The sequence below is a fragment of the Bacillus rossius genome, chromosome 14 (assembly GCF_032445375.1).
Source record: "Bacillus rossius redtenbacheri isolate Brsri chromosome 14, Brsri_v3, whole genome shotgun sequence".
Classification (NCBI taxonomy): Eukaryota; Metazoa; Arthropoda; class Insecta; order Phasmatodea; family Bacillidae; genus Bacillus; species Bacillus rossius.
In genome coordinates this window covers 44390128-44460165 of record NC_086341.1, presented here as the reverse complement: position 1 = coordinate 44460165, position 70038 = coordinate 44390128, and the positions used below count along the sequence as shown (strand labels likewise).

The 70038-nt window shown below is 40.1% G+C and overlaps 1 protein-coding gene and 1 long non-coding RNA gene across 3 annotated transcripts; one reads left to right on the top strand and one right to left on the bottom strand.

Moving 5' to 3' along the window:
* Positions 1–698: 698 nt before the first annotated feature.
* On the bottom strand, positions 699–3874 carry LOC134539083 (uncharacterized). The gene is made up of 2 exons (XR_010076259.1): positions 3510–3874; positions 699–3037 (listed from the first exon to the last, which is right to left on the bottom strand). It is a non-coding gene; the product is annotated as an uncharacterized LOC134539083 (long non-coding RNA).
* Positions 3875–15251: 11377 nt separating this feature from the next.
* Positions 15252–54919, top strand: LOC134539082 (facilitated trehalose transporter Tret1-like). 2 transcript variants are annotated; one of them, XM_063380813.1, is made up of 5 exons: positions 15252–15290; positions 44477–44599; positions 45596–45741; positions 50982–51241; positions 52926–54919. In XM_063380813.1, exons 3-5 carry the CDS (start codon positions 45645–45647, stop codon positions 54039–54041), a joined length of 1473 nt encoding a protein of 490 aa, XP_063236883.1. In that variant the 5' UTR covers positions 15252–15290; positions 44477–44599; positions 45596–45644; the 3' UTR covers positions 54042–54919. The 2 variants fall into 2 exon arrangements, with proteins under 2 accessions (XP_063236883.1, XP_063236882.1); XM_063380812.1 differs by lacking the exon at positions 15252–15290 and adding an exon at positions 39897–39928.
* The last annotated feature ends 15119 nt before the right edge of the window (positions 54920–70038 follow it).

Below are 70038 nucleotides of genomic sequence, written 5' to 3'. Positions count from 1 at the left end.
TACCAATTAACCAAAACTTCTGGCACGTCACACTTTTCTTATAAGTAAGAACTTTTGAAATTACTGTTCATATTTTGTATTACAAACATAACCTCTTACATTTACTTCTCATAGCATCAGTTAGTAACAATACGCAATAATTGAATAAATTCTTTGTTCACATTGCAGGTTCATTAACACTGAGGAACTTTCAACTTCCATTTAATGTATTTAAAGAGGTTTTGTAAACACATATATTATTGGTATGTTTTAATATAGGTAATACTTCTGTAAAAATAATGTTCAACAGCTATTTGTACTGATGTGTTCAATTACATGGCCTCTTTTGTAGCAACAGCCGTTTACTTTTATCTATTCTTCTTCAAAATGTCATTTCTCCCAAATTTTCAAAGAATGGAATGCCACACAAAACGATTTGGTGTGCATATATATATATATATATATATATATATATATATATATATATATATATATATATATATATATATATATATATGATTTGTTTGTGTCATCCTAAGTTTTTTAAATAAATGTTTAGGTTATAAAATATCTTTACCCGTCATTTTAGTTAAAACGATGTTACTGAGTTAACACTTATCACCATTAAATACTGTGAGTACCCTACATTCCACTCACTGCTTATCAAAGTGAATACATAGAGGGGCAAGGTTAACTCAAGATGTAAAAAAAACCCTAGGTTCATTTATGACAACTTTAATATGCTCTGTAAAGAAGCCAAACATTATTCAACAAATGACGTGTGTCCACAAACTTTACTTGATACAGCTCACATGCAAAATAATTAACAAAGAGGACACAGCACGGCAACAGTTAACATTTAGAGCTCTCCGAATAGAATCAACCAAACTTACAATTATTTTCCTTTACTCATCATCCACAATTTGTGCAACATTAAATAAGGATAATTGGGCTGGAGAGCGGTATCACAGGCCACACCACTGCCATCACATCACAGAGCTTCGTCCACATCACCTCAAAAACTAAGTCACTGCTAGAACACACACCCTCCAAGATAAGAATTATGCCAGCATGACTCTCAACAGCAAATACCACAGTTGCAACTTTTTCTAATAACTTCCACACGTTCATACTGTAAATACAAAAATATATATACTATAACAAAATATCATGCATCATAAAATATTCCTTAAATCATCTATCATCAACACATTACTGTACTTACTCGCTAAATTTTTTCATACAACTAGTCTGCATGACAAGAAAAAGTACGTAGTTCATCATTTTCATCAGTTTCTACATGAACTGAACAGCCAATTTCCCCTTGCAGTTTCATGAGCTCATCTACCAACAAAGCTGACTGCTTGCACCCATCAACAAAAACTCTTTTTTGCCCATTGACGTAAATTGCGAATATCCTTTGACTGTAACATTTTTCCACTTTCATCCCCAATAAACTGTCTCCATTCCTTCGTACCCATTATATGTTAGATTAAAGGGGCAATTGCCTATAATAATCTATCAGGATAATGTATAACACCTGGGCCGGTTGCATGATTATGGCAATGAATTAAACTACGTACAACATAAAATTTCAACTTATTATTATAAATAACTTTCACATGTACCGGGCAGCCTCTGGCATTATACTTCTGATTTGGCCGAACATCATTACCTCCAATCCTAGCCTTACCAAAATGTTTACATGCATATTTTACCTGCACGTAAGGGATATCATCACCACCACCACCAGGACTTCTTACAGAATGGTTCACTCTCATTGGATGGTGTCTTTCATCTACCCACTGTTCAAATACCTTTGTAAATTCCTTATAATTACTGAACAATACCCCTTCTGATCATGAAATGCTCCGTCCCCCCTTTTCCATCCATACGTTTCTGGACTTTTCTTGCACTGACACTAATCTTACGACTACAATATGTACTTTTCTTGCTGCGCTTTTTACTACTTAAAACTATGTACAAACGTGCCGACATCTTCATTCTCTGTTTTTACAGACATCAAAACACTGAACTTGTTTTCGTGGGCAAATGTTTTGATGTGTGGCCAAAAGGGGCAGGAAATCTCTTTTGAAGTATCGCTGCTGACTGCCAGTTTATTGGGATGCCGAAAAGATGGCAATGGTAAGCGAGGTGAAAGTGATGGGCTGCGGACAGAGGTTGCACCCTCATTTCCATAACAAATGTGAGCTGAGGGCAGAAACAATTGATTGTCTGAAGGGAAAAAATGAGGTGCAGGAGACATGTCCAGAAGATGGGGTACAGATAGGAGTCTCAAAATCACTTAAATAGGACTCTATAGCTGATGGCAAAATATTTACTGGGGCAAAGGAATTGGGCACTACAAAAGGTGCAGGAGATAATAAATGAAAATGGCTAGGCAAAGACATCACACACTGAGAAATACTCTGAAAAGCAGGTCGTTTGACTTTTGGGACTTGAGGTGGGGCAAAATGCTTATAGCCTGCACAAGATTCTGCCAGGGAAGGAAAGTCTTTACAGGAAGATAAAGGTGCTGCACACAGGAAATTATGGAAGTCATCATGGAAAGATCAACCTTTTGTTCGGTAAGAACAGACAATGTGACGTGAAGTCCATCAAAACGATATCATTCCTGGCTGCAAAAACAAATCCCAAAGTTCAATGTACACTACCTCCGTACCTGGTAGTTGATGTCACAACATTTTGTTTTCCTAAGCTGACATTAAATTCAGACCTGCTACATGCTGGCTAGATGTTTTGCAGAGGTATCCATTCCTTTTCCTTGGCAGAATGCCAGATACCATAAGTGTAGCATACGAATTTACACTCTGCAAAGTCTCTGCAAATTCCAAAATACGCTTCGTGATGGTCTCTTCATCCTCACGTAGCACATTGTTGGTTCCACAATGGAGGACAACATTACTAAAGTAGGGACCAACTTCTTTAATAACTGGTACAAGATCCTGAACCTTGTACCCTGGTCTAGAAATACAAGTAATTCTGTCACAAAGGTGTTCAGGTACTTGATCTGAGAATCTCTGATGACGAGAGCCATCTGAAACGGACAGCAAAAGAAAATAGGTCAGTAAACACTCCTGTATAACCTAGGCAATATTTAAATTTTGAATATATTTAACCAGCAGTAAGGTAGCTGAAAATGAGTCAACCAAATACAGAATAGTAATCAGCAGTTCAATTTTAAAAAATTTACTACACAAGCACTCTAAACCTTTAAAGACATCCATTCACTTAATCATATAGTCTTGAATAAAAATGAATTGTTTATACATGTCTGATTCATCAAGGTCTTAACCTAAATAAGAAATTTATAAATTTATGTTTCATTAAGATTCCCCTGTGATTTACACACATATTAAAAAAAATTATATAATTTTTCTAAATTTATTTAATCAGACAATACTATGTTTATGCTGCTCATATATATATATATATATATATATATATATATATATATATATATATATATAGAGAGAGAGAGAGAGAGAGAGAGAGAGAGACATACACACCAGTATTACTACATAAGTAATAAGGTATTTGTTTTCAGGTTTTCAGTTCTCTGGAACACAATTAAGTGAAAACAGTGTATAGCTAAATAAGCAGAAACTGTTCAAAGGTTCATTTAAGTAATCCAGTGTCTTTAATAACTAAAAATGAGAATCTGCAAAAAAATTGAAAAAATTAATGTTTTTATAAAAAGCAAAAATACTTATTTCCACAATAATTGAAGTTGATGTTCGAATAAACATTTACCACAGCATCACTGTAACACTGACGATCCACTATAAATTACAAAATGCTCTTTAGGTGGATAGAGAAATGGCATATTAAGAGTTCAAAACTAACATTTTCAATATTTTTTTTTTTTTACTAAAAAGCCATGGCATTGCATTATTAGTATTACCATTTTGAAATTAAATGCAGAATTTTTTTTTTTCAATATTCTATGATGTTCATAGCTTTAATCCATCGCATGAACATAGAAAACAAAAAAAAAGGCATAATCTCGCAAAACAAATAATATAGAATAAGTGTTGCAGTTTGCAAAAAAATCTGATACTGATTTTTATTTACTTTCTATTATCATCCACTACCTCTTTATCTCCGTATAAAAGGGCATTGCAATATTTTGTAACTTTTTCTTGTCGCATATATCCAAGTTTATTCCCCAATATTATTGGCGTGTTCCTGTAAACATTGATCTTGTAATACAAAATACTGCTTTAATTTAGTATGCCAAAAAGATACTAGACATAACTATTAATTATGAAGGAAAATATTTCACAAGAAAGAAATAATTTGTCTTGTTTTGAAGTAGTCATTAAGTCCAGGAATATTTCGATGTATTAAATTTAAATCATTTACCAAAGCATCAATGCATACAGATCAAGGGATCAACTTGGATACACAATGCAGAACAATTAGCTTAAAGCAATTTTAGTTTCAAGGACTTTGTTCACTTTTGGCAGAAATTTAACACAAACGACATTGATGTTGCAGAAATTTGCTATTGATATTGACGACAGTCGTCGTACCCTCCCAGATACAGAGGCCGTACCTGGCCACCGACGCGGGCCTGAGGGGGCCTATTTTCCCCCCCAGTGAACCCCAGTGTGTGCGACGGCCAGGGACGCACCCGCGTGCGCCCTAGCATGCCAACGAGTGTTTTTTCTATGTGACTTTATCTTTTATTTCAGTGTGTATATATTTGTAAACGATTAAGGGATTTGAATGTGTGTAATTAACTTATTTTATTTATTATTCATTGTGCAAGTTCGCTGTGTAATTAATGTCTCGTGTATGTCTTTGTAAATAATTCAATAACTTTTTCTGAAGTGTTTCGCCGTAGTATGTAATTGCAGCCTGGCGCGCCGCGGGACGGAGCTCTCTCCCACGCCGGCCGATTTTCCCCTCCCTCCCCGCCACCCGCGGGCGCCGGCCCGCGGGCGAGCGGGGAGAGGCAGTCGCGTCCTGGTCTCGAGCGGAGACAGACGTGTTCGTTGCTCCGCGAGCCGCGCACGTTGCGCTCGGGATTGAACGTTCGCTCAGTCCGCAGTCGGTCACGGCAGCTGAGCTGCCACCGCGAATCAGCTTAGCATTGTTAACTTACGAGTCATCGGGAGACGTGTCTAGCGGGCAGTTTCTACAACGCGAACGTGGTGCTACGAGTCTCTGAACTTTTCGCCGTCCACGGAACATTACGTAACGGGCCGCGTATGTACAGCGTTCCGTCTTCGGGCCCTTTCTCACTGGGTCAGCCTAGCATTAATAAACTTTACGATTCGCGCCGAAACGTATTTGAGAACCGCCCCGTCATCAGGGAGTCCGTGTCGCCGTGGTAGGGCACTTGTTCCGCGACGGTTCCGCCAGGCTGCGGCAGGACTTTATAAGCGTTAATAAAAGACGGCTCGTGAAATTCGTTAATGCCGTGTTCTGCTTGCGACAACCTACCAACATTCCTCGCAATCACTTCACTCTCCCTCCAGGTCCCGCCTTTCCCGGTCCCGGCCACGTTGGCCTGGACCCACACCTCTCCGACGAGGGCAGTACGGGCATAACAGGACATTTATTTCAACGGGAAAACGGGGACCTGAAGCCGAGGGACGTCATTTGGCGCCCAACTAGTGTGGCCGTAAGCATACGCAAGCGCACGCAAGCGCACGCAAGCGCACGCAAGCGCGCAGGTGCAGGACAGAACGGAAGCAGGTGCGGCTGCGCGGCGTGGGAGCGGCTCGAATTCGAGACGTCGCGCCGGCGCGCCGGCGGGAGATAACGCAGCGCGGGAACGGCGCGAACACGAGACGTTTCGGCGAGAGATAGCGCGTCGTGGGGGACAGAAATACAAGACGGCGGTGCAGCGGTATCCCGGACTGAAGATAACGCGCTGGGGAGGATCGTATTGTATTACTGGGGGAGATTGTGTTCACGATCCGCGGATCAGTAGCACAGGAGGACAGGATGGCGTGGAAACAGGCGGGACAAGAAAGATACGATCTAATCAGTTTCGAAACGGACTTGTGTGAGGAGGGAGACTCCGCGAAAATGGACGTAAAAAACGAGGTTTGCGGGTCCGGCGGCGCGGCCGAGGGCGCAAACAGCACGGACAGCACAGTTGAGGACAGTAAACGGGAACAGGGGGACAGGCACGCGGACGCAGATGGGCCGGTAGTGCGGTACGTGAGCACGCAGTTTGAGTTGCCAGAGTTTGCGGGGAGAGACAACGAGGACCCGCGGGAGTTTTTGCGGGAGTGTGAACACCTCCTAAAACTGTACGAAGTGCGACGGGCGGAGTGGACGCCGCGAGTGGCGGGACAGCTCCGCGGCGAGGCAAGGAACTGGTGGTCAATGGCCGGGAGTTTTGATACCGAGTGGGGACATTTTGTGCGCCAAGTCAAAACTAGGTTTGATAACGATCAGGCGCGGGCAATGTGTTTGCGGACATTTTATTGCCGAAACCAGGAGGAGGACGAGAGTGCAGAGCAGTTCATTTACGAGAAGTTACGCATGTTCCGCCGATTGGGGACAAGTGGGGACGTGAGTGCGGCGTTGCCAACCATTGTCGAACAATTGCTGCCAGAGTTTCGCCCCTTCATGAGGACGGCTGCTGGTCGTGACACGGAGGAGTTCGTGGCCCTCGCCCGCGTGATCGAACGTGACATGTCGCAGTGGAGGACGGCACTCAGGGGCGCGAGAGCTCCCCGTGCTCGCTCGGGGCCGCGAGGGGTCACCGTCACAGAGGTCACGGACAGTGACTTGACCGTGGTGAGCTACGCCGGCGGCGCGGGACCGCGCAGGACAACAGACCGCGGTGGCACCAGGGAACGCCCGGAACCAGCTGCGACAGGAGGAGGACGTCACGAGCGGACAGATACGAGAGAGAGGGACGAACGTCCGCCGCGATGCCGTTTTTGCCCGGACGCGTACCATTGGCATCGCCTCTGCCCCACCAGAGCCGCGTGGGAGGAGGCGCGCGAAGGCAACACGTCGCAGGCGGGAAACGCAGGACCGGGGGCGGAGGGACAACTGGGTGCCGCTCCCCGGCCCGCCAGCCACCGGCAGTCCCAGTAACTGACAGAACACGTCGACCACCACCGGCGCCTACCGCACTAACGTCCTGTATGCCGCCGGGAAGCAGGGGACAACGGGACTACTCCTCATCAGCTGTCCCCATGCCGAGGCAACTGCGGGGACAGCTGACTGCCGGCGCCACCACCGCGGCCCTGAGGCCGGGTATACCAGGGCCGGACCAGCCGCCTCGTCGACACGCCGTCGACGGGGTGGACAACCAGAGCGTCAGCGCAGGCATCCCGCCGGCCATCTCCGTGCAGGGACAGCCGACTGCCGGCGCCACCACCGCGGCCCTGAGGCCGGTTATACCAGGGCCGGACCAGCCGCCTCGTCGACACGCCGTCGACGGGGTGGACAATCAGAGCATCAGCGCAGGCGTCCCGCCGGCCATCTCCGGGCAGGGACAGCTGACTGCCGGCGCCACCACCGCGGCCCTGAGGCCGGGTGTACCAGGGCCGGACCAGCCGCCTCGTCGACACGCCGTCGACGGGGTGGACAATCAGAGCATCAGCGCAGGCATCCCGCCGACCATCTCCGGGCAGGGACAGCTGACTGCCGGCGCCACCACCGCGGCCCTGAGGCCGGGTATACCAGGGCCGGACCAGCCGCCTCGTCGATACGCCGTCGACGGGGCGGACAACCAGAGCATCAGCGCAGGCATCCCGCCGGCCATCTCCGTGCAGGGACAGCTGACTGCCGGCGCCACCGCCGCGGCCCTGAGGCCGGTTATACCAGGGCCGGACCAGCCGCCTCGTCGACCTGTCGTCGACGAGGTGGACCACCGGAACGTCAACACGTCGGCGCCGGAGCGAGCCGCGGACCTCGCCGCGAGTTCCCCACGCCCGGACGGCCAGGTGGCCGGGGGCGGTGGGGGACAGACGACTGCACAGCTGGGGCAGGTCGGCCCCGAGGAGCCGGAGCTGCTGCGAATTCCTGTCCGCGCTAACGGGCGGGAGATGCTGGCCCTGGTGGACACCGCCGCCAGCCGAACCTACATCGCGGCCCACCTGGTGGGAGCGGAGGCAGTGACACCGCGGAGGGAGCTGGTGCAGCTGGCCACCAGGGATGCCGTCGTTGCAGCAGGGGGCATCACTCAGGTAACAATGAGCATCGTTGGTCACGTTAGCCACGTCGAGGCCTGGGTGGTCCCCGAGCTCCGCGAGGGGCTGATTCTGGGGGTCCCATGGCTGCACGAGGTCGACGCCACCGTGGAAGTACGAGCTGGCCGGATGCACTTCGGCACCCAGGGGCGCTGGACGGTGTACGGCGTGCACCAGGTTCCCCCCAGTCCCCCTCAGTCAGTCATTCGCCTAGAAGACCTTCAGCACGGTGTTCCAGAGGAGTACGTCGATGTCATCAACCATGTCCTCACCTCTCAGGCACAGGTATTTGCGGCCGCGGACCGGCTACGACGGACAAACGTGACGGAGCACCGGATACCGATGGTACCGCACCGCCCTCCCTTTGAGAAGGTATACGGATTTGGCATCCGGGAACGGGAGGCCATACAGACTCAAATTGACGAGATGTTACGTGACGGGGTAGTGGAACCCAGCACCTCCCCGTATAACTCACGGGTGGTGCTGGCCACCAAGAAAGACGGAAGTCTACGCTTTTGCGTAAACTTCAAGGCGATAAACAAACTGACCATTCCCGCCCCGCCCCCGCAGATCAATATCACAGACGCACTGGCAGGACTGGGGGACGCCACTATTTTCACGACACTAGACTTAAAATCAGGCTACTGGCAGGTGCCGGTATGTCTGGAGGACCGCCCTAAGACGGCATTTACGGCACCAGACGGTCGACGTTACCAGTTCTGCGCCATGCCGTTTGGTCTCATGGACGCCCCTGCCACGTTCCAGGCCCTGATGGTACGTGTTCTGGATGGGTACATTGGTGAGTTCGCCAGTGCCTATCTGGACGACGTTATCATCTGGTCCAGGACGTGGGAGGAACACGCGCACCATCTGGCATTGGTGCTAGAACGTATGGCCAGACACGGACTGACGTGCGCCCCAAAGAAATGCCACATTGGGGCCACGGAAATAGAGTTCCTAGGACACATAGTGACGGCGGAGGGGTGCCGCCCCCGACCTGAGCAGTTGGAGCTAATAGAGGGAAAGGGGGCACCGAAGACCAGGAAGCAGCTCCAGAAGCTGCTGGGGCTGCTCAACTGGCTGCGGTCCTTCGTCCCCGACTTCGCCACGGTGACGGCCCCGATGACGGACCTACTGTCGCCGAAGACTAAGTTCCGGTGGACCCCCGCCGCGGACGAGGCCTTGCGACAGGTGAAGCGCCGGTTCAGGAACTGTCACACGCTCTCACGCCTGGTGCCCAGCCGCCCCATCTTCATCCAGACGGATGCGAGTCAGGAGGGGATGGGGGCGGTGTTGTACCAGATGGATGACCGGGGCGAGAGGCGCGTGATCGAGTACGCCAGCGCCAAGTTTGGGCAGGCTGAGCGGAAGTATCACGTGAATGAGCAAGAGTGCCTTGCGGTGGTCTGGGCCCTACAGAGGTACCGTCACCACGTCGAGGGCCGCTCATTCACGCTGAGAACCGACAGCCAATGCCTCCGCTGGTTGGACTCCGCTCAGGGCCGGAAGTCTAAGTTCACTCGGTGGGCCATGCTGATCCAGGAATTCTCGTTCACGGTCGAGCACATTCCTGGACGTGAAAATCAGTTGGCCGACGAGTTGTCCCGGAATCCGGACCCTGAGAATGAGTTCCACGACGACCAGGGCTGGGAGGAAGTGCTCCTCCCTGAGCGTGAGCGCGGGGTAGAGGACTCGGTGCCGCGACCGTGCGCGTTGTACGCGCTGACAAGCCCCACTGCTCCTGCACCTGACGCGCGACCCGAGACTATGACTGACCTGCTGGCGTGGGTCCACGCGGCGCAACTCCGGGACCCCGACACCCGGACCCGACTGACAGAGTGTGGGGAGGGGGTGATACCGGGCTGCCGGAGCCTGAACGGGGTGCTCCAGACCAGGGGGGCTCACAGGTCGAGCGGGTGGCGGACCCACGTGCCGCCCGAGGCCAGGCGCTGGGTCCTGAGCTACCTGCATGACCACCCCCTGGCGGGACACCCGGGCGCGGAGCAGACGCTGCGTGAGGTCAGACGGACGTTCCGCTGGCCTGGCGACGCGGCAGAAGTAAGACGCTACGTGCGGGCCTGCCTGCGTTGCCAGGAGCGGAAGTCCAGGCGACCCGACGGCAAGGAGCAGCAGGTCCCACGACGGCCCCGGAATCCCTTCCACACTGTGGCGGTGGATATTATGGGGCCGTATCCTCGCACGTCCCGTGGTCGGCGATTCATTGTTGTGGTCACGGATGTCTTCACCCGCTGGGCGGAGGCGTTCGCAGTACCAAACGTGAAGGCCGGCACCGTGATTGCCCTGCTCGAGCGCGAGTTCTTCCCGCGATACGGGTACCCCGCGGTCCTGCTGACGGACAACGGGGTGCAGTTCACGGGGAGAAGCTGGCGAGTGTCCTGCGCGGGTTGGGGGGTGGAGCATCACACGACGCCCACCTACCATCCGCGCGCGAATCCGACCGAAAGGCGGAATCAGGACATTAAAACTCAGCTGCGCATCCGGTTGGACGAGGACCACACCAAGTGGGACCTGCACCTGCCGACGCTGCTGTTTTGCCTGCGCCGTCGGACGAACGCGGTCACGGGCCATTCCCCCGCTGAACTGGTGCAGGGCCGGAACCTCGCCCTGCCCGGGGAAGCGCGCGCAACCCCCGACTTGCACAACATGACCACGGACGATCTGCGCGAAGACGCCCGACGTCGCCAAGCTGACTACCTGACTAGACGTACGCCGCAGACGCACCAGCCCCCAGCACGACTAGAGCCTGGCCAGCAGGTGTTTGTTAAGTGTCATCACCTGTCGGCTGGCGAGCGGGGCTTTTGCGCCAGTCTGGCTCCTAAGTGGGCGGGGCCACAGGAGATCGTAGACAGACTGGGCACCACCTCGTACCTCGTGCGTCGCGCCGACGGACGGACAACTAAGGTGCACAGGGACGACATTCGACTGATAGGCGACCCGCACGACGAGTACGACCACGACGACAGCGGACCAGTGGACGGTGACGAGGCCGAGGATGACGTCACCGAAGGTGTACTGGCCGACCTCGGCGCCCCTGTGGTGGTACCGCCGGAGCCGGACCTGGGACGTCGACGGGGACACGCCCACCCCAGGTCACTGCGGGGGGTTGGCAGGGACGTTGACAGGGACGACGACACACGGGACGGGACCGATGACAACGTCGCAGTAGGAGTCCTGGTCGACCTCGATGACCCCGTGGTGACGCCACCGGAACCGGATCAGGGACGTCGACGGGGACACGCCTACCCCGGGTCACGGCGAGTGGCAGGCGAGAACGCTGACGGGGACGGTGACACACGGGACAGGACCGATGACAACGTCGCAGTAGGAGTCCTGGTCGACCTCGGTGACTCCGTGGTGACGCCACCGGAGCCGGATCAGGGACGTCGACGAGGACACGCCCACCCCAAGTCACTGCGGGGGGTTGGCAGGAACGTTGACAGGGACGACGACACCTGGGGCACGACACATGGACGGGCCCCCACGACGACACCGACTCAGCCTCCTACGGGGGGACAGCAAAAGGGGAACGGTGGTTGGCAACTGGCAAGAGGGGGCGGGGAACGGACGCCCGTCAGAAGGGGCGGAAGGGGTCCGCGTGGCGCAAGCATGGCAGAGCTGGAGCGCTTTGTGGACCGGGTGCTCCCGCCTGATGACGTCAGCGCCTACGCCAACGACACTGATGGACCGCTCATCGAGGACGTAACACATGACAACACTGCTCAGGGCGACCTGGTCGACCTGAGTGAACCAGTGGTGACGTTGCCGGAGCCTACCCAGAGACGTGGACGGAGGTACGTCCACTCCTGGGAACGGCGGGTGACGGGGACGGACGTGAGCAAGGACGTGACAGACGGGGTAACGGTCCGGCTCCTCAGTGGGGAGGGCGATGTCGACAGGGCCCAGCAGGTGGTCCTGGACTTGCCTTCCGGGGAGCCGAGGATGACCGCTCACGCGGGGAGGGGACCGGCGTTGCGCCGGTCCACGCGTGAGAAGACGGCCCCCCACTACCTCCGGGACTACGAGTGGGGGAGTCAGCGCAAACCCCGCGACGTAAGACAAACGACCGACGGGGGGTTACGCTGCAGCGTGATGCAGCTCCTGCCCCAGTTTGCCCGACCCGGACGGAATGACGTGACGAGCTCCGACGACCAGACAAGTGGCCGGACGCGGACGCAGCTGCCGGTCTAGGTCGGCGTCGGGGGCCAGGACGGCCTCGGGAGAGGGGGGGCATATGACGACAGTCGTCGTACCCTCCCAGATACAGAGGCCGTACCTGGCCACCGACGCGGGCCTGAGGGGGCCTATTTTCCCCCCCAGTGAACCCCAGTGTGTGCGACGGCCAGGGACGCACCCGCGTGCGCCCTAGCATGCCAACGAGTGTTTTTTCTATGTGACTTTATCTTTTATTTCAGTGTGTATATATTTGTAAACGATTAAGGGATTTGAATGTGTGTAATTAACTTATTTTATTTATTATTCATTGTGCAAGTTCGCTGTGTAATTAATGTCTCGTGTATGTCTTTGTAAATAATTCAATAACTTTTTCTGAAGTGTTTCGCCGTAGTATGTAATTGCAGCCTGGCGCGCCGCGGGACGGAGCTCTCTCCCACGCCGGCCGATTTTCCCCTCCCTCCCCGCCACCCGCGGGCGCCGGCCCGCGGGCGAGCGGGGAGAGGCAGTCGCGTCCTGGTCTCGAGCGGAGACAGACGTGTTCGTTGCTCCGCGAGCCGCGCACGTTGCGCTCGGGATTGAACGTTCGCTCAGTCCGCAGTCGGTCACGGCAGCTGAGCTGCCACCGCGAATCAGCTTAGCATTGTTAACTTACGAGTCATCGGGAGACGTGTCTAGCGGGCAGTTTCTACAACGCGAACGTGGTGCTACGAGTCTCTGAACTTTTCGCCGTCCACGGAACATTACGTAACGGGCCGCGTATGTACAGCGTTCCGTCTTCGGGCCCTTTCTCACTGGGTCAGCCTAGCATTAATAAACTTTACGATTCGCGCCGAAACGTATTTGAGAACCGCCCCGTCATCAGGGAGTCCGTGTCGCCGTGGTAGGGCACTTGTTCCGCGACGGTTCCGCCAGGCTGCGGCAGGACTTTATAAGCGTTAATAAAAGACGGCTCGTGAAATTCGTTAATGCCGTGTTCTGCTTGCGACAACCTACCAACATTCCTCGCAATCACTTCACTCTCCCTCCAGGTCCCGCCTTTCCCGGTCCCGGCCACGTTGGCCTGGACCCACACCTCTCCGACGAGGGCAGTACGGGCATAACAGGACATTTATTTCAACGGGAAAACGGGGACCTGAAGCCGAGGGACGTCAATATCTTATTTGAAATAAGTATTTCTTATTCTACCTATTATGCACTGTTTATGTTGTTTTTTTTTCTTTAAAGAACAATTTATTATGCTACTAGGAATTTTATAACAAGTTTATAACTGTTTAGAAAATGTAACATCTAAACTTTTTTGATGTGATTTTCTACATTCCTTCCATTTCATGGGTTGCAGATATAAGATATTTTATTAAATTTAGGAAATTTGCAGTTATTTATTTCAAATGTGGTCTCAACTTGAATTGTTAACATGCAAACAATGTTAGGCAATATTTTATAGTCTATTTTGATATGAATAATTCAGTGTATTAGTGTATTTAGGACCTAATGACGATAAATATTGGCATAGTGATTTGAGTAAAATATTTACAAAATGTCATCACAATTTTGTGCTTGTTGTTCAAAAATAAAAATAACAAAGTTAAGAATTAGGGTTTTAGTGTATATTTTATTTTTTAAGGTTAGATACATCAAGTAGTCAATGAAAAAAAAGATCCTCATGACAACACAATAAAACACGCACCCCAACAACCAGCAGGAAGTACATTCTATTTCTAATTCTGTGGTATCGTGCCGCACAACAGAAAGCAAAACTGAAACCATACAAGACTTAACTTCAAAAACATTTACCTACTTGGTAAATATTTATGCTGAAAAACAAAATTTAGTTTTAAGCATGAGTGCACTTTCATATTTTTAGTGTGCATTCTTCAAGTATTTAAGTAAAATATCTTGTTCATGGCCAAAATTATTATTCTACATTTTGTAATGATATCTCCTAAAGTATTTGGAATTTCTTATCTCCGCAGGCTGTAATGTTAATGATTATTGTCTATGGGCCATTAGACACGTGCATAATAATAACAATAATAAACATGCAATTGGGCATCCGCCCGGTGGCAAGGAGTTCCCACCCCCCAACCACCCTCACTCCTGCCCCCTCTGGAGCCTCCTTCGTAAGTCCTTCCCTCCTCCCAGATCCAGTGTCCTCCCCTCAAGCTTGTTCCACTCTCGCCCCGTCCTCACAAGGAATACCTGCCTTCCTCTCTCTGTCATGAATATAAAACTGTTCAGTCAAAAGCTCAAAACTTACTTTTATGTTGTAGACTATGCCATTTCACTTTCTGTTTAAAACTTACTTTGAAAACTACTACAAGTTCATATTGGTGATAAATTTATTAATTTAAACACATATAAGAAATTAAAAAAATTTTGTAACATGAAACATTTAGCTCAAAACTCACAAGTTTTTTCTTTCTCCATGTTAAGCTGTAAAGTGTGATTTGAGAAAAAACTCGAATACACTTGACTGTCACCCACGCAGGGCAAACTAATTTCTTGGTGTTGCAGACATGAAATTTTTTTTTTTTACTGTTGGGATGATCCTCCTGAAAAATAAATCATAAATTTTCTATATATAAAAGAGTTGCTGTTTAATTAATAATAGTAAAAAACTCTACTTATTAATTTTTTATTTTGTCAATCTTTTGTTAAAGGTTGTGTGTGTTAATGCAGGAGGAATAGGGGGACAGACACACCTTCATATCCTCAAAACATTTATCATTCCCAACACAAGGAAAGAATTTTAAAGCAAACAGTGGGCAAAGAGTATATACCTCTTCTTCACAAAATGAAATTCTGTGCATGATCGTTGTGTTAATTGTTAATTGGTATTTTAAAGTTGAGTGTCAGCTATAACAGTTCAGTAATAATTAAATATTATCAAATAACTAGAAAAAAATAAGATAACACACTACTTATCTGGTCAGTAACATACTAATGGTTTATTGCAAAGAGGAAGTAACTAAATAGGCTATGTACTTAGTTAACCATTGCAGGTCTTACTATTTAAAAAATTCTGATGCCTAGAAATTTTGCAAACATTTACTTACCATTTATGAAGTTTCTGCTTTTGTATCATAATATTTTGGTCCTTGGAAACATTCTAATTGAGTTACTTTGTGACGGATGAATGCAATGGTGACCCAAAAAAATCAACTTGGGGAACATGGGATTGTTTCCCAGTCATATTTAAAACAAATATGTGGGTTTTCCTTTGGGCCTGGAAAAACATTTAAATATAATGAAGTGTTTACAATGCCAAACTTTAGTTTTACAGAGTGATTTAAGTTGTATATAAGGTTGTAGACTGTAGAGTAATCGGATCTGGAGTACAGTCTGGTAATTATGATCACTACAGAATGAAATGTGGTGAGACCTACAGTGCAGGGTTGATGGAATATAAGTTATGAGGAAATTGGTGTCAAATGGAATAAACACTGTGCATCTAAATATCCATCACATTTTCATTTCCACATGCAAAATATTAGCTTGGTAGTTCATGTGGAGTGCAGTGGTGCAATTTTGACAAGCTGATGTGCAGACCAGGAAGACAATAATTTTTAAACTGAATACATCTCAATCATGTTTTGTATCCCTACCAAGAGATTGTCATGTCATGGAACTAGTGATGTTAATTTTGAAGAAAGAAAGCCAATACGAATTGTATAAAACTATATAATTTTTCTTTATTTGTAATTTGGGTGAAATTTCATCCAGAAGTAATAAATCCAACTTTAAGGGGAAAGATTGGGGGGGTGGGGGTGAAAATAGGGGTGGATTTCAAATATCTTGTATACACTGACTTTCCTCTAGTTTTGAAGATCAAGGGCACAAAATTTCATCAAGCACGGAATAACACTAAAGATTTAAATTATATAAAAATAAAAAACCAACATGCATGCACCTATTCCCAAACAATTATGTAACTGTATTATAAGATTAATTTTTATATTTAAGTAAAAAAATCAAATGTTTAATGCCTAGCTAGTGTAAAGTAATGAAACCAATGGACTGAGCTACTTGTTAAAAGTTATAAAACTTAATAATATTGATATTTTGCTAAAAAAAAAAAATTGAGTTAATTGCAACAATAAATTATAAAATAATACAGTAAATAAAATATTACATGGTTGAGATTCGATTCTGGGATTTCGAAGTCCAAAACCAAACTCTACCCTTTTTTTTATTGCTGGCTGGTGATTTTCTCTACCAACCAGCCAACCATTCTCCCCCCTCCCCCCTCCTTTTGATTTCCTTGTTATTTTATTTTTATAGTTTGACTGTTTCATAGCCTTTGATAAATGGGTGACAAACTTAGACGGATACAACTTTATGCCTGTGCCCAACTGGGGACTCCAACACAGACACCCCAACCACCGTAAGCCGGCACGCATCCAACTGCGCTATGCAGGTTGACTCATTCACCGACATACACTTGACATAAATATTAAGTAGTAAAGATTTGGTTACCAATGTTGTAAGAACAGAAAACAATTTGAGTTTTTGACGTGACGTCTAATAAATCGATGAACGCAGGCTGCACGCACGAAAAAGTGTCCCGTTACGCACATTGTCCCATTACGCTATTGTACGCTTGCGCCGCATCTATCTCTCTTCCACTCGATTGGAACCACCATCGATTTGACTTTTTCGAGGCACATTAAACTTGAAACACTCCCATTCGTTTCCTACTTTTCCTATCATCATCCTATCCTTAACAGAATAACACAGATTGGAAGAAGTTAAATAGCAAACATGTATAAAAGTTATAGTTAAAATAATCTCTTCGTAAAGTAATAAACATATTTGAATTAATGAGTGCAAATAAAAGTAAATTTATCAATTAAATTGTAGATTTCATTTCACTCCTTCTTTGTATCCGTACAAAATAGTGATAATTCAATAAAAATGATTCAATTTAATTCATAAAAGTATGCAATCATTTCATCAATGTTTTGTAATGACGTAGGCACGTTAAACTATCGTCCATAAACCGACTTTACAGACAACCAATTTTTTGATTAGTTTTTGTGACTGTTTAAAAATTTATAAAATGTATTTTAGCAGAAAAGTTTTGCTGAAACAAAGATGATTTGGTGGCACACTGATATGTTTGGAACATCTTCCAATGTTCACGAAGCAACTATATAAAAACAGTGAAAAAAAGTAGTAAAAATTGAAACCTAATATTGCAAGTCATATAGGAAAGAGCAACTAGTCTTAACCTTTAATAGTCCACTTATAAAAAAAAGTGTCACTGTTTAAAAGTCTTACAAAGGCATTCTACCACTATGAAAACTGCAAACCATGCCTGGTGCGTAGAAACAACGAAGTTTGTAATGAGTGAAGAAGTGTCACCCTTAGTGCGCCATGCTTCAATAGCTAATGCACCAGCGATACAGTCACCTTAAGAACATTTGTAGTACATGCTCTTATACAAATTTTCATTGCATTTTATAGGAATATATTACATTAAAAGTAATTCTACTTTTAGTAAAAATTTGTTCAGTAGCCTACCCATCCAAATTATGTACCTATATTGGTAACATACCTACTAACAAGATTTTTACTATAGCTTAGAAACTATATGGGTAATTAGTGCATATTAGAATGATATATTTTGCTGGCTCTTGTAGCATAAAATAAAAAACTGCCACCTTAAGAACATTTTAAGTACTGCATATCTCACAAACTTTAAATTTTATAGAATATAATATTTTTGTATTTAAAGTGATTCTTCCTTAGGTACAAATTAATTTTGTAACAAAATAAGGCTCTAATTAGTACCTACCAGAATTATATTTTTCGCTGGTTCTTGTAGCAAAAGAATAACCAACAACTTTCAAACCATTTATAAATTCATTATATTTGTCCTCTCCTTCAATAAAACCAGAAATAGTATTCCCATCTCCACTTTTTCTACAAATCTGTAGGTGTCTTTCAAGAAATTGATCAAATTTGTACAAGCGTAATAGTAACAAAAAAAAAGCAATAACAGCTTAAGTAGCAATTTGAGCATGACATCACATCTGGGTGCACGATGTTTGTGAATGGTAGGTTACCCTATTGTTGATAGTATAAATTATTCATAACCAACTGTAGGCAAATACATACTTTACAATAATAAAACATATCTTTAGTACTTATGAACAACTACAGTAAAATGAGTTAAAACACTCAAGAGGGTCAATCCATTTCAAATCATCCAGGGGTCTACACCCCACGCCCTCAGATTTTCATGAAATTTTATTTATAGCACCTATGAACAAATATAACAACGCATATTTTTTATTTTGGCCAAATTCGCTTCATTTTTTATTTTATAAGTTTTTTTAGAAAATGGTGCATTTTAACTGATCTGTTATTTGAGGTGCAAGATGGAAAAGGCACTTTTCAGTAAAAATCTAATTGTGAAGTTATTATTTAATACTAACTAATGAATTTTACAATAATTACTTGAAATTTCATCAGGGTTCCAAAAATCAGGTTAAAAATAACATTTGACTCATATTAAACCTTGTTTTCACTCTTTAAAGTTGGCGTTCTGTAATTTTTTTCATCTGTACAGCAATTTCCGTAAATGTTCATAACTTTTTTCTGGCTGATCCAATGAGGATGAGAAATGTCTCATTTGAAAGAGGATGAAAAGTACTATAATAATGTAAAACAAAATTCATGGGTATTTGATGTTATCATTTGATAAAAAGGGGAAAACATATTATATTTCTGAAAAGATGCATGTTAGCTGTAAATCGATATCAAATCAATAGTTAGAACAATTATATTAATTTTATTATTACACATAACAAATAGCTTATACACTCTAATAGGCTAATGAAACTAATCATATAGTTTTAATTTTGTAAAGGCCTGGCAAACCCCCCCCTCCCACCAACCATTTTTTTTATATGGTCATGTGACTAACTGGCAAGGGACTGAGAAGAAATAATAACTTTACACCAAGGAAAAAAAAAAATTTAAATACAAGGAAGGAGATGGAGAAATACATGTGTGGGGGGAGGGGGGGGGCAGTGCTGTAAGGTTTACATTCCAATAGCTGAGAAAAAATACAAAGACTTCTCTTGTGCTCAGAATTCTACTGAAGGCAAATATATGGTGCAATCCAAATTCGAGGGCTCTTAGCATGAAAAGGATTATCCAGGGTTTTTACATAGGTGGGTTCTAACTAACATGGATAATCGAGAGTTTACTGTCAATGTAAATCTCAAGTAAAAGAAGGTTAACTAATTTTAAAGTGTACACAAACTGTGTGTTATGTGTAATAATAAATAAATAAAATTAATATGATTGTTCTAACTATTGATTTGATAATGATTTAGAGCTAACCTGCATATTTTCAGCAATATAATAATTTTATATTTTTTATTTATATAGCAATATAATAATTTTATAATATAATAATAATGATAACATAAAATACCCATGAATTTATATTATTATAGAACTTTTCATCCTCTTTCAAATGAGACATTTCTCAGCCTCATTGGATCAGCCAGAAATAAGTTATGAACATTTACGGAAATCGCTGTGCAGATGGAAAAAATTACAGAGCGCCAACTTTAAAGAGTGAAAACAGGGTTTAATATGAGTCAAATGTTATTTTTAACCTGATTTTTGGAACCCTGATGAAATTTCAAGTAAGAATTGTAAAATTTATTAGTTAGTATTAAATAATATATCACAATTAAATTTTTACTGAAAAGTGTCATTTTCATTTTGCACCTCAAATAAAATGCACCATTTTCTAAAAAAATTATAAAATAATAACTAAAGCGAATTTGGCCAAAATAAAAAACACGCGTTGTTATATTTGTTCATAGATGCTGTAAAAAAAATTTCATAAATATCGGAAAGGGTGGGGTGCAAAATTTTGTTTTCTCTGGATGATTTGATTTGGAATGACCCAAGAGCTAAATACCCTAAATTCGAGCCTTTAAAAATTCAAACTACAACAGTAGTCCAACAGCACAAATAGCAAAATCAATATGGCGATATTGGCGATGCCAGTTCTGTTCCCTGTCTTTATTTTAACAATATCCGGTCATGTGAATTCATATTTTCGTAGTGGCAGCAGTGAGAACCGATACGGAATTGCCTGGGGAAGCCTTCACTTCATTTCACTTCATTAATTTTTGGTGGCCTACAGCGGTGCGTCAATGGCCATAGGGTCATTTCATTTCGTATTCGAAGCTTTTTTTTATTATCATATAATCAATCAAATTACCGTACGTAGATTAACACTCATGCCTTAACCGGGACTCAAACCCAGAACCTCTCGCACTGTAATCCGGTGTGCATCCGACTACGCTACGGTGGTCAGTGGGGAAGCCTAAGTAGTACACAGAGCTGAAACCCTACCCGAACGCACCCAAAGGGTTCACCTTCAGTCAACTTCGGTTTATTTTTATTTTTGTAGACTCATGTTTGTGAATATCAAAAACAATAATAATAGTGAGTTTAAGTGCTTAAATTGTTCAATTTTTGTCATGAGTTTTACGTTAATGCTTTGACACAATTTTGTGTTTACAATACATGGGTTATTAAATAATTTGTTATTGAGTTAGGCACTGTAAAATGATTTCCGTTTGCATGCAGGTGATTGTTAGCAATAGCTTTCGGTAATTGTTCCTATCACGTATCCAAGATTTTCCCTTGATCCTGAGGGCATGATTCTGTAAATATTGATCCTGTGGTACATGATGCTTGCTGTTTAAATTTAGTACTTCAAAAGATTCTGCACATAACAAATACGTGTGATATAAAAATGAATTATGATCTTAAGTTGCATAGAAAGTGTATATTTTGCACAACTTAGGCTTCCCCACTAGGAACAAGTCTTGCAGCAAGTACATAATCTCACCGCCAGAATGCATGAATTTCACTTATCTGTGTGGGCATGGAAAAAATGACACTTAAACAAAGGGGTGTTACAATACTATGATTTAATATATATATTTTTTAATTGCTTATTTACATTTTCTAAAAGTACCGTAAAACGGGGTAAATAGAAACAGTTTTGAACTTTGAATATACTACATATCAAGTAGAATATTGTGACATATGTAACTGAAACATACATTGGTTTATGGCTCTTGCAGTCCTCTTAAAGCCAACAATATGTCTTTTGCTTTGAGTCATTATACAAAATTTATAAAAATTTAAAATACCTATGCTGTTTCCATTCACCCCGTAAGGTGGGGTGAATAGAAACAGGTATGATTTTGCCTGTCTGTTTCAATTGAACACAGTGTTGGGTGAATAGAAACAATCAGTAATAATACATGTTGGCAACGTATAATTACAAGCATTTACATATAAAAAGTCACAAAATAAACAAATGGCAAATCAAACTATTTATAACACTTTTCTGAACTAATAAGACATGTTGGTAATGTGTCACAAAATAATAAAACGAACTGCAAAAGTAAATTCTGGAACAGTTGGTGAGTTTTCCTATTACTTGCTGGGTTAGTAAATGGTGAACTCACTAAGATCATCCTGAAAACTTATTTGGTCTTTCAAGCGAGAAGATGACTTTGAAGCACCAACAGGTGGCATCAGCTTCTTGACAACATCTTCATTGTGAAAAAAACCCTCTTCATCAGTTGACGAAAATGTATTACCCAGACACTTCTTATAAAATAGGCCAACAAAACCATCGTCTTGAAGTTCAGTGATTTTGCAAATGTACATTCTATGTATTTTTTAGATTTTCCATAAACGTTAACAACAGAAAAATCACCAGGTTCTAGGCTACTGTTAGTGTCTTGAAAATTGCTTGAATAATGAGGTTCTTCATAAGTGGTAGGGATACAAGTAGATAGAATGAGGTCTGGACCACTGTCTTGAATAGAACCTTCAGAATCTTCTTCTGTTAATGATTGATATCTAAATCGTTTAGTTGGCTTTCTAACAGAAGAACTTACTTTTCTGTTCTGGGAGTTCCTGTACTGGTTCCAGATGTGCTTGGCTTTTCGACAGTATTCTGATCTGGATCATCTTCCAATGAAAAATCATCAACAGAAACACTTTTTCCAGCCTGAACATTTACTTTCACCCTCTTTTTCCTAGTTTGTGGTGTTCCCGAGTGTCTCAGTGCTATCAGAAGTTCCTTGAAGGATTGGTCAATGGCAACAACAGGAGAGAGTCGTGCTGATGTCGACATATCAACTTCTTATGTTTGAGGTTGGTTGACTTCGCCAACATCAATTGATGGTAGCAAGTTGAGAACCTTTTTACGATCCAGAGGAACGATTCCACACTTGCGAAACCCAGAAATAACATTCTCCTTCTTAAATGTTTCACATAGTTTTCCTAGCAAGTGAGGAAACTTAGCTTTTGGTACAGTAGCTTCATTTCGTCCTGGTCCTCTTTTCCAATCTAGAAGAATATTACGCCAGGTAATTTTCGTCGGACGGAAAAATGCCACATCTAACGGTTGTGTAAGATGTGTAGAGTTTCGTGGCAAAAAAATAAAATCGACGTTACTCTCTGCACATTTTTTAAAACATCCAGTGATAGGTGGCTGGCCAGGTTGTAGCATTGCAGTATACAAGCCTTTTCTACTAACAAAATTGTTACTAAGAAGGGGTTAGGTTGCCAGTATATTTTATTCTGAATTTATAATTATTTAATAATCATGTTTAGTCTGTCATCCTTTCAACTTTGTTTTGCTACTTATAGTTACCTAATATTATGTGTAATGAGTTTTTTATATTATTAATTGAAACTTGAATATTGTATTATAATTAGCTATAGGCTATATTACGTTTTTATTAGAATGCAGAGGTTGCATAATGATTCTAGAACAAGGGACTGTGTCTGGGGTGATGTGTAAAAAGAGAGAGGCATAAGAGGCCTGTAAGTGCAAGTGAGAAAGAAACAGTGATTCCCCAGTAAGACAGAGACAAAAGCTGGGATTCCCCACTGGTCGTGGGAACTGAGTGATAACTGCTGTCTCACGGTGTGGGAAAGAGAACGAGAATGTAAAGTCCCTGGCTCTGTGTATAGAAAACTGTTTTCAATGTATGTCGCGTATTCCCATTGGCTTGTGATTTGTAGTGTGAATGAAGCATGTGTGTGATTGGTCGGTGAGGTCATGTGAGTGTTCTTCCTGCGTGGAGGAACCAGTGACATGATCTCACCAGTCGTCTGTCGATCGCTGCACCAGGAGGGCGCGTTCGGCGGCTTCTCACAAAATATGTAGTTTTGAAAGTGATTGGATGCTGTTGTTTCGTCTTTCGGACAATAAAACTCTCGAATGAAAAGGAAAGAAAATCTTTTTATTTCGTATAGTGAACCATAACAAGGTTGTCTCCAATCAGGTACTTTTTACCATCTAAACGTCTCGGTAAATATGTAGTTGGGCGGTATTTGCGAAAAAAAATGTTAAAATTCCGAAAATACTTTTATTCTATGCTCTTTAACTTCCTCTTTTCAGTAAAAGCGGCGGAGGTAAGGAATTCCAAATACTTTAGGAGATATCGAATTTTAAAATTTCATCATATGTAGTTCAGTGGTATTTGCAAAAAAAAAAATGTTAAAAATCCGAAAATACCTTTATTATATGCTCTTCAACTTCCTCTTTTCATTAAAAGCGGCGGAGATAAGAAATTCGAAATACTTTAGGAGATATCGAATTTTTAAATTTCATCACAATACCAGTGCATTCATGTGGAATTCACCATTGTTTCTTGTTCACGAGTATCTATTTTTTTATTGGATAATGATGTCACGTGATTGTTCGTGATAGGCCAGAATTCAAATGAACAAATATGTGATTATTTAGTTCACTTATTGTTTAAAACGGTGTTTAATTAAGTACTGCCTCCAACTTAGGTACGTAAGTTTTTAACGTTTATAATTTTAAAGTCTTATTTGTTATTGTTGCGCAAGTAATAAGTAACAAAAAAAAATTTACGTGAGTTGTTACTGTTCATCCTTTGTCCCGGTTTGTTAGGTCAGGTCAGTTACATTATAAATACTTTAAAATTAAAGAACCATTGAAATTAATTCATATTATTTTTAATGTACGCTTAGTTTCAAAGTATTTATAATGTAACTGACCTGACCTAATCGACCATTTTCATTAATTAGGCATTCACAAACACATGGCAATAAAAAAAATTTCCTCGGTCGAATGATTACACAGGTCTTGTATAGCAAAATAAGAACGGCGATATCTCCTAAAGTAATTGGAATTTCTTATCTCCGCCGCTTTTAATGAAAAGAGGAAATTGAAGAGCATATAATAAAGGTATTTTCGGGTTTTTAACATTTTTTTTTCGCAAATACCGCTGAACTACATATGATGAAATTTAAAAATTCGATATCTCCTAAAGTATTTGGAATTTCTTACCTCCGCCGCTTTTAATGAAAAGAGGAAGTTGAAGAGCATCTAATAAAGGTATTTTCGAATTTGTAACATTTTTTTTCGCAAATACCGCTCAACTACATATTTACCAACGTCTCAAAAAGGGAAGGGCTACTGTTATCAACCCAATCTGAAAAACAGCAGTCGAACCAACCACTCTTAGTTCAATTATATTTAGAGCCATCAGGACCCCCCTCTCGCCAACTTTCATACAAGTGTAACGATTTGTATACAACATAAGGGGGCAAAATAACACCATCCCCTGAAGCAGAAAACATCACTGAGGTTGATGCTTTGGAAGAGTTCATAACTCTTTCAGAATACTTACAACCCCGTCTAGTTATAACTTTGGTTCTGCCTGGGTCATCACAAAGGTTGCTTTCTTCATAATAATTAACAAAATGTGATGGAGGAATATCTCTAAGTTCTGATTCCAGCCTGTCAAAATATTCATTTATCGTTTGTGGGGTGATATCTACCCTTGCCCTTTTGATGTTCTGACATAACCTTGAAGACAATTCAGATGCGTGTCTTTTCAAAAATGCTTCAACAAAATCCCGACTAGGCATATTGCCTTTGAATTGCCTGACTGTTTTGCCCTGACGATCAAGTGATTCTTTTATTAAGAGTCTTAAAGTCCATTAATCAATAGGATATCCCCAGTCAGAAAAAGTAATAAGACGACTCATCAGTGTTGTTTCCTCATCTTCACTCAGAGCAGTTTAACCCCCCCCCCCCCCCCACACCCTTTTTTTTTTAATAGTGCCACGCTTTGTGTGGTGTCTGTACAGAACACTGTAGTTAATGTCATATTTCTTCGCTGCTTGTCGAAAACTGAGGCCATTGTCTATGTCTGCAATTGCCTTCCTCTGGTGAACTTGCTTTGCTCGGTTTGAGACGTTTATAATTTCGTGTCATTCTAAAACATACCATATTACAAATACTTTCAATTATAACACTTCAATCGGAAAATTTGTAATTGAGTGGTATTTGAGAAAAAAATTGTTAAAAATCCAAAAATACCTTTATTATAGGGGGATGTTTAGCAGAGGACTTGATAAGGTTGGAGCAATGGACGGAGAAAAATGGAATGTCCTTGAATGTTGGTAAGACAAAAGTTGTCAGATTTACAAAGAGGAGGAAAGTCACACGAAATGTATATTACTGGAAGGGGCAGGAGATAAGAGAGGCAGCAGGATATAAGTACCTGGGGGTGACACTGAAAAATGACCTAGGATGGGCGGAGCACATAGAGGGGGTGGTCAGGAGGGGAAGGCAGGCGCTGGGGTTGCTTGGTAGGACCCTGCAGGGAGCTGGGAGGAGGACAAAGGAGAAGGCATACTCCACATTGGTCAGGCCAATGTTGGAGTATGCGGCGGCGGTCTGGGACCCCTACCTGGTGACTGAGGTGAAGGAGCTGGAAGGGGTGCAGCGCAGAGCGGCTAGGTGGGTGATGGGAATGTGGAGAAGGAGGGAGGGGCAGGATGGGAAACTGCATAGCCCAACGGAAATGATTAAGGAGTTGGGGTGGGAAACGTTACAGAGGAGAAGAAGAGTGGAAAGGTTGGTCAGGATGTTCAAGGTGCTGAAGGGGGAAGGGGGATGGGGGCAATTGGGAAGCAAAGTACATAGAGGGGAGTACAGAGGACGAAGAGACCACAGATGTAAGCTCCAGAGGGTGTGGAGGCGGACAGAGAGAGGGCGGAACACCTTCCTGGTGAGGACGGGGAGGGAGTGGAATGGGCTGGGGGAGGAAATGGTGGAGGTCAGGGATGGGAGGGAGCTGAGGAGAAAGCTGATGGAGGGAGGGGGGGAGAGGGGAGTGAGTGGGAGTTCTTGCCACCGGGTGAAAGCCCAATTGCAGGTTAAGTAATAATAATATAATATAAATTTTACAAATTACAGTGCTACCAATCACTGAAACTAAAATTCTTTTTCAAATTTACATTTTAGTCAACATGCAAAAGAATTATTAACTTCTTACCGATACATTTTCCCTTCATTATGAAACAGCAAAAATGTTTTAAGTTCTGTTTCTATTCACCCCACTGTTTCTATTAACCCCGTTTTACGGTATACTTTGTTGTAAGTAAGATTTTATGTACCGGTAATTTAGTTATTTTGAATACTTTTCCGAATTCAATATTAAAAACTATGAATTCGATCGGACCAATGGATTGGCCATTTTTATATTGGCAAGGAAGTAAATAAAACAACTTTCTCTCACTCGATATCGTTTATATATATATATATATATGTATGTATGTATGTATGTATGTATGTATGTATGTGTGTATGTGTGTGTGTGTGTGTGTGTGTGTGTTTTGTGTGTGGTGTGTGTGGTGTGTGGTGTGTGTGTGTGTGTGTGTGTGTGTGTGTGTATAAAGTTCAGTTTAAATTTGAAAAATTAAATAAATAAAATTTAGAGACATAATTTATACTAAATATTATAAGATTCTTAATTTTAAATATTTATTATTTTAAAGAAAATAAATAAATTTAATAATAAATGCAAAAAAAAAAATTTAAGTTCATTCATTTTTTAAATATTTATTATTTTCTTAATTTAATATTCACTTTTCATTTTTATCAAAAAGTTTTCATTAAATTTGTTCATTTATTTTTATAAATATTTATTATTTATTCAATTTAATAATAAATATTTAAAAAAAAATTTAATTTGACATTCGATTTTAATTTTCATCACAAATTTTTTATTAAATTTATTTCGTTTTTTTGTAAATATTAAATAACCAATAATAAATATTTAACACTAATAATTTAATAATATTTAGTATTAATTATATTAAATAATAATATTTTAAATTATATCAATAAATAATACATACGGATAGTTAAACTCAATTATATTGGAGCACTTGAAAAAGTATAAAGACAATTTTTTTTTCTCCTAATATTTACGAATAGTAAATAATATTAATCAAAATATTCAATTTAAATCACTATACTGAATATAATTTATTAGCACGTAATTATATAATTCGCACTTGTATGAAACTAAAACACTTGTTAAGAATGTAGAAACTAGAAACATGTGGATAGATATTAGGTATAAATATGAAAACAGTGATCAGAGGCGACGAGCGTGCCAACATGCGCGACTAATAGAGGTTCTATTTATATTTTGTTGGTAGCTTTTTTCGAGACTTAATGACCGGTTTATCGGGCAGCTTCACCATGTTAATTTTGTGTTACAGTGATGCGCGCGCATTTTAAAATTTCACTCTCATCATTTTTTCATAACGCGCCTAAAGAAGTACTTATAACTTCAAAAACTAAACCACATCCGAGAAAGCAACACTCTACAGTTTCTACACTTATGCCTAACAAAATCGCCTTAGAGTTAGCTGCTCTCGAGAAAAAAGAAAAACAAGAAAATAATGGTCTTAAAAAGATAGGAAAATGTGTTGACAGAAAACCAAAAGGACAAAGCAGATTTATAAAAACAAATTCCAAATGCCTTTCTGTATCAAAAGTTGATCCTGGGAAGATTAATAAAAAAGGATGCCGTAGAAATATTTATTTCAGTTCGTCTGGCGAAGATAATGGAAATGATAATTCGAACTTTTGTGATGACAACGAAATGGATGATGTCGAACGATATTAGACAGAACATAATCAATCACCTTTCTGATGACGTAGCAACAAACAGACCTTTGAAATATAACTTGTGGTTGGACTGTATATATGGAAAGCCATATCCGTTCGATGACAAAGTGAAGAAGTGTGCATTCAAGACATCGGCTACAGTAATTTACAGTTCTGACGATGTGAAGCAAACTGTTAAACACGGTATCCAGAAAATCTGTCAAGAAGAGGAGGACTATGTCTGTAAAGGATCTTGTTGGTCTCTGTCTAGTATAAATCGATTGGAGCTAAGAATTAGTCATTTCACGCCTATGCAGGCCTAAATGATTATAAAATTGATAACTATCGCAAATGTTCCTGTAGTAGAATAGAAATTATGTAATATATATTACGTTCGTAAAAGAACTTGCGGTGTTTAATTCCTCGAACCTGACACTTTTCTAGTATTTTAATTTTTAGCTTCGTTCATAGATCGAACCAGGAGCGGATATTGATCGAATCAATCAGTACATAAATGTGTGATTTTTTTGATAAATTTTGGAATTTTCCCCGAATTTCTAGCTAAATAATTACACAATTCCAAGATGGCATTCAAATTTCAAGATGATGGGTGCCACGGTAATAATAAATGATTACTGCACTCTAGCAGGTAAAAATTACATTAACATGGCGTCAGCACACTCTAGGAGCCGAAAACAAGATGGTAGCACCCAGCAGACGAAGACAATATGGCGGACATGATATCATACCAGCTGATGATATATATATATATATATATATATATATACATACACACACACTTTGGTATTGGTGGGTCAGTCGGCAGGTGGCCTTCATGGAAGAAGGATCTATCGACATTTTTTTTTTGCTCTTACTGGGTTCAAACCTAGGTCATCAGCCGTGTGTATTAAATGGGATTTTATTAAAATATGATTAACAAAATGTTATTATAATTTTAGAAATTTTTTTCAAATTTCTAGCATAAAAATTACGGATTTACAAGATGGCGGCCGTAACGAAAAGTGCAAAGGTGTTTTTATAGATTTTTATTAAAATTTAATTTATAGATATTTTTTATAATTTTTACAATTTTTCCTGATTTTCTAGCTTTAAAATTAAGGATTTTCAAAATGGCGGACATGATGTCATACTTACTGACTATATATGCTATTAAAAAAGTGGTGGGGGTCAGTCTGCCAGCATGAGGAAGGATCAGTCGCCATTTTTATTTTTTTTTTTGCCCTCACCGGGTTCGAACCGAGGACTCCGAGTTCCCTGTCGAAACTGTATGTTTTTTAAAAAAAATTTATTAAAATTTTATTAATTGAATTTTGTATGAATTTTAAATTTTTTCATTAAATTTGGATAATAAATAAAGATTTTCAAGATGGCGGCCGTAAGAGAAATTTCAACGGTGACGTCATACTCCTAGATGATGTCTGCTGCTTAGAGCGGCTAGCTCTTAGGACTTTTAAGCCGCTTTTAGGAATTTGTGTTCTTTCTACGGAAAAAGTATTTTGAGATTTTTCGAAATACAAAATTTTGATTTTTTGAGGAAGAAAACGAGAAAGTTTTCCTCGAAAAGAGAAATTTTTAATTTTTTAATTTTTCTGAGAATTTTTGATGGATTTTTTTTCCAAAACACTGGAAATTCTGACGAATTTTTAGGATTTTTGGGTAAATTTTGGCTAATTCAGGATAATTTTGCCAAACTTTGAAGGTAAATTCAAGGTCAAAGTTAAAGTTAAAGGTCACGGTCATCCAAGATGGCCGCCGTGACATCACAATCCAAGATGGCGGTCGGCACCACAGACACCACAGTCTGAAGCCTGTGCCAGCAGTCCATTTACATACTCCTAATATTAATTTTGAAAAAAAATAATGAAAACAATTTTTATCACTTATATTCACATTAATAAATGCTTTTTTAATTAACTGGACCGGTATTTAATATCAACCACTAAAGTATAAGAATTAAAAGCACATACATAATTTTTATTTGTATGTAGATTTTTTTTTTCATCCTGTGAACCATTCGTTGCATGGTAAAAATTCAATCTCTCATTTTTTTTATAATGCGCCTAAAAAAAGTATAACTTAAAAAAAAAGCCTAGACTTTGAATACACATTGCATTTGTCGTGAGCACTGATGCAGTGTGATGCAGTGGTATGACAAGTGACTCGTGTTGAAAAGGATCAGGGTTCGAACCTCAGCGTCCAGCTATTTTGATTTCTGTTAATCCACGGCGTGCCTTAGTCGCTCCAGGCAAATGCTGGGATATTTCCTGACGGCAATCCATAGTCCATTAGCTTTCGAATGTCGTGTCTTACTCGTCTCTAATGACCTCACCGAAAATAACAAAAAATAATTAATAATTTTAAAATTAAACTGTACAAATATTTGCACGATTAAAATTTTACCTATTACTCAAAATATAACCATGTATTAATTCTTTCTGTAAAAACTGTACAGTTTTAATTTATTGGCTGATATTCATTATGCTAACAGTGTATCATACTGTCTAGAAACATTTTCATTGTATTATTTTAGATTTATTTTCTAATCTTATACTAAATTAAATGATTAATTTTATACATATGTTTATATTTAATTGAATACTGAATATTTATTGCAATTTATACTTCAACAACCGTATTTTTAATATCACTCTAGTCATTTTATTATTTTATTTTTATTCATTACTTGCATGCACAATTAATGTTAGTTTTTCACTACGCAAAATGAGTAGGGGAGATTGAGGCAATGGCGTACACTTAAGGGAAAAATAAACCCACCTACTCACTTTTCGTTTGTTTTTCTTGAAACTGTTACCAATTATTTGTATATAATTATTTTATTGAATAATATTAACGGTTCAATTCTAAGCGAATGGATAAAGTTAACCCGATCCAAGATTAGAAAACGGGTAAACAATTGGGAATAACATTTCCATATAGCAAGACTTAACGTTTTCTGTAAACGAGTTTAATAGCTGAGGCTTCCATAAGCGGGTATTGGCTTACACAAACCCCCGCCGTATGATTTTTGTTTGAAAACTGTATCGTTAAACCAAGATATATATTTAGATTTCCTCTTGGTGTTTTTATTTTTATGGAATAGTTTTATTCCCGACGCATTACTGTCGTAACACGCTAATAAACCACGCGATATCTTGGAGAAATGTAATGGCTTAGCTGAAATAAAACGGCGCGCTTTAATTGAGTGCATTGCGATAATTGCTTTGTTTGCGCTGCAATACTTTTTAAGGCCAATAATCCGCCCGTCTTGCAAGGGATTAAAAACGACACCGCCGGCGCGTGTTTTATGATACGCTGGAGCGATAAACATTGCGTGTGAATGGGGCGATAACAAAGAATCTGATAATACACGCGCACAAAATATTCACTAAAAGTTTCATTAAACTTTCTACCGAAGTGAAAAATATTCCAGAGCAATGTGATGGACACAAACTCAAAAATAATCTCATATATTCAATAACATTTAATGGCATCACATAAATTAATTAATGTTTGTAATTGGTCTAGCCATATTTGAAGTATTTGCCAATCTAACCAAACTAAACGTATTTGTAATAATCAGTCATACATTGTTATACTTGTAAGTCTTAACATAGTAGTTTAACGTAGTTTATAAATAAACAAAACGTATAAAAGAAAATGTAACTACCAATTTTTTTTATTTAGTTTTCTTTGCCAAAAACAGAAGTGGTTTTAAGGTATATTTATTTTAAGCAAAAATTCTGGTTCACCAAACTACAAATCAGATTACTGGTTTTGACACTATATGTGCTTCCGTGGTATCTGTCTATCTGGACAGGAGATCAATATTTAGCAGCAAGAATCACTCGTTTAAAGTCGATATAAGTACTTAGGTAATCGTGGAATTTGTCCCAAGCAGTTTTTTCTAGTTTACTATCTGGATTTTTAAACAAAGCCCCAATATTTTTTTTGCTAAAAAAAATTGACGCTACAATCGCATCAAGAATAAAGACTTATCTCCGAATCTCACTGCATCCGTAAATAGGAATGAAAAAAGACTTGTCAAGGTTTAAAATTTATTTACGGCTTTACGACACCAAAAAAATAAATTATGAACGGCGATATTTGAGTGCATCGTTAACAATTCTTTTGCTTTACAAATTTGCTTGTTAGGTGTTCTTTTACGCATATTAGATGCCATGTTCCGTACTCGCAGTTAAAAAATGTATAATTTTTTGATGTGACAACATCTAATAATTCGATGAACGCCGGCTGCACGCACGAAAAAGTGTCCCGTTACGCACATTGTTCCGTTACGCTGTGTCCCGTTACGCTCATTGTTCCGTTACGCTGTGTTTCGTTACGCTGTCGGCGAGTGCAGTAACAATAGATTATGTTACAATTGACTAAAAAATTATGGTGATTCATATAATTGATGATAGATATTTGATTACTGGTTATTTATATGAAAACTTGTTCATAATTATATTTAAACTTTATAGCAAAACGCCAGTTTTTAAAATTAATTACAAGTCATCTACACGTGAACTGTTTCATCGACTGTTTATAAAGTGAAGTGAAAAGTTAATGTGGTTTTCATTGCTTATTACAACAACAATTTCGGCAATAAAAGTTAATTATTCTTGTATTTTAAAAATCTGATTACTAGTATAATTTCAAGTATTTATTCTTTTTTATTATTAAAATAAAAATGATTCAATTTTATTCATAAAAGTATGCAATCATTTCATCTATGTTTTGTTATGACGTCACGTTAAACTATCGTCCGTAAACCGACGTTACAGACAACCAATTTTTTTTGGCTGACCATTCATTCGTGGGATAATCGTCCATTTGCATCCAACATACGCAGTGCGAGTTGCGTAATTTCGAGGGTGGTCGTCGTGTTGTTGTAGGTCGTTTGTTTTTATTCAGAACTCAAAAATTATTATTGATGCTTACGATAGTGTTAAAATCGAAATAATTTTATGAATGCGAAAGTATGTTCGCTTGAATGTTTGTCCCTCAATCACGCTCAAACGGCTTCCGGTATTCTAATGAAATTTGGTACAGAAGTCAATTACTTTGTGGCGTAGGTCGAAGGATACTTTTCATATTCCTAATCATAATCCTTATACTAATGCGTAGAGACCGGAAAAATTCGCGAGTTCATTTCGCGATAGGCTAGGATACAAATAGTTATACCTCAATGCAGCCTCTGTTACTGGTTCACAACTCACCTAGATGATTCTGGGCCAATGAGAAACACCCAACCAAATCTGTATCGGATCACAGACTGCTACGTTGGGACGTCTCACAAGACAGCAGCCAATGAGTGGGTCACATTTGACCGAGTGTACGTAGAACTATGGAGTTCATCCTACAGGTCATTGAAACCGCGAATTTTTCCGGTACCTACTAATGCGAAACACGAAATATGTTTGTTGGAATGTTTGTACCTCAATCAGGCTAAAACGGCGGCAAGGATTCTAAATAAATTTGGTAAAAAGTTACTCTGCCAAATAGATATACTAACGAGTCGAGGCTTTGGTTATATTTCCCAGTAACCATCCAAACAGTGACTTGGGCCATGCAGGTAAGAAATACCTCAATGATCTAGGCACGGGTTTTATATAAATTTAGAAGGGGAAAATAAAAACAGTTTTTGTAATGAAAAATAATGTTATTTTGTATTTTTTTTTTAAATATTCCTCCAATGTTTTGAAAATGTATTTATTAATGCTTAAAAAATTATATACATAAATAGTAATTAAAGTTACATAAAAAACTTACAAATCTTGTACTAACAACATTGTTTACAACGCCAGGATAGCTGATCATCACTTGTCTCGCGGATTTTCGTAATAACATCCCTACTAATATTATAAATGTGAATGTAAGCTTGTTTGTTACGCTTTCACGCGAAAACTACTTAACCGATCATCATGAAACTTTGTACACATTTTCTTGGAGGTTTTAGAAGTAACAAAGGATACGTTTTATTAAAAAAATAACAATATATTTTCCGAAGGGTAAAAAAAAATTAATATTTGTATGTATGATCGTTTGACTGCGAGTTTGAGTAATTTGAATGACATTTAACGCCATCTGGTGTTTCAATAAGTAAATTAAATAATTCGCTAATTTAATAATATATAACCGGCGGTCAATTTACTATTAAATTTTATTTTTCTGTCACCGCCAAGCAATACTTAAATTTTTTAAATGTTTGAGGTTAGGTGTCTATTTTCTTCGGTGATTGTTGTTTGGACATTGATGCTGAATGTTATATTTTACTTTCAAGAGAATTTTGTAATATAGTGAAAATGATGTGGATCTAATTACTCAAGTTTTCCCGGACTTGCAGCAAAATTTGAATAGTGATCGGTGGTTGTACGCAAGAGCATTATTGGCGCCAAAAAATTTATATCTTTAATAAAATCTACACTTATATTTTAAAAGAGGTGCAAGGGGAAATGGAGTAATTGTCAATAGATACAATCATGGATATATAACAAAGCACTTCATATCCTTCGGAGTTTTTAAATTCACTTGAACTTTCGGGTGTACTTCAAATGAAACTAAATGTAGGCCTACATGTTACGCTTGTACGAAATCTAGATGCTCCTCGACTATGTAATGGAACGAGGTTTCGGATCACACAATTGGGGAAGAATATTTATTTATTTATTTATTTATTCTACGTTAATACTTTGAACTTTTTAAAATGTAAGGATTATTTTTTTTTGTAATAGCGAAACATATTTCAATAAACCATGTTTTCAGTATTTAAGCTAAATCGGATGTTAGAATTTTTAAATACTGATGATTCCAGTCACGCAATAAAAAAAAAACTATTACCATATTATTGTATTTTCTTTGCAATGATCTTTGATACTTAAGGACATAACGCGAGCGAAGCCGCGGGTAAAAGCTAGCACAAGAATAATTGGTAATATAGAGCGTATTCGAAATATAATTAGTAACCTGAGTTAGTGGTGCCCCTTAATGGATAATTTATTGCAGCGTTCTCGTGTGACCGTTTGTATGGCCACAACTCTGGTTCGTAAACAGCCGTTGTCAAGAGCGCCGCGGAACACGTGTCTGAGTTGAACGAACCCGCGGGAGAAGGTTGGACATTGGGAGGGCCGTTCACCCACGTAAATTGCCCAGGTGCCACTTAGAGAGACAATGGCGCTCACGAAACGGCCAGATCTGGCCGTGACCGTTCGCCGCGTAGCGCGACCCCGCGAACGCCCGCCGCTAATGCCGCCCTTCTAACGTCTAATGCCGGCTCCGGGAAAGCTAACGGCCTTGGGTCGTTCGGTCGAGATGCTCGCCCGCGGGAGCTGCTCCGTAGAGGCGATCGTGGACAGTGCTTCCCACTCAGGTATCGCCTCTATGAGCAACTCTTAAAGGCCCGTTCTCACTTCCCCGCTTTGGTTATGTCATTGTCTTGCCTCAGCTATCATTTATAGCTAGAGATCGGAAAAATTCGCGCATTCATTTAGCGTTATGCTAAAATGCAAATAATTGCACCTTTATGCAACTTCTGCCATTGGTTCACTGTTAACCTGGAGGACTGTGAGGTAGAGACCGGAAAAATTCGCGGGTTCAATGACATTCAGGATAAACTCCAATATCCTCTACACACTCGGGCAAATGCCACCTGTACATTGGCTGCTGACTTGTGAGTCGTCTCGACTGGGTGGCCTGTGATTCGACACTTCTATGAGTGAGGGTCTCTAATTGGCCCTCAGTCCTCCAGATTAACAGTGAACCAATGGCACAAGCAGCACTAAGGTATAATTATTTTAATTTTAGCATGACACGAAATGAATTCGCGAATTTTTCAGGTCTCTACTGTGAGTTCAATTAGAGACCCTCAGTCAAAGCAGTATCGAATCACGAATCTCCCAATATAGACTCCTCACAAGTCAGTAGCCAATGAACAGCTGACGTTTGCCCGTGTATGCACAGGATCGTGGAGTCTATCCTGGAGGTCAATGAATACGCGAATTTTCCCAGTCCCTATTTACAGCTAGAGACCTGAAAAATTCGCGGGTTCATTTCGTGTTATGCTAAAATTCAAATAATTATACCTTAGTGCTGCTTCTGTCATTGGTTCGCTGTTAATCTGGAGGACTGAGGGCCAATTAGAGACCCTCACTGATAGAAGTGTCGAATCACAGACCACCCAGTCGAGACGACTCGCAAGTCAGCAGCCAATGTACAGGTGGCATTTGCCCGAGTGTGTAGAGGATATTGGAGTCTATCCTGGAGGTCATTGAACCCGCGAATTTTTCCGGTCTCTATTTAAAGCCCATCCCTTAGCGTTGCGATAAACATGAAAATTGTTTGTGTCTTCGTTAGTTTTTTTTACATAAATGTTTAGGTTATTAAATATCTTTAAATCTTTATAACTTTAGCATTAGATAGATTTTGAAAAAAAGCCTTTTTATAATATGCCTTTAATATATTATACTTTAGGTTGCTCATGCGTATCTTATATGCTATTTTTTTATTTTTAATATTTGTACTGATATGTTAATTCAGTTTTTATTTAAAATTATATTTGTGAAAATTTTTGGTATTTCTAGGCTGTAATATTTATCAGGTTTATTTTGCATGTAGCTAGTTAGTAAAGATGTATGTGGTTAAGTTTAAGACAAGGCGATACGCCTTAACTTCGCCACTTAAAATAAGACAATAAATACTTGTCACGTAAGTATAGACCTTATAATTAACACTTAATAATTAAAAGTCATTATAATAAACATTGGGTAATTATATAGTTTTAAAGTTTGTGACCAAACTTAAATTTTAGAAAGCTAAACATGCAAATAATTTTTTAACGTATTTGTTTTATCTCTCAGAGACCAAGTGAAATCACATTTAGCAACTTAAATATTTTCATGTACTTGCTATTAACTTTTTATTTAGTTTGAATTTTTTTTTGTAATTTGATTTTCATTTTCTTGGTTATTGCTTCTATCTATGTGGGTTTTGTTTTTATTATCAATTAGCATGTGCTTTGTCTTGTAAAACATTAACTCGGCTAAGTGGAATACAAGGCTAGAACGCCTTAACCTCGCCAAATAATAACAAAAAAAATTCAATGAAATAAAAATAAAAATTACCTAACACGAATGGACTTCACACGATAGTATGACATTGAAATGTATAACCAGCATGCTTTGTGAGAACGAGCCTTGAAACAATTTCAAAGGATCCAAGGTCACCGTGGTTTAAGCCCTCAACGAAAAAAAAAAAAAAAACAACGCTTCAGCCAGGAGGAGTCATGCGCGAAAATTACAAATAGTTTTTCGTTATCCAAACAACATTAAATGCTTTGACTGGTTTTGTTTGGATGGCCATGGCTTATCCAATGAGTGTTATTTTAAGATGTTTATTAAACTGGATATAATGCACAAAATTATGTATTCCTTACAAAAAAAAATACCTTTTATTAAAAAGTCGTGATCGAAAGTCCAAAGAACACAAGTTTTTACTTGCTTCAAAGGAAAAAAAATATTGTCACCATATGTAGAGTAATATTCAAGGTATTGCAGGAAAAAGATAAATTCTCACTCTGGTCGGTATAGTTGAATTTTTATATATCAGAGTATTCTCATTGGCAATTTTGGTTGGTCAGCTGATATCCTGTTATTTTTTTGGCGGAAAGTACGCAGTAAGATACAATGAAGATATTTATTCATTTATATAGTGGGTTTATTGCGTGAATAAATGTTTTTTTTTTGACGTGACAACGTCTAATTAATCGATGAACGCCGGCTGCACGCACAAAAAAGGATGATTCATTGTTCCGTTACGCACATTGTCTCGTTACGCTCATTGTACGCTTGCGCCGCATCTATCTCTCTTCCATTCGATTGGAACAACCATCGATTTGACTTTTTCGAGGCACATTAAACTTGAAACACTCCCATTCGTTTCCTACTTTTCCTATCATCGTCCTATCCTTAACAGAATAACACAGGTTGGAAGAAGTTAAATAGCAAACTTGTACAAAAGTTATAGTTAAAATAATCTGTTCGTTAAAGTAATAATCATATTTGAATTAATGAGTGCAAATAAAAGTAAATTTATCAATTAAATTGTAGATTTAATTTCACTCCTTCTTTGTATCCATACACAATAGTGATAATTCAATAAAAATGATTCAATTTTATTCATAAAACTATGCAATCATTTCATCAATGTTTTGTTATGACGTTGTCAAGTTAAACTATCGTCCGTAAAACGACTTTACAGACAACCAATTTTTTTTTACTTACGCGTCTCTAAAAGCTGTTCCAGCTTAGTTGAGACGTTTACACTACGGGACACGTGTAACCTCTAATCTCGGTAGCGAGAAAAAATTAACGTGTCCCCATGTTGCAAATAAACGCATAACACGAAACTCTGACACGTCATCCAACGTAAAATTATTTAAAACAATGTCGGGCGTGAAAAAAAATATATAGACACGGAAATCGCGTTTCAAACTAAATTTCTGGACGCGAATCACGCGTAGTTCCCGCGCTCGCCGCTAGAAATCGCTGCCGGAGCGAGCGCCACGTCGACTATCTAATCATTCGGAATTGGAGAGCGAAATTTTTAAACTACACGATGAAGCGGCTCCTTTGAAAGTGAAAAAAAAAATATCTGGTGATGTAACGTTTTCCTTTGGTTTTTGTGTACTTTCGGTTTGTGCAATCCCACCAGAGATGGCAGCGCCGTTGTTAACACATTTCCGTTCCATGGCGTTACCAAATATACCGAGAGCTAAGATGGATTGTGCGTGTGTAAATAAACCCACGTGTTTCGCAAAAATTAAGTTTTTTTTTTTTTTTTTTAAGGAAATGAATTACCATCCACCAGAGATGGCAGCACCGTTGTTACACGTTTCCGTTCCATGCCGTCAGGGGCGTAGCCAGGGGGGGGGGGTTTGGGATTCAAACCACCCCCCCCCTAAGCACCGAATCTTTAATTAATTTCTTATTCATCACTGAAATTTCATATTAAAATTAATAAAAATTTTACCATTACAATATTTAAATTTAAGTACCGAAAACTGCAAAAATAGCACTATTTTACGCCTTAAAATCCAAATTTTCCCGGGGGAGGACCCCGGACCCAACGCTTTAATACGGGGGGGGGGGGGGCAATGCTTCTTAACACCCCCCATACACAAATCCTGGCTACGCCACTGCATGCCGTTACCAAATGGACAGAGAGCTAAGATGTTACACATATTAAAAAATATATATATATATGTACAATTCATCGATTACGTGTGTGTAAATAAAGCCACGTGTTTTGCAAAAAAAAAAAAAATGAACGGATTTATTGAGGAAATGAATTACGGCGTTCTCCAGCGCGGACGACATTTACAACTGATTGCCGCGAGTCAGCTGTCAGTCGCTGATCGCGCCGTTGTTTTATTGCCGGCCGCTGATCCCCCGGCGCGGACGGGCGGTTATAAGCCCCGGGCGCGGTGGTTCGCTCCGGACCAGTGTCACACGGAGGCCCGTGCGGTGCGGCGCTGACCGCGGTGAGTCGTCGTCACGTGACCGGCCGTAACAACCCCCGGCCGTCCGAATATCCAGCACTTTGCAGAACACCATTTAGCACTTTACAGAACATCTTTCATGACTTCACAGAACACCATTGAGCACTTTACAGAACACCATTCAGCACTTCACAGAACACCATTTAGCACTTTACAGAACACCATTTAGCACTTTACAGAACACCATTTAGCACTTTACAGAACACCATTTAGCACTTAACAGAACATCATTTAGCACTTCACAGAACACTATTTAGCACTTCACAGAACAACATTTAGAACTTCACAGAACACCATTTAGCACTTCACAGAACACCATTTAGCACTTCACAGAACAACATTTAGCACTTCACAGAACACCATTTAGCACTTCACAGAACACCATTTAGAACTTCACAGAACACCATTTAGCACTTCACAGAACACCATTTAGCACTTTACAGAACACCATTTAGCACTTCACAGAACACCATTTAGCACTTCACAGAACACCATTTAGCACTTCACAGAACACCATTTAGCACTTCACAGAACACCATTTAGCACTTCACAGAACACCATTTAGCACTTTACAGAACACCATTTAGCACTTCACAGAACACCATTTAGCACTTCACAGAACAACATTTAGAACTTCACAGAACACCATTTAGCACTTCACAGAACACCATTTAGTACTTTACAGAACACCATTTAGCACTTCACAGAACACCATTTAGCACTTCACAGAACATCATTTAGCACTTTACAGAACAACATTTAGAACTTTACAGAACATTATTTAGCATGTTACAGAACATCATTTAGCACTTTACAGAACACCATTAATACTTCACAGAACATCTTTTAGCACTTCACAGAACATCATTTAGCACTTAACAGAACATCATTTAGCACTTCACAGAACACCATTTAGCACTTCACAGAACAACATTTAGCACTTCACAGAACATCATTTAGCACTTAACAGAACACCATTTAGCACTTCACAGAACACCATTTAGCACTTCACAGAACACCATTTAGCACTTTACAGAACACCATTTAGCACTTCACAGAACACCATTTAGCACTTTACAGAACACCATTTAGCACTTCACAGAACACCATTTAGCACTTCACAGAACACCATTTAGCACTTCACAGAACACCATTTAGCACCTTACAGAACAACATTTAGAACTTTACAGAACATCATTTAGCATGTTACAGAACATCATTTAGCACTTCACAGAACATCTTTTAGCACTTCACAGAACACCATTTAGCACTTTACAGAACAACATTTAGAACTTTACAGAACATCATTTAGCATGTTACAGAACATCATTTAGCACTTTACAGAACACCATTTAGCACTTCACAGAACATCTTTTAGCACTTCACAGAACATCATTTAGCACTTTACAGAACATCATTTAGCACTTTACAGAACAACATTTAGAACTTTACAGAACATTATTTAGCATGTTACAGAACATCATTTAGCACTTTACAGAACACCATTAATACTTCACAGAACATCTTTTAGCACTTCACAGAACATCATTTAGCACTTAACAGAACATCATTTAGCACTTTACAGAACATCATTTACACTTTACAGAACATCATTTAGCACTTTACAGAACACCATTTAGCACTTTACAGAACAAAATTTAGCACTTTACAGAACCAGTGGCATAGCCAGGATTTGTGTATGGGGGGTGTTAAGAAACATGCCCCCCCCCCCCCGTATTAAAACGCGTGGTCCGGGGGTCCTCCCCCGGGAAAATTTGGATTTTAAGGTGTAAAATAGTGCTATTTTAGCAGTTTTTGGTACTTAAATTTAAATATTGTATTGGTAAAATTTTTATTAATTTTTATATGAAATTTGTTTGAGTGATGAATAAGAAATTAATTAAAGATTTGGTGCTAAGGGGGGAGGGGTGTTGAACCCCTAAACCCCCCCCCCCCTGGTTGCGCACCTGCACAGAACATCATTTGTGCGAATAGGACTGTCGTGACATTGACGTATCGACAATCTCTAAACAGTAAAAATAATCGTTTTCATTATTTTTTTCTCTCTTTACTAATATATTATTCGGCGTGTAAATTTAAATCAAGAAACTTTACTTGAGTTTTAAAATAAGGAGTTTAACGAATTATAAAATAATCCGTTCAATGATAAGAAATTAAATATACAACAGAAATATTATGTTGCAAGAATTTGTAAAGAAACGTATTAAATATTGGTTAAAAACGTACAAGCATATCTTTAAACCATTAATATGCGTAGCATACAAAAAAATTAATATTTTTAAACAATTTTTTATGATCATTACATTCTTGAAAAAACACGAATCTCTAAAGTTTTAATTTTTCAAAATATATATCACCACGAGAACTAACGAAATTAAAATAAATACCTACATGAAACTAAAGATAAATAAATGCAACACAACGAGAATGTACCCAAAAATAATACAAAATTCTTAAGTTAATAGTGGAATATTAGAGTAATTAATGTAAGAAGATTTTGAAAAAAAAAATATTTTATTTAAACTTTTTGGTAAAAGGGTATATCTAAAATTGATGATAAATAATATAATAGCCTTAACTATTAATGATTATTGTGTTGTTTAATAAATATCAGACCTAGTATCAGTAAATGAGAGAATTTTATAAGATATCTTATTATAACTAGGGACCGGAAAAATTCGCGGGTTCAATGACCTGTAGGATGAACTACATAGTTCTACGTACACTCGGTCAAATGTGACCCACTCATTGGCTGCTGTCTTGTGAGACGTCCCAACGTAGCAGCCTGTGATTCGATACAGCTTTGTTTGGGTGTTTCTCATTGGCCCAGAGTCATCCAGGTGAGTGGTGAGCCAATAACAGAGGCTGCATTGAGGTATAACTATTTGTATTTTAGCCTATCGCGAAATGAATTCACGAATTTTTCCGGTCTCTAATTATAACACCATAAACAATATATAGTGTAGGCCTACATAAAAATTTACTTATAAATGGACAAGTTAAAAGTTAATTTAAAAAAAAATATTTTTGGAAAGCTATAACACAATCGCCAACATCTTCACAGTAAAAAAACTACGAATAAATATTTGAAGCGCATGTATATACACTTACATATTTATAAAATACTTTATATTCTACTATTTATACTCCTAAGAAATATTAAAATGATATCTAATATGCTAGTAGCAAGATGTTGTTTTAATTTATGAAGAGTAAAATTAAAAGAAAAAATAATTACTCACTTATTATTTAATTCATAACTAGTTACGTTACATCCTTACGAAAATCTTCAATGCTAAGGTTTTTTTCTATATAATATCTCAAACTTCATATATCAAAATTTTTATAATATATTTATAACTGAATGTCTAACTATATTAATATAATTGAAACAAACTAAACCAAACTCAAACTATTGATAACACACTAACGTCATTTACCATGCCCTGTGAGATTCGATATGCTTTAATCAAAGGTTAAAATATTCCGTCTTGTTAGCTTAAATATATCTTGCTTTACCATTTAACAAATAGAGAGAAACATTTACTTTGAAAATAATATTTGTAATTGCTTTCTATATTGAAAACGTGGAAACTATAGTGCAAAAAAAATTATAAATGAGAGTTATTTTTTTCCGTCCGAAATATTTTACATTAACAGCTTCGTTGTTACATGCATAAGTAATTTTTTATATCGAAAAGTCTTAGTTGGTGACAAATTTATCTGGAAAGAGAGTCAATTGCTTAATTCTATAAATCTTATGACATAAAATACATGATCCTTGTTATTACTTTCTGAATTCCAGTAAAATAATAAAAATATATTTATAAAAATAAATTTTTAAATAATTTTAAAATTTGCTGACTATAGTAATAAATAGAGACCGGAAAAATTCGCGGATTCCTTTCGCGACAGGCTAGAATCCAAAAACGTTTGCCTTTTTACCGCATCAGTGATTGGGCAACAGTTTATCTGAATAACACTGGTCCAATGAAAAACCTTTAACAAAAGAAGTATCGAATCACTAGCGTCCCAGTTAACAGTATCACGAGTCAGTAGCCAATGAGCAGATGTCATTTTCCCGCATGAATAGAGGATCATGGAGTCTATCTTACAGGTCATTGAAAACGCGAATTTTTCCGGTCTCTAGTAATAAATAGAGACAGGAAAAATTCGCGAATTCATTTCGCGATAGGCTAAAATACAAATCGTTATACCTCAGTGCTGCCTCTGCTATTGGTTCACAACTCACCTGGATGACTCTGGGCCAATGAGAAACACACAACCAAAGCTTTATCGAATCACAGGCTGCTACGCTGGAACGTCTCACAAGACAGCAGCCAATGAGTGGGTGGCATTTGACTGAGTGTACGTAGAACTATGGAGTTCATCCTGCAGGTCATTGAACCCGCGAATTTTTCCGGTCCCTAGTAATAAATAAAACATACATAACACCATATTTCGAAATGTATTGCTTCCTGAATCTGTAATTTTTTTTGCCTTCCACAGGAAAACCGAGATTGAAGCACGAGCTGAAAGAGGTTATTTCGAACTTCGCCTGTTAGAAGCTGAAGACGTCTCAAACGTACATGTCTCATCACCGTCCAACGGGCCCGTGCAAAAGTGACCAAGGTAAAGAAAAAAAACGGCCAAAGCTAGTTTCAAACTGAGCACTTGCGAATTAACAACAATATAAAGTGCTGTATTTAACTGATGTCCAGTGGCGAAGACATGTTGGGTGAGGGTAATTACTCGCCCCCCCCCCCCCCCCACAATTTGCAAGAAGTTATGAAAAAAAAAATTAAAAATATCAGTGAAGACATTATGTTACTGCGTGAGGAGCCACGTTGCCTGCGGCGATTACTGTAGGCTCATATGCCAGTGTGTTAGTGTCAATAGTAGTGTAAATTGTTTTCAATACACTTGTTCAAATTTTTATTTTTATAATATATTTTCTTAAATCCCCGCCCCCCGAAAAATTCCCTACACCCTAAATTGTACACGGCTCGTACAGGACATATTCTTGCTATGAACTACTACTGCTACTACTAAAACTAGCGCCGTTAGTTCGCAGGCCGCCGCGACTTCAGTAAGCCGACGGAGATTGAAAGGGAAGTCCATATGGGAAGCCTTCTTTTCACATACGAGAGAGCCAAATGCCCGATCGTGCATCTTCGGTTTTTTTTTTGTTCATTGTAAAAGGTTAGGTTAGCTACATTATAAATACTTTAAAACATTGTGAACGGTTGATTTGGTTAGGATAGCTACATTAAAGATACTGTGAAATCATGTAAACGGTTTCCTAGCCCTTGATAACTACATATTAAAAAGTTATTTGCTAAGCAACCATGCAATGATTTTACAGTATTTTTAATGTATCTATACTTACCTAATATAACCAACCATCCACAATGTTTTAAAGTATTTATAATGTAGCTAACCTATCCTAATCTACCGCAAAATTTAATGCCACACCTGTTTATACAATGAGATAGAACGGAAAAAAAAGCGAGCATGAACTTCGGGGAAGTTCGGGTGTGGCTCTCTCGTCTGTGACATGATGGCTTCCCAGTCCATATGACAGTGTTATGGAACGAAGAAACGCCAGTGTTTTGTTTGTGTCGGCAGCGCCAACTGTGGGCGGCGGCGACACCAGTGCCAGAGCGAGCGACACGCGATGGACACCGGCCAGAAGTTCGGGAACCTGCCGACAGGAAGCGCGCCTGTCGCCAGATCGGTACCTGTGTGGCCCCAACACGTGGCTGCCCTTCTGGGTGAGTTTTCCCATAGAAGTGTCACTCTTACAGTGTAAACTGTAAACCATGTTTAGCGAGCTATCTGTTGGGTGAGCCCATAACTACCAGCAACAATGTAAAAAAAAAAAAAAAAACGAACGGACAAGTTAATCCCAATTTGTTAGGTGTACAATATTATTGTAACTACTTGACGACTAATTGTTTGATAACAGAGATTTAAATTTTGCGAGATATACTTAATGCTGTTTTGTAATAAAAAAAAACATGTTATATAAATTAGTAGGAGATTAGAATTTTCTGGTACGCTATACCACAAAATGTGTGGTTAGAAAAATATAGTGAATTAAGTTTTGCTATTTGTTGCCTGATAATACCACATGCATTACTTCACACAATCAGTGAAGCTAGTTAGTAAATGAAAGCTGCACTCTAGCGGGTGAGCTTAGAACTACTTCAAACAACTAGGTCTCAGTCTCGGCAATTAGAGTTTCTCCTCCGTGAGTTTTCCGTTACAGAAGCACGCTATGTTTCAGATGCGTTACACTGTAGAATTTCTGAACCACTGAGGAATAGAACACTCACTGAAACTTTCCAACAAAGTATTGTAGGGTTGGAGGAAATACAAGCATTAAAATTTCCCAAAAATAATATGTTACTATGTAAAACATCAAAGTGTCAAAATTTTATTTCACCATTAAAATTAATTTTTTTAATCTAGTTATTTAAAATAGCAAATTCATATTCCTTATAATAATGGTTCGATTTTCACAAGAAATTTTCGTGCTCTGAGATTTTCATTTAAGTTATTACGTTATACTTACTTCTTTAGGCGAGTTTCGCTATAAAGACGTTTGTAAGCCCAAAATCGACTAACAAAGGAAATTGCCCAAATATAGCACACGAAGAGTCAAGAAAATTTCATAAATTTTTGTTCCGTCTATTTCATATATATATAATCTACAGTTTAAAATTCAGCAATTTTACACAAATCTCAATAATTGAAAGCTTGTTAAACTTAAATAATGTAGGTAAATGACTTCACATATTAATACAATCAAAGAGATTTATTATATCTATGAGGGAAAACATATTTAATATAAATTATCACTTCTATGGAAAAATAATTTCCATTCAGTATTATTTTCTGACTTAAATACAGATTTTTTAATCACGTTTTCGGCTAGTTCCTGAAAATCCAACAAAAATCTGGTCTTTTCATCGTTTTTAGACAGTTATATGTAACAGATGATTTGTATTTGATGTTAAAATGTGGGTTTTTGACCGTTAGTCTTTTAAAATGCCTAATTAAACTTGTATGTTACCGAATAGTAAGTATGTGTCCTTACTGATGAAGCCTTAACCAAAGGATCACTAATGTTTAAGCTGCATTCTTGTTTACACTAGTCGTGAGAGGATATCCGAATTTATTCGGCACTAATTTAAACTGGTGTTTTAGCAAAGAAAACTTTTCTTTTCGGCAGTCTACAAATTTTCACACACCATTTCGGACAACTGTTTATTTTCAAACGTTTAAGTTTATCACGTGACTGTAATAGATAATTTTTGAAAGGGGGTAGTCAACAGTTGTCTGGCAAAGCATCAATTACGTTACATTTTTACTGAGCTATAGCGCCAAAGGCTACAGGGAAGGATCTAATGATACTCGTCGTTTCACGTAAGGTTACAGCGGATATTTTGCATGTTCCCCACCAGCTTTTTGGAAACTCAGCAAACTTTCGAAGAAATATTTATGCTGAGGTTTCCTCTAAGATTTTTTTTCTGAAATGGCATTAGCGTCTGCGGAATATTCTGTGTGGTGTGCTCTTCCCCACTCGGCTACTTGCTACTGTTATTATGCTAGATAGGTTTGACTGTTGGTTACTATTACTTTCTGTCAATATTGATATATCTACATATAAATAATTTGTAATAGTGTATAAGGGTAGGTCAAAAAACACAGATATTATTCAGGTTCTGGTAATTATGTGTAATACTTATTTAATTACATGTGTGGCAATTTATTACATCGGCGCCTATTGCCACACAAGGGCCTAACCCACTTAACACAAATGAGCATTAGACAAAACACAAAGCATAGGTTAATATGACAGGTTCATTCGTAACTCAGGAAATTGGTAAGGAAAATTAACATACGTTGAAACTTTATTAATTGCAAAAATTATTAAATAAAAATATTTAAATAAAATTTATTATCAATAAAATACTGAACTGGGTTGTGGAATGACTATTAGGTCTATGTTCGTTAATCATCTGGATATTTCATCGCACACATGATTACGATACAACAGTTCATTTAGGTCCATTCAAAAATACGTAATATTATGTTGCACTTTTGCGTGATCAACGAGTTAGTAATCCACAAAATCAATTATTTAAATAACAATTTCAGTTCGTTGTAAAGTTCGTGTACCTAGGCTTTAGCTCAGTTTTTACGATCGGTAGAACACAAAACTATCTCTCAGTTTCACCTCTGGGTTAAAATTGATAAATTAAATTATTTATAATTACAATAATCTTTACTGTCTTTGGTTATTTAAAGTATTTTAAAATTTTAATAATATAATTTAAACTCAATGTTCTTTCAATTAGTACGTCGCTATAACAACTTTAGTATTGCGCTGTTTCACATGGTATGGAGGGTTTTTTTTTGCTTACATAAACTAATCACTCCTGGGTACATATTCGTCAGAATATGCCCTATCAAACTAGTAAACATTTAACAACACGGCGTAAAACACATCCTTTGTTGCGGATGGTCTGAAATAGCTAATATCTTTTTCTTTTTTTTTAAATTTTTAACAGGCTCCGCGCCTTTGCATCTCACTGGGACGCCAATTCTTACATAACTCTTTCTCAAATAGAAACGTTCCAAACGCCTTCTACTTGAAACATGGCCTCTGATTGGCTGGGTCGGAATGCCGTTAACGTAATTTGCAAAATCACATCTTGTAAAAAAAAAGGTATTAACAAAGTTGCAAACACAAAACTGAGTTAAATTTAAAAACAGAATTTCCAACAATGCCACATCCTTCGTATATAACACGTATAATAACACAGTTTATACGTTTTGTTCAATTGGTCCTTAGAGGGGTCTCTCTAATTGCCGGTCCATATATGTCTTCCCCACTACATAGAGCATAGCTCTCGTAGACAAACACTTAAGTTACAAACTCAGGTAATCAAGTCCTGCGGGGTAAAACAATATTTAAAACAAATAAAAAATACAATATTGTTATTTCTAAGAATGGAAAATAACTGAATATATTCTGTACGTTAAATGTCTAGGCATGTAACGGTTCAGTGGATTGGACAGATTTAAGTTGGGAGTGACTACAGTGTCTGACATCCCGCACCCGGCCTCGCAGCAGAGATCATGGAGCGAATGCCGGGTAGAGAGCGCTTCAGCGAGCTGCACGGCAACAATGTCGGTGTTCCGAAACTGTGCGACATCTTTGAGGAGACGTAGACTCCAGACGTGTGACGGTGGCCAATCACACGAATACAACTTGTGAGGGGAGTAAAGTGTGATGTGCAACATCTTTGAGGAGACGTGGACTCCAGACGTGTGACGGTGGCCGATCACACGAGTACATCTTGTGAGGGGAGTAAAGTGTGATGTGCAACATCTTTGAGGAGACGTGGACTCCAGACGTGTGACGGTGGCCAATCACACGAGTACAACTTGTGAGGGGAGTAGAGTGTGATGTGCAACATCTTTGAGGAGACGTGGACTCCAGACGTGTGACGGTGGCCAATCACACGAGTACATCTTGTGAGGGGAGTAAAGTGTGATGTGCAACATCTTTGAGGAGACGTGGACTCCAGACGTGTGACGGTGGCCAATCACACGAGTACAACTTGTGAGGGGAGTAAAGTGTGATGTGCAACATCTTTGAGGAGACGTGGACTCCAGACGTGTGACGGTGGCCAATCACACGAGTACAACTTGTGAGGGGAGTAAAGTGTGATGTGCAACATCTTTGAGGAGACGTGGACTCCAGACGTGTGACGGTGGCCAATCACACGAGTACATCTTGTGAGGGGAGTAAAGTGTGATGTGCAACATCTTTGAGGAGACGTGGACTCCAGACGTGTGACGGTGGCTAATCACACGAGTACAACTTGTGAGGGGAGTAAAGTGTGATGTGCAACATCTTTGAGTAGACGTGGACTCCAGCAGATGTGTGACGGTGGCCAATCGCACGAGTACAACTTGTGAGGGGAGTAAAGTGTGATGTGCAACATCTTTGAGGAGACGTGGACTCCAGACGTGTGACGGTGGCCAATCACACGAGTACAACTTGTGAGGGGAGTAAAGTGTGATGTGCAACATCTTTGAGGAGACGTGGACTCCAGACAAGTGACGGTGGCCAATCACACGAGTACATCTTGTGAGGGGAGTAAAGTGTGATGTGCAACATCTTTGAGTAGACGTGGACTCCAGCAGATGTGTGACGGTGGCCAATCGCACGAGTACAACTTGTGAGGGGAGTAAAGTGTGATGTGCAACATCTTTGAGTAGACGTGGACTCCAGACGTGTGACGGTGGCCAATCACACGAGTACAACTTGTGAGGGGAGTAAAGTGTGATGTGCGACATCTTTGAGGAGACGTAGACTCCAGACGTGTGACGGTGGCCAATCACACGAGTACATCTTGTGAGGGGAGTAAAGTGTGATGTGCAACATCTTTGAGGAGACGTGGACTCCAGACGTGTGACGGTGGCCAATCACACGAGTACAACTTGTGAGGGGAGTAGAGTGTGATGTGCAACATCTTTGAGGAGACGTGGACTCCAGACGTGTGACGGTGGCCAATCACACGAGTACATCTTGTGAGGGGAGTAAAGTGTGATGTGCAACATCTTTGAGTAGACGTGGACTCCAGCAGATGTGTGACGGTGGCCAATCGCACGAGTACAACTTGTGAGGGGAGTAAAGTGTGATGTGCAACATCTTTGAGGAGACGTGGACTCCAGCAGATGTGTGACGGTGGTCAATCACACGAGTACAACTTGTGAGGTGAGTAAAGTGTGATGTGCAACATTTTTGAGTTGACATAGCCTCCAGACATGTGACGGTGGCAGATCGCACATGTACAACTTGCGAGGGGAGTAAAGTGTGATGAGCGACATGTTTGAGAAGATGTAGCCTCCAGATGTAAAAGGTGTGAGGGTAGTGGAGTAGGCCTAGAGTGTGGTGCAGACTCGGAGACTCGGAGACTCGGTCTGTCCGCAGCCACGCTGTCGACCATGAGCGCGGGCATCGTGATCGGCTGGTCGACCACGGCGCTGCCCTACCTGGCCGAGGAGCTGGCCGAGCTGGAGGTGTCACAGGAGGAGGGCTCGTGGCTCAGCTCGCTGTCCGCGCTGGGCGCGTTCGCCGGCGCCGCGCCCGCCGGCCTGCTCGCCGACCGCTTCGGCCGCAAGAGGGTGCTGCTGGCCCTCGGGGCGCCCTTCATCGTCAGCTGGCTGATGCTCGTGGCGGCCCACCACAGCGTGAGCACCTGCCCCTTCTGCATCACCAGCACCGTCGAGGCCTGCCCTTTCCTCACCACCACCATCTGTGTCTGCCCTTTCTTGATCACCACCATCGAGGCCTGCCCTTTCCTCATCACCACCATCTGTGTCTGCCCTTTCTCGATCACCACCATCGGGGCCAGTCCTTTCTTCTTCACCACCATCTGTGTGTGCCCTTTCTTGATCACCACCATCGAGGCCAGTCCTTTCTTATTCACCACTATCGAGGCCAGTCCTTTCTTATTCACCACCAACATGGAGACCTGCCCTTTCCTTATCACCACCATCTGTGTCTGCCCTTTCTTGATCATCACCATCGAGACCTGCCCCTTCTTGATCACCACTATCGAGGCCAGTCCTTTCTTATTCGCCACCAACTTGGAGACCTGCCCTTTCCTTATCACCACCATCTGTGTCTGCCCTTTCTTGATCACCACCATCGAGACCTGCCCCTTCTTGATCACCACTATCGAGGCCAGTCCTTTCTTATTCACCACCATCGAGGCCTGCCCTTTTTTATTCACCACTACCGATGCCCCTTCTTAATCACTACCAATGTCAAATATCCTTTACTAATCACCATCCTTAATGCCTACCCTTTCTTAATCATTACGAACATTACCTATCCTTTCTTAATCACCTCCATCAATGCATATTCATTTTTAATCACCACCATCGATGCACCTTCTTAATTACTATCAATTTTAACTAAATCTCTGTCACTAACAATGTCAACTATCCTGCTTAATCACTAACATCCATGTCTATCCTTTTTTAATTGATACCGTTCTTGCCTATCCTTGACTAATCATCATAATCAATGCCTACCCTTTCATTATCATCGATGCCTGCCATTTATGAATTACCACCAATGTTACCTGTCCTTCCCTATGCACCAATACTGTTGCCTACACTTTCATAATCACCATTATACATGCCTACAATTTAATAACAATCGACATTGCCTACCATTTCATAATCACAACTTTCAATGCCTACCCTTCAAAATCAGTACCAATATAGCCTTATTTTAAATCACATAAGCGACATCTAACCTTTTTTTATTACCACAACCGATGTTTACCCTTTACTATTCACCATTATGCCTATAAATTATTAATTGCCACCATCGATGATTGCACTCACAACTCAACCAAAGAAAATTGATCATATCAGTACAATTTTAGTATGATTAGGTGCTTTCGGGGTTTATGATATATATGTAAAAGTTAATTTCTAGTTTCACACACAAATTTTGTTATCATAAAAGTACAGTTAAACCAGAGAAAGGAATTTTCAAAAATTTATTTTAACTTTGTTTAACTGCTGATAAATATCTTCATTTCTGATAATAGTTTACTAATTCTTACATTTCTTAGTCGCTACTTTAGTTCCGCTTAAACTCATCTATAAGTTACCTCTTTATAACTAACGAATAAATGACTAGGTACCTCACCACATGAGTCGAGTGTGTTATTGATAAGGAGATTTAGGAACCAGAAATATTTTACAGGGTATATTTTTAACAGTATTTCTTTAGTTTCAGAATACCTCTGTACCTATAGAACGGAGTGGGATCAGGGGTAATAGTAAATATTATGACTGGGAGGATATGGATGGTACTTGGGAGTACCCCCTGACCTTGCGAAAATGCTGTTGGCAGCTGCCGGTGGTCTATGCCGCTCGCTTCATCGCCGGCCTGGGCACGGGAGGCTCCTTCGTGCTGGCGCCCATCTACAACGAGGAGATCGCCGAGGTGCGCATCCGGGGCACGCTCGGCTCCTACGCCGAGGTGATGCTGTGCTTGGGCGTGCTCTACGTGTTCGTCATGGGCACGATCCTGCCCTTCGTGTGGTCGCAAGTGGCGTGCCTCTTGGTGGTGCTGTTGTTCCTGTGCGCCTTCGCTTGGTTGCCCGAGTCCCCCGTGTACCTCGTGAAGAAGGGTCTGGCCGACGAGGCGCAGCGGGCCCTGGCCTGGCTCAGGGGCGCCGACGACCCTCGCGACCCTGCCGTCCAGAAGGAGCTGCAGGCCATCGAGGGCTTCGTGCACGAGTCCCAGCAGGTCCGGGAGAAGCCGAAGACGTCGAGGAGGAGGCTGCCGGTGTCGTCCAACACCCTGAAGGTGACGGGCATCGTGTACGGCCTGATGATCCTCCAGCAGATGAGCGGGACCTCGGCGTTCATGTTCAACCTGGTGAGCGTGTTCCGGGACGCCGGCGTCGACATGTCGGCCCACGTCGCCTCCATCATCGTCGCCGCCGTGCAGCTGGCCGGCGGGGTGCTGGCGGCGCTCGTCGTCGACCGCCTGGCCCGGAGGCTCCTGCTCGTCGCGTCCATGTCCGTCATGGCGGTCTGCCTGGTCGCCATCGCCGTCTACACCCGCCTGCACCTGGGCGGCGCCGTCGACACGTCGCGCGCCAGCTGGCTGCCCTTGCTCGCGCTCTGCGTCTACGTGATCGCCTTCGAGCTGGGCATCGGCACCCTGCCGTGGCTCATGATGGCCGAGCTGGCGCCCAGCTCGTCGCACGGCTTCGTCTGCGGCTCGTCCGTCAGCGTCAACTGGCTGGTCATGTTCGCCGTGACCAAGACCTTCGGCGACATGGTGGCCGGCGCGGGGCTGGCCATGACGTACGGCGTGTACGCGGTGTTCATGGTCGTCGGCGCGGCGTTCGCGCACTGGTGCGTGCCTGAGACTAGCGGCAAGACGCGCGAGCAGATACAGCACGAGCTCAAGTACGGCAGAGCTGCATCGCCCTCGGACCTGGAGCGCGCGTCGTGATGTGGTTCCAGACCAGGGGCGCAACAACAGGGGGGGGGGGGGCAAGGGTATTTTGCTCCCCTTCTGAAACCCTGAAGTGGGGCCAAACGGGGGCAAAGAAAGTGCCCTGTAATCAATTTTTAGATAATAAAACTGCTTAATTAGCACCATTTTCCACCTTGAAATAAAAATTTTCCCCGGGGGAGGACCACCGGACCCCCTGCTTCAATAGGGGGGGATCTATCATTCTTTATAAATGTTATATTGCTCCCCCCTCTTTGGAAATTTAGTTGTTGCACCCCTGTTCCAGACACATGTTCCCCACGAGGGTGGGGCAGGGTGGACCCGAGCCTAGAGGGGGACATTGGCCCCACAAGGGTGGGTCTGGGTGGACCCCTGGATCCAGGGACCAGCACTGCTTATTTCTAAATGTCTAACTATTTAAATTTATTTACAAACTAGTAAAAAAAAATGAATATTTTTTTATCCAATGAAATTTTAGAAGATTTTACAAACACTTACAGCTAATTTTATTTTCCTGTAACTTTTTTCATTTTTTATCTTAGTGTGTGAAATAAATGTAAATACTTGCTGAGGTTATTATTTTAAAGTAAAATAAATTTTATAAATACAGCTTAGTTTTGGACTTACAAAATAGTAACCATAAAATTATACACTGTATTTTCAGGTTAAATAACATTAAAAAAAAGTGTAGTTAAAAAATAACAATGCAGTTATAATGTAGCACGTGACTGTAAAATTTGGGAAGGCCCGTAATCGTATGTGGGGACCATGTGTTACAGTGCAGAACACTTTTACGAAGTTGCCGCTTACCTCTATACATTATCTTTTTCTATTAAAGATCTTCTGCCTGGCATTTTTAATTTTCTTCCCTCCATTTCCTAGTTATACTGTCAAGAGACCAGAGAAAAAAATTCACGGATTAACATCGCGATGGGCTGGAAACTTCAAATACACGTACTTTTATGCTGCTTTTGCTATTGGTTCGCTGTTCACCTCAACTACTCTGGGCCAACGAGAAAACATCAACCGAGGAAGTAACGGATCACAGGCAAACCAGCTGTGACGACTCACGAGTCAGCAGACAATAAACCGGCGTTATTTGGCCGAGTCTACAGAAATCTGCGCAGTCTGTCCTGAAGGTCACCGATGCGGCGAATTTTTAGTCTCTAGTTTATATATATATGTATATTAATTAATACTTTTTTTTTAGAATTTTGAAAATTTATGATTAAAAGCGATATTTGGGACGCTAGTTCTTGATAAAGGAATTTTATTTACTAAGCCCTGCTAGAATAGGTACTTCAGAATTTGTAAAATTTTAGCTTCTTAAATACTTTTTTTTTAAAATTCGACTGACATATAATACGAGTATATTTTGAGAAAATTTTCATCGTCATTTTTTTAACTAACTTATAAAACAAATATATATATTTATTTATATATATGTGTGTGTTTTATAAGTTAGTTGTAAAAAAGTGATATGTATATATATACACACATACTGTAAAGAGTTTCTAGAATGCATAGCTGTTGTTGACACATTCGTAGTCAGATATCGCATTACTAAGTCGGAATCTGCACACATTAAAAATTATCAGAGACACTTTTCAAGCACTCGGTGCTCTTCAGTTTGCATTGGTTAGAGTCTTCGATTTGTGCTGATTTTGAGATGTACATACATAAGATCTATATGATGAAACTCATCCTTATTTGAGAATCTAGAAACTTATTAAATATATAATTGAAGGTGCAGTGCAAAGGGTGGCAAACTATGATGTGAATTTTTACATTTCAGGTTAATACTTTACACAAATAAACACTATAAATCATGCGTGACGGTAACCGCGTAGCATTTATCAGTAAAATTGGTGAAGAATGGCTATGATGTTTTCTGTCCTCGCAAAGATATAAAGTTTTCACAAATCAATACTTTAAACAATTGTAGCCGGTCACATTTTTTTTTCTTATGAGTCTCTACCTAGCAGGATCTGTGGCAGTAAACTATAAAAGAATACCCGAATAAACATGTCCGGATTTTATGGATAAGAACTCTGACATAGAAAACAGACCACTCAATAATGAACGAGAGTAGGAGAGTAAAATATGGCTTAATGCTGTCACAATTCAATTTTTTTTAAACTTTATGTACTCCAATATGTTGAACAACAACTGTTTTCATCACTGGAATAAAATTATTTATTTATTTAATTTCCATCTTAAAAAATTAGGGCCCCTTCCTTTTCCCGTAAATGGCTTCTAGATACTACATTCTCGGTGTCACTTACGATAATGGATTTTTTTTGACGTGACAACGTCTAATAAATCGATGAACGCCAGCTGCACGCATGAAAAAGTGTCCCATAACGCACATTGTCCCGTTACGCTGTGTCCCGTTACGCTCATTGTACGCTTGCGCCGCATCTATCTCTCTTCCACTCGATTGGAACAACCATCGATTTGACTTTTCCGAGGCACATTAAACTTGAAACACTCCCATTCGTTCCTACATTTCCTATCATCGTCCTATCCTTAACAGAATAACACAGATTGGAAGAAGTTTAATAGCAAACATGTATAAAAGTTATATTTAAATAATGTGTTCGTTAAAGTAATAAACATATTTGAATTAATGAGTGCAAATTAAAGTAAATTTATCTATTATATTGTAGATTTCATTTCACTCCTGCTTTGTATCCATACGAAATAGTGATAATTCAATGAAAATTATTCAATTTTATTCATAAAAGTATGCAATCATTTCATCAATGTTTTGTTATGACGTTGTCACGTTAAACTATCGTCCGTAAACCGACTTTACAGACAACCAATTTTTTTTTTGCAGACTGGTTTCCAAAGGAGTCTTTCGTACAAGTATAAAAACTTTTTTTTCCTGTGTGCGGAAGACGTGAGGATCGCGCTGGAAGCTCGGTGATCGGTGCTCGGTGATCGGTGCTCGCTGCTCGGTGCTCGTCCTTGGGCCCCATACGCACCGCTGCTCACCCTCCCCGCCCCCCTTGCTCATGAACGTCGCCGCTTGCCGCCGCCTCCGCAAGACGGGAAGACTTCGTTTCACAGACGAGAGAGCCACAACCGAAGTTCCCCGAAGTTTCACGCTCGCTTTGTTTTTCCGTTCTATCCTATTGTATAAACCGGTGTGGCATTAAATTTTGTGGTCGATTAGGATAGGTTAGCTATATCATAAATACTTTCAAACATTGTGGATGGTTGGTTGTATTAGGTAAGTATAGCTACATTAATAATACTGTAAAATCATTGCATGGTTGCTTAGGAAGTAACTTTTTAATATTTAGCTATCCAGGGCTAGGAAACCGTTTACATGATTTCACAGTATCTTTAATGTAGGTATCCTAACCAAATAAACTGTCTACAATGTTTTAAAGTATTTTTAATGTAGCTAATCTAACCTTTTACAATGAACAAAAAAACCCGAAGATGCACGATCTGGCGTTTGGCCCTCTCGTCTGCGAAAAGAAGGCTTCTCCTGACCACGGGGGGAAGGGTTAACGATCCACTGACCCCCGATCATCGCCCGACCTCGTCCGAAGACAGCCGACCTCTCGCTCGTGCAACTTCGCCGTCGGGATCAGAACAAAAACAAATACGCCACGAGCCGACGTCTCACTCAATTGTTTCACAGTCCTCGAGTGAGTAATAATTAGAGACCGGAAAAATTCGCGAGTTCACATCACGATAGTCTAAAATACAAATAGTTATACCTCAGTGCAGCCTCTGATATTGGCTCACAACTCACCTGGATGACTCTGGGCCAATGAGAAACACCCAACCAAAGCTGTATCGAATCACAGGCTGCTACGTTGGGACGTCTCACAAGACAGCAGCCAATGAGTGGGTCACATTTGACCGAGTGTACGTAGAACTATGGAGTTCATCCTGCAGGTCATTGAACCCGCGAATTTTTCCGGTTCCTAAATAATGCATAAAATCTTAACAATATATATATTTTTTTACGTATTTTTGAAGTTCGGCCACTAAATTAGTCTGCAAGTTTAACCATGTTAAACATAAAAATTAAATATTGACATTAACGGCATATACGTCCTTAAGAAAAGTCTTGATATATTAATTTATGCCAGTTTGTCAAGCACCAAAACACTCTTTGCAACTGAACACAAAACTTTTTTAAATTTATTAAACTTATTTTATTATGCAGATGAATAAATGAACATTTTTTAAGAAACCAAATTATATTTTACGTATGTACAGTTATCGAGAGTTGCTTATCAATATAATAAAGATATTATTTTTAAAGTGGTAATTATTTGAGCAATGTGATGTATCGACAAATTCTTGCAAACAGATTTCAATTTCAACTTCAGCTAAAATTGTACGTTACTCTACTCCGAAACATCCATCTTATCGAAGCGTGAACCCGAGCTATTGGGTTGCAAGAGTTTGAGGCTCGAATGAGATTGATATAAAAGGATAAATAAAATTTTTAAGTTGTCATATTCCCCATTCAGCTACGTCTAAGTTGGAGCATTTCCTAGTAAATGTACGTGCTAAATTTTTATTCGGTAAAAAGCACACCCGGATTGTGATACAATCAAATTTCTTAGCAGATATCTTAAAAAATTGACAAAATTACACCAACCTCCTCAAATTAGAATACTGATTCTCGTCATATAAAGAAATATGTCACATATTAAGATACCGTTAAAGTTACTTTGAAGCAATCATTATATGAAAATGAGTCGCGTGGCAGTGAATACGAATGCCCCTAAGAAAGCGACCAAGTAAATACTGTGGTGGGCTGCAGGTTGCATCTGAAGAATCCTTAGGCGAAGAAGCGCACACATATCTATTGAGGTTCAACTCAAGGTTGAATGATACGACTTGATTCTATAAACGTAATGGTCGTTGCTTCTTGGGAGATAAGAGCTTTGATTTTTGATTTTAAAACATCATTGGCATTGATGACGAAATTATTTAACCGGCATCTGGTTTATACCAAACACCTTTTCTTCGTGTGCCGCATGTTTTTTTTCTGATGCTGCCTTAAAAACAGTAGGTAATAACTTTGACTTGAGATTATGAATGTGAGTTTGAAAAGAAATCATCCTCTGACGAACCGAAGTAAAAGAACATCTCGTTAAAAATTTTCCATAGTTAAACACTGCTTCCTAATCTTCACAAAATCAAGGAAATGGATTATTGCAAAAAAAAAAAAAAACAACTAATTACAACACAGAAAGAATTTTGTAAAACGAAATCATACAAACGACATTGTCGGTCAATTAAGGCTGTTGATGGCATCACACTCTGCTGTACATGCCGATAATATATGCCGATAATATATTCCATTTTAGAAGAACACGTGAAGGTGAATTTGTCTGATAATGAAAGTCAGATAAGTCCAACACGAAGTCAGGTGTGGCGTCGGGCAGGGTGACGTTCCTTGGTGACTGGTGACCGGCATAGTGACAGCAGGTTGACGATCCTTGGTGACTGGTGACCGGCAGAGTGACAGCAGGGTGAAGTGGTCGGGTGTGAGAGCTTCGTTCCGCCTGTCCGAAGAATTTGACGACTGCAGGCCAAACCTGGTCTTTATATACTCCTTGGGCTGGTTGCCCAGGGAGTATGGTTGTTCTCTACTCACCAGGTCTGTGTGAACTATGGATGCCTGGGCCCCAGCATCAACAGTAAAAAGACACTGCCTGCCATAGAAACATACTTTCAGTAGAAGACTCTCGTTTCCTCGCTTCCCAAAGAGCTGACATGTGCCCTTCAAACCATCTACTGCTGGTTTCCCCATTGTTCCTCTTGCTGTGGGGATTTATTGCATGTCGAGCATTCCCACAGAACATGCCCTGGTTGTTGGCAGACGAAGCAAAGTTTGGTGACCACTTACCCTCCAGAAATGGGAGCCTTGGTTACCATACAGAGCCCTGATATCCCCTTCGCCTGTGGTGGCATTAGTATTGGTTGGTGTTCCTGGATGCATTGCACACCGATTCTATCTCCAGCGCATGAACCAAGACAAAACATATATTTTTTGTGGGGAGATAAACATAAGGTTAGCTCTACTTCTGGATCCCTGAGTCCATATATAATTGAAATATTAGCTAGCTGCTTTCGTAATTCTGCAAGAGCCTTTGGGTAGGCGAAGTGCGCAAGCCTTTCGATGTCAACCTCAAATTCCTGAAGTGTGTTTGAGGATCACTGTTGGCATGTCCTCAAAGCAGTTCTCAACACCTCGCCCGTGTATCGGTCGCCATACCTCGGCTCATCAGGGTCCTTCTGGTTCAGAACTGATATATGGTCTGCAGCAGTTCGAGTAGAAATCTCTGTAGGGCCAAGACGAGTGCTTTAGCTTTCTCTTCCTCGCTCCAACATTCACTCCTGCAGTTGCCTCAAAATGTCACCTGTATAATGCCCACCAATATTGCTCATAAAAGTCTGTTAAATGGCTCTTGGAAGTGCCCTCTTACATCCAATATTTTTTTTCTTACATTTATTCTTGAGCAGCCACTAGTTCACTCCAAATATCTTGTACAGTTAATACCTCGTTTCGCATATCTTCTTATGACTTCCTCATTTCATGAATTTCACTCTTCATGGCATGCTTCACCTCTTCTGGGCTATTCCTTATTTCATTCTTCATTTACTCTTGGCCATTTTCCATATACCTAACTCTCTATCTTTTCATGGCTCAGTAACTTAATTTAATTTTTTATTTTATTCTTCATCTCAGTCAAAAAAAAACCATTACATTCCTTTGTTCGTCGACAGCCATCTTCCTCGTCCACATAACTAGCAATCAATTTACTACTTATGTCCCATTAACTAAACTCAAATTAATCTATGACCTACACCTAAACCAGTACTCAAATATAACTTATTACCAAAACCTAAGCTTCCACTGGAAACTAAAATTTTGTTACACTCAAACTAACTCTAAAACTATTACTGTCCAAACCAACTGCAATTCCAAAGAATTAATTTACTCTCGAATTGCCAAGTTTGCTAAGGTGATTTTGTTTATTTTATTCATTTATGTTTATTTAAAAAATTAGTCCTAAATGTGTTAATAATAGCTAGCACAACTTCTGACACCAAATGTAATGAGTAGGAAAACAGGTTCGAAAGTATAGACCAATTAACTAGTTGCAATTTTTAATTATTAACTAATAACATTATTAATTAAATTAAAACCATTTATTTGTCTGTTCAAAATGGAGCTCGGGTCGACAGTGGTTCACTCTACTGTTCGTCTCTCCCCCCGCACGTCTTTCCCAACACACTGCCTCGCTCTACTACTCACTAGTTCACGCCACGACGCAGTCAACGATGCACCAACCTTCACACACGAAACCTACTTGTCGCCCGGTTACCACCCGCCAAGGGATCACTCACCCTGTTCACTTCACTTCTCTCGCTTACATACAGCTCAGCCTCGCTCTGGAAAGGTCGCATAGCAATCCGAAGTGCCACGTCATCAGAACCCCCCCCTCCCCCCCGGACTTAACATTCGAAGTTCCAAGAACAATGACATCCTGGTTACGTCATTTCACCCAGAAGAGGGTCTGGGAAAACGTGCCGAAATCGATAACCGAGATAACCGAGTCTGATAACCGAGCCGGTAGGAGACGGGTGGACGTCACCTGCATCGTTCCCCCCCCCCCCCCTCTTTACACGCAGCCTGTCACGTGAGACCGCCTGGCCGGCCTCATCACTAGCCGCATCGTAACAGAACGTTATTTCATTCGAACTCTCGTTCACGGTCTAAACTTACGCTTATTTTTGTGTGTCTGTATATTGCAGAATGTGTGTTGATTTATGTTCCGGGATGAATATGAATTGTGAATTGTAGAGATGAAAATGGTTGAGGTGAGGGTTATTCTAAGTGGTACTCTTATGTGATATTATTTAATGGGTTTTTGAAGCATTATAATGGTGTCAGAGGTATACATCATATATACATATGTTAACTATTGTTTTTTTTTGCAGCGGGAACACTCAGTTTCAGACAAAGGGCTCAGAATGTCCGCACCAGCATGTGCGACTATCTGCAGAACATTAGTGTGCGGCGGGAAGTCGCCAACAAGGCGTCCGGCCTCAGACTCCCGGTTGGTGACTTCCCGCCACACGCTGGTGTTCTGCAGGTAGCTGCACTTTCTGGCGTGGCACCATACCGACCTCTGCCGAGTGGCCTAAAAGACTCTAGCCTGAACTACCAGAGTGTATACCATTTGTCCGAGTGTCCACTTCTCCGAATGACTACTTGTCCGTGCAACAGCCTTCCACGTCCGTCCGTTACCCTTTAGTCCGTCATCGGTTCATCTGTCAGCGACCTGGAGATTCGCAACACTCTGTTCGTCCATAATATTTTTTCCCCCCATTTCAATGCTGACAAATGTAAAAAAAAAAAAAAACTGAAAATTTGGTGAAATCTTTATTTATGTAATTATATTAGTTAATCAATTATGTAATCTAAGCATTTATAACTTATTAAAAACAATGTTGTTTTTCACTCTTGTATTTATTTCCACATTTCCAGAGTTACTATGTATAACTAACACACTTCTGTGCCTGGGACCATTTTTGTTTGAAAAAAAAAATTTTGGAAATGTGTTCAAATATAAGTTAAAAATAATTTTGGAAACAGCTAAACAGTTTAAATAAACTCTAATACTTCCTAATAAAATAAGTTTTTGACACCCAAAAACCAAGCTGTCATTTGTGGGTTATAATTTCAATTCGTCCAGTCCATAAAAAGTACGAAGTTACCAAAATTTTGACGCACGGACGGATGAGATGTTTCTGGCCTTCTCAATGACGCGACAGACGGACGCATGGCGGACGGACGGCCTCTGCAAGAGGCCACCAAAGGTGCTCCATCCAGCTCGCACATCACAAGGCGGGGGCGTCGCATTAGAAGCAATACTTCTTTTTACACGCTTTATATTAGCTTCACCTGTATGTTTGTTTGTTGGTATGTTTGTAACCGACTCCTTCGGGTGCGATATTGACCCACTTTAAAGGGCCAGATTGCATTCAAACTTTGTAGATTTATCGAGGACCGATGACAATACACTAATTTGATATGATTATTACAACATTCAATTTGCAAAATAAGATGTTTGTCTATTTATACAATTTATTTTACACCCTCAGCTATTCTGAAGTCGCGGTAACAAAATGAATGAAATAAATACTCAGTATTCAATATTAATACAAACATGTGTACAAAATTAATTATTTAATTCATTTAAATAATCGAGGATTTTAATTAATAATTAATAATCAAAATCAATAAACCTGCTGAATGTTTATTCCTTTTTATTAGTTTCAATATTTTATAAATACGTAATATTATATATATTTTTAAATTTATAAAGCAAATTAATTATACCACCGGGAACATATCCTCGCTTGTATAAATATAAGTGATTAAGTTTAGTAACACAATTTCATTCATTAATACTCACAATAAATAAATATTTTTAGTGGTATGGACCAGTCTTCAATATCAACGACTAAAGTATAAGATTTAAAAGCACATAAATAATTTGTATTTTTATGTAGCCTTTTTTTTTTCATCCTGTGAAAATTTCGTTGCATAGTGCGCGTGCAAAATAAATATTTTTTTTTTCCATAACACGGGTAAACAAGTATTTCTTAAAAAAAAAAAAAAACTAATGGGGACTGTCGACAGAAGTGAAAAAGTTAAAATTTTGTTTTTAAATGTGTAATATGACATTTTTACTTCAAATGTACGCAAGAAAAATATTTTGGCATTATATCACTAGCATGTCAGTGACGCGAACCCATAAGTTTTGCCCCTACCAATAATGACTTTAAAACTAGAAGAAATGAAGTTTTTTCATTGAAAGAATAAATGAAAAATTAACTTAAATGTACAAATAATCAACATTATTTCTAATAAATCAGTAACCTGACATTTGAAGGGATTCACATAGTAAATAAATAAACAAAATAAAAAAAAAATAACCTCAACTTAACTACCTACTGGAAATGAAGATAAAATTAAAAACTTGTATCTTTAAAATAAGAATAAATTAACTTTGATCCTTGAAATATTAAAAAAAAAAAAATTAACACGTCACGTGACCATGTCGATGACGACTTGCATGAATTTACTCCCTATCCAAAACTTCCTATAGGAGTTTTCACTTCAAAAATGGCGTGTGAGACCGGAGCCTTAAGATGCACTTTTCAAGGGTCGTTCAGTTGGAAGTGTTCTTCAAGGAGGTACTCGAAAACGGTGACACACCACAACGCCGAAATACCACAACGCCGAAATACCACAACGCCGAAATTCCAAATTGACCACAACGCCGACAGCTAGAAAACTGCTGTGTACCACAAAGCCGAAATACACTAACGCCGAAAAATGTCATTGCAGGACTGCCACAAAGGTTAGGTTAGGTTAGACTAGGTTAAGTTAGACTAGGTTAGACTAGGTTAGGTTATACTTGGTTAGGTTAGACTAGGTTAGGTTAGGATAGGTTATATTACGCTAGGTTAGGTTAGGTTAGGTAAGGTTAGGTTTGATTGTGGTATTTCGGCGTTAAGGTACATTTAAGAAACACACACAAATTCATTCAGTTGTTATTTCGGCGTTGTGGTACACAGCAGTTTTCTAGCTGTCGGCATTGTGGCCAAATTTGACATTCGGCGTTATGGTATTTCGGCGTTGTGGTAACGACCCCTCGAAAACAGCGCACGTACTTCTCGTTGGTGTTCGTTCCGCGCCGCGGTGCAGCGCGGCGGGGGGAAGGAAGGACGGATGTTTTCCGGCCCGGTAGTAGCGCGCTGGCACTTTCACCTCGGTCGGAGCTGGGAGGACGAGTTGCGGCCTTCCCAGTCCTCCGGCAACAGCTGACTGCGCGGGGAGACGTCCTGCGCATGCGCGGAAGGTTTCCTTTTTTCCCCCCCTCTCTCCCACAAGCTCTTCGAAAAAACCGTTTCTGCCTCATCCTCGCTGGCAGGATTCCTCCAGTCGTGTCTCGTGTGTTCGGGCGACCGTTGGAACCTTCGTTGCGTCGCTTAGAAAAAACAGTGCACATCCCGTGGATTAATTACGTCATCGGCCGCAAAGGAAAAGAAAAAAAAAACAAATATATATAAATACTAAGTGCGCTTTTTTTTGTTCTTCCCCCGGGTGCTTGCATTGGAAGTTTTGTGCGTTTGGTTCGTCGAAGGAAAAGAAGAGAAAAAAAAAAGTGTCGAGCGCTGTGTTATTTGTTTACGTTCGGATTTCGTTTCGCCAGTCTCCACTCTATCGTCGGCGATGACGTCACAGACATGAGAAGGAGACGCAAACGCCACTGAACAGCTCGCAGGTGAGTTAAACAAACGTCTCTAGCTTCGCTATCGTTATCGACTAGGGTTTTTGAAGTCCCGGGTTTGTGTCTGCAATGCTCGTTACGTAAATGTGTTTTTTTTTTTCTTCGAATGTTTGAAAATTACGCACTTTGGATTCAAGCAGGAAATGCATCGCCTCCGCGTGTTTACGTGACGTGTAGCCAATAAAATGTCCCGAAAATTCAAATCGTTCGTACGTTAAAGTTTTGGCAAACTCATACTTTCGACGGTCGGATGAAATTAAGTGTGGTTGTTAGCGCCAGTAACAACATTCAACAGAATACAAGTCTGTAGAATTGGGTTTTAACAGAATAGGGGACTGTAGATTTGGGTTTCAACCGAATACATGTATTTTGAATTTTTTTTTTCATTAAACTATTTTGCACAATAACATCACTCACGAGTCACGACTGTTACAACCCGTGTCCAAACAGCGCGATCATTGGACTGCAATTCTCTAAGCACTTGCTGATACAATACGCACGAGAACAAGACATAAATAAAAAAAAGCGAATCTTACAGTACTCGCCAGTGATGTACAAACATTTAACCTCTGTAACGAGCAAACTCACGTGTTGTCGTGTTGTGCATGTTTAAAATAAACTTATAATACGAAACTCAGACACGAAATATAACGCAGAATTCTGTAAAATAACGCCAAGCGTGATCAATAAACTGATAAATAAAACGGTCACTTTTCAATTACCAATATTTTTGGACGCGAATCTTACACATACTTTCTGCACCCGCCGCTAGAATTCGCTGCCTGAATTGCTTGTCACCATCAAACGCTGATAGTAACTAGCAGCACGAAACAACAGGAAATTGTTAACTATTAGAAACGGCTTCAATAAAACCCCATCTCTGGATCTGATTTTCGACAAGGAATTTTATTAAAATATTGCCCATCTTGTTACAGTTCACTAAGCAGTTAATACTATAAAGTTTCCGCACACGTTATAAGTTAAACTTGTATGCCATTACTAAAATATTGGTCTGAAACATTTTAAACATATATTATAACACTAAGTATATGTTTGTATATTTGTTTTTGCTGAACGACTAAAATCAGTCCGGAAATACCTCCTAAAAACAAACATAACATTATTGATCTGAAACGGTATTGTTATACTATTATAAAGTTATTAAAAAAACGAAGTATTTTTTTTTTCCAGTGACGAGATTTGAACCACGACTCTGGAGGTTACCAAACGCGCGCTGTGATACTTAAACTCTTGTTTTTTAAAGGAGAATATTTATTGATATCGTTGTTATGCTTGTTTTCTTAGGTACATATTTTAACACTTGTGATTACTTTTTGCCATAAAAATTTTAGTTTACCAAATATATTCCAGAGTAGTTTACCTATCATAAAGTTTAATTTGGCACACCAATATGTATGGTAGATATGGTAGATTCCCTGATGTTTACGAAAGTCACTATATACGTGTTTATTTTGCTACACGTGGGTCCGCCATCTTTGTGACACATATCCGTTCATAGAATTCTGTTCCATTTTCATGAAATTACTCCTACTAACTGCCATATACCGAGAGCTAAAATGTTTACACATTAAAAGAGGCAGATCGGAGAGAAAGAAAACTATGGGATGTTGGTTGCACTGATTTAGGAAATATTTTTTAAGTCCTTTTGTCAATCGCTAGGCTACGTGCATGGACCTGACGGACAGAAGTGACATAATATTTTAATTCAGGCTTTAGTATGACTCATGCTGCACATTTCAAGAGGAAACCAAAGAAACGTAGTTTTCCCTTGGAAAATGAAACAAGAAATTTATGTAAATCGTTAAAAAACTCAACTTTCCGTACATTCGTGTCTGGTAAACAACGGAGCTTTTAGGTTGCTGTGTATAAAAAAAAATACTTATTTAGGACTGCATAAAATTTGGAACTGAATGCTATTACATAAAAAAATTATTCTAGAGCCACTGCTTGAAAGAAAATTCCCTTGTTTTCAAGCGATACTGTAAAGACCATTACATGTTAAAGATTTGATAAGTTTTCTGTTGTTTTTTTTAATTAAATGAAACTTGGAAAAATAACGAGATATTAGCGAAGAAAAAGAATCGCTTGCTGAACATTTGATATAAAATATTTCAAAGATAAAATACAAAAATAAAGACAGTGATATCACGAAAAGAAAAAAATTAAAACCATTATACGTGTGAATACCCTTCAGTAAACCACAGAATCAACAACAGACTCAACAAAATTAATTACAAAATTTTAAGAAGGGAGGGTTGAAATACCGAAAAAAAAAAAATCATGGTTTCAACAGATTTCAAGCCATTTATTTGACTTTGTCATCAGCATAGTATTAAATGAAGTAAAAAAGTTTGAAGTTAAACGACTTACTGCTACAAATTATTTCCCCTATGAAGGCATTGGCGTTTAGTATTTTTTTTTGAGGGGGGGGGGGGGGAGAAGTCAACAAGTGTAACGATACTGCTAATAAACATTATGTATTTTATAAATCTCTTAAGGGGCTTGCCTAGTCAGGGATGTATTTGTTTTAGTGATGCGGGATGATAAGGTCGACGCTCGCTTGTCCTTCTTGTGCGGTATCGCCTCTAAGCGCAAGGCTGTGGACTGTCGCGCAGTTTTCTCGTCATGTATGTGCTACCTGTAAGACGTGAGGGAAATTATGACATAATTGGGCGGGCAAATGAAGATAAAGGTATAATGCAAGTCCCTAGAGTTCTTTCACCAATCTATACCGGGTTTTTAGTGCCTAAAAATTACTCTGAAAACACGCATTTTAAGCCATATTTATAGAGACCGGAAAAATTCGCGATTTCAATGACCTTTAGGATAGACTCCATGATCCTCTATGCATGCGGGAAAATGACATCTGCTGATTGGCTACTGACTCGTGATATCTGTTAACTGGGACGCTAGTGATTCGATACTTCTTTTGTTAAAGGTTTTTCATTGGCCGAGTGTCATTCAGATAAACTGTTGCCCGATAACTGATGCTGTAAAAAGGCAAACGTTTTTGGATTCTAGCCTATCGCGAAAGGAAACCGCGAATTTTTTCGGTCTCTACATATTTACCTTTCGAAAATTCTGTTTTAAAACGAGATCAGCAAACAGAACTAATCATTCACCCTCAGAGTATTCTTAATTGGTATTCGTCAACAGACACCACTTAGATGTCTCGAGTTGTTTTCCAATCGCGTCGATTTTTCCGAAGTTAATGCGAACCGTATATACGCGCGGGTAGTCCACAATGAAGTACAATTTTCAATATTATGTTCCTTTCTCTCTGTCCCTTTAACGGTCTTGCGTTTCATCTTGCGTCATTCTACTTAAACGTAAAGAAACTCAATAACCCTTTACTATGCAAATGTAGTGTGTACAGTAAATTATAGACTACTAAAATGGGATTTTTTAAAAATGTAATTTTACTGTTTTTAGCTGTTGGATAAGTGACGTCTTACTGCGCGTGCAGTTTATCTTCGTGTGATGCCTGGAACAGCTAGAGTGTTTCACGAACGAGAGGTGGTTTTCTCTCATTAGCCGCTTGTTGTGTGCTTACAAGCTCAGCCCACAGGGGCGCTAGCTGCGCAGTGGATATTTGTCGAGTCCGTCACCAAACGGCTTAAGGGGGTGCCTTCTCTTTGAGGTCATAACTTTATATTAGTATTAATCACTGATCAACTTTTAGACTTCTTTAATTAATTAACTTTCACGCATTGAAAAAAAAAATCATATACAGCGCATACTTTTTTGCAGAATTAGCTGCCAAAGTTACGTTTTAACGTTTTGAGGGTTTTACAAAAAAGGGGAATTTAATTTATTGCAGAACTGAAACTCTTTAGGTTTAACTGCAATGCCACTGGCTACTTCATGATATGGTTTGAATTTCTATCACAAAAACAGATTTCATTATTCTTGGCTGTCAAAATCGTAACAAATTTGAGAATTTTGAAATGCCAGGTAAAATTAATTAATATTTTCTGAAAGAATTTCAAACCATTTCTTGAAGTAGCCAAATACAATGCAATTGAACCTACAAAGTTTCAGTTCTGTAATAAATTAAATTCTCCTTATTTCTACAATCCAAAAACATTAAAAATGTAACTGTGGCAGCTAATTATGTAAAAGTTTGAGCTGTATATATTGTTTTCATTTCGTGAACGTTAAACAATTGAAAAAGTCTACAAGTTTATCTGTAATTACTGTAAATATAAAATCTTAAACTGAAATGGGAGGCACCCCCTTAAGCCTAAACGACATTATTGGAACCACGCAAAAAGCATGTTTTAGCTCAGTTACACGCGCACAGCTTAAACCCACATCCGCACGCAACATTGCAGTTTGTAAATTTAATTTCGCCGTTTCGTTTTTAACGACTAGGTACAAAGCACTGCCTCGCGAATACATAGGCTATCATAACACAAATAAGTTTTGAAATTTTGAAATTCACTATTGCACGTATTTAAACACTGGTTAGCATGGGCGTCTCTGGCACATAAAGTTTGGGTGGGGAAGGGGGGACATAAAATAAATTAATTTTTTTAAATGATAGTACCTCCGTCGTGTTAAGTATAATATGACTGTTTATTTTCAAAATATGCTTTCTATGTAATTTTTATTTCACA

Coding starts and splice junctions, on each gene's coding strand:
- LOC134539082 (XM_063380813.1), top strand. CDS start 45,645: ATGGACACCGGCCAGAAGTTCGGGAACCTGCCGACAGGAAGCGCGCCT. Junction 45,742..50,981: donor ACACGTGGCTGCCCTTCTGG/GTGAGTTTTCCC, acceptor GTCTGTCCGCAG/CCACGCTGTCGACCATGAGC. Junction 51,242..52,925: donor TCGTGGCGGCCCACCACAGC/GTGAGCACCTGC, acceptor TGCTGTTGGCAG/CTGCCGGTGGTCTATGCCGC.